Here is a 72,089-nt window from a genome sequence, read left to right on the forward strand (position 1 = left end):
TCATAATCAAGTTAGTTCGTTTAATAAGTTGCAGCAGAACTTGGCTCATAGGCCATACTCAACTTTAGTTTATAAGTTGCAGCAGAACTTGGCTCATAGGCCATACTCAACTTTACTTTAGTAAGTTGCTGCAGAACTTAGCTCATAGGCCATACTCAACTTTAGTTTATAAGTTGCAGCAGATTTTAGCTCATAGGCCATACTCAACTTTAGTTTGTTACTATTGTGGCCCTCCTTCCGCCCACAATAGCCCCATAATCATCACAGACCACGTTATCCCCATGGCCATTACAGACCACGTTGTCTCCCAAATTAGTTATGTTTAACATTACATAACGTGTTTGTATAAACATGCTGTCACGTGTAATTTCATTATGTTTTGCAATTCGTATTATCTCCACTCAATATATCAATCAACGATAATAATCATCTTTCATCAGCACGTAGTCAATCATTATGTTTGTATGGACTTTTCATATATAAATGTTCAGATATTTTATATCCTGATCCGTTTTCAGATAGATAACGTGTATAAACATGCTTTCCACCCCAAAAGTTCGAAAAATAGTTTAAAGAGTGGGGTCATGAAACTCACAGTTTTGTAGGACTCAGTGCAAGGTCAGCTCGGGGTTCGTTTCCCTTGCTATCACTTAGTCCGTATAGTCCATATTATAATAATATTAATATTTTAATATTATTATAATCTCAGTACTAAAGTGGGCTGTATAACTAATCTGGGTATAGCTGGAACGCCCAGAAAGTAGCAATAGGCTTAGGTTGTGATGTTGTTCAATGTCTAATACTTAAAACCGAACTTGGCTCAGATTCTAGTTTTCCCAGCTGGGCCAAGTTGTTCGTTTACGTGTTCAGAAAACAGTTATGGGAAAATAAGCTTGGGTAAATGTATTGGTTAATAAAATGAATAAGTTATAAAGAAGGATCACATACTGGGGTCCCGGATTAGCCACGGGGCCCGTTTCCGTTTATTCAGTTTGATTTGAGAAGAAACGCGCACAATCCACCCGGATTGTCCAGGTTTCTCATAGAAAAGTTCGTTTTTATTAATTAATCCGAAAATATTATTTTATCACTCTTGGTGTTTTGATATTCCCGCAGGTTCGCTAGTCGCGAACTTGCCGGTTTTTATAAAAACTGAATTTCTTTAATCTTTAAATTAGCATAATTAATTAACCGTTAATCATTAAATTATGAAAATTTAAACACTTATCAATTAAAATATGTAGATTTTAATAAGAATATTTCTGAAATTATTTACTGATTTATTAATTTATAAAAATTCATTTTGTCAGCTATATTTCGCCTGAAAATCGTCCGTTTACCCCAAACAATTTCCAAAAATTCCACAAAAATTCCTGAATTCTCAAATCATGTCCCAAATCAACCTGTATCCATTCCAGAATGTAAAAAGCTCGTGCGATATTCTTTTCGACCCAAATTCGGCTATAAAAATTCACACGAACGCATATACACAAAACACCTTTAGACTTCTCCAAATGATCCCAAAATTCTTATGTGATCAAAATACATCAAATCTGAGTTCCCAGAAAAATTTCATAATTTTTGAAGTATTTTAGATATTTTTCCCAAATAAATGTCCCAATTCGGTAATTAATTCGCCAAATATTCTCGGATGGTCGAAAAATTACCAAATTTAAACAAGGACTTATTGACATGGTCCATGATGTTCCTGAAAAATTTCAAGGCCTAACAATATGCACATCACAACCTTAACCTAAACAGCCCGTAAGCGAGTGTTTCGGCATTACCTTAGCGGGTTTGGCTCGTTTTCGACTTTCTAACCAAGTTTTCAGGTTCCTGTGCTTCTATGCAAGCTAGATACAAGTCCTATATCACAAAACAAGAAATTTTTCATCAACATAACAGCCCTTAACTTAGGGTTTCGGCTAGTGCACAAAAGCGAACTTTTGAACCGTAAAAACGTCGTTTCAACCCTTTAATCCGTGTTTATGGCCAAAAAAACTATTATACCAGGTTCCTCACCATGTATATGATCAAAACATGTTTATGGACCATTTTTAGGGTTTTTACATGGTTATGAATGATTTTTGGCAATCAAGCTATGTTTATATGATATTAATCGAGTTTAAACGAGCCGAAAATCGATTATTTATGACATTTTTACCTATTTTCTTGCTGGTTTTTTGTAACGCCCGTTAATTTCCGACAAAAGGTTTAATCTTGTAGTGTTATGTACACCTTTCGGGCTTGACCCGGCATTCTCTCGGGAGCTCCTTGCAAACCTCGTAAATGTTCTCACTTAACTTTCCACCCAAGCTGCTACATACTTCAATTTGGAGGGACTTGGATGTAACTATTTTATATCATAAAACAAAAGAAAACTCAAACCCTAAACCTATTTGCAGCCGTCGGACCTGGACCCCCCCTGCTCGTTTTTCTTCTGCCCAGCCAAGTTTCAGCCGTGAAAACTTCAATTCAAGGTCGGTTTTATGATTCCCCATGTCTTTTACACCTTAATTGATCATATTAACGCTCTTATTGGTCGTTAAGATTGAGTTTTGATGATAACAGCTTGTTGACAGATTCGTATACGTTTATTGTAGGGTCTGTAACGCAATGTTAATCCACTGTTTTTCATCAATTCTTGATTCCATGATGTTCTACTTTGAGTCTAGTTTCCAGAAAGGTATAATACGTAATTTTTGGACGAGATTTGAATAGTTTTTATGAATTTATAAAATCGAGTGTCAAAGCTGATACGGGATGACGGATTCTGGTCTGTCTTCCAAACGTCATAACCTTTTTTCGACAAGTCCAAATTGGTTGGTTCCACTTCTGGGAGTTCGTGTTTTGAGTTAGGAACCAATCCCAATTGGAATCGTTTAATTTGGTTTGGTAATGAATTTTATAAAAATAAAACCATTTTGTTGCGCGCTGAAATAGCTGCACATACCTTTCTGTATTGGAAGAATTTTTATGATTTTTGGGTCTAATAGAAAAATATAATAAAAATATTTTTATAAACCTAAGACATTTATTAAAGTCTGGTAAAAATTTAATAATTTAATTCAAAGGTTATCCTATGTAATTAAATGCATCTTCGCATATCTGCACGTTTTACTCGTTATTAATCAACAAGTTCGTTTTAGGCTTAATCGGTGGTTTTGGTTAGTTGAAAGGTTTTAGGGGCCTCGGGCCAAGTGGTTGGGCCTCGGGCCATGTTGTTGGGCCTCGGGCCAAAGTGTTGGGCCTTGGGCCAAGTTGTTGGGCCTTGGGCCAAAGTGTTGGGCTTGGGCGGCCCATTAGGCAAGTGTGTCTTGCGGTCTAGATTAGTAACGCGTTGTGTATAATTTACAGGCCCTTACTTGTGAGTGTGCACTTAGGGATTTCCTAGCTCGTTACAGGTGTTCGATCGATTCCAGGTGAGTTCATGATGCCCTTTTTACTCTTTTACGTTTTGGGCTAGCATACACACCGAAATACAATTTTAAACGATTTTACTCGTTACAGTGAATTGAATAGTTTTACATGGTCTCAATCGTGATGGTGCATTTTGAAAGCTATATTTGAATTATTTTATATGTCTTAGGATATTTTAGACTCGTTCATGGTCTTGTGTCCTTAAGGTTACATACATTATTGATGGTCTAGACTCGAGGATGTTAGTAGACTTAGCAGTAATTGAATATGAGTAGACCTATTTGTGTTTGCATGAACTGATGTTACGTGTTGGGTTGTACGTGTGCTCGACCCTGATGTTATTACTTGGATGAGATGTGACGTGTTTGGGTTGTACGTGTGCTTGACCCTGATGTTATTACTTGGATGAGATGTTACGTGTTTGGGTTGTACGTGTGCTCGACCCTGATGTTATTATTTGGACGGTATTTATAGGGATATAAATATATGGATGTATATAGATGTCTAAGTACGAATACTTAGTGTTGATGATGGCCTAACTGTTCGTATCCCGTATTATATTTTAAACTCTTGGAATGTTTTATAATCCAATTTTTATATTTAAACTCTTGGAATGTTTTATAATCTCGTTTTTATATTTAAACTCTTGGAATGTTTTATAATCCAGTTTTTATATTTATACTCTTGGAATGTTTTATAATCTCGTTTTTATATTTAAACTCTTGGAATGTTTTATAATCCAGTTTTTATATTTAAACTCTTGGAATGTTTTATAATCCAGTTTTTATATTTAAACTCTCAGTTTTTATATTTAAACTCTTGGAATGTTTTAAAATCTCGTTTTTATATTTAAACTCTTGGAATGTTTTATAATCCAGTTTTTATATTTAAACTCTTGGAATGTTTTATAATCTCGTTTTTATATTTAAACTCTTGGAATGTTTTATAATCCAGTTTTTATATTTAAACTCTCGTTTTTATAAAATGTATTAGACATTTTATATGGCATGAAATCGGTAATGGGAGATCTACTTCAGTTTGGTATGATAAATGGGATGATTTATGTCCTTTAAGTGATTATATTAACCCGAGAGCAATACATGGGGCTGCTTTGACATTAAAACCCTGTGTCAGTGATGTTGTTCATCACAATAACTGGGGATGGCCGCCTGATTGGATTTCGAGATTCCCAATTCTTTCGAACTTAAAGGGGGTGAGTATTTATCCGGAAAAGAGGGACAAGATCGTGGTAATGGATGAGAATGGGAATTCAATGAATTTCTCGGCTTCAGGAATATGGCAACTTCTTCGAATACCGGCTGATAAGGTTTCTTGGTTGCATGTTGTTTGGTTCTCTCAATGTGTTCCAAAACATTCCTTTATGTTGTGGATTGTGCTTCATGATAGATTGACCACGCAGAATCGTATAATGGGGTGGAATATTGGTGGGTATCCAAATCATAACCTGTATTGCTGCCTTTTATGTAATGGAGAGCCGGATTCTCGTAATCATCTCTTCTTTGAGTGTAAGTTCTCTTATGAGGTTTGGAGTATTGTCAAAATGAAAGGTAAGTTTCAGGGGTGCATGAATGGTTGGGCGAATATTCTTCAATATGTGTCTCAATTTGGAATGTCCAACTCTATTGATAATGTTATTAATCGGCTGTTACTTGGGGCTTCGGTTTACGTTATTTGGAAGGAACGAAATAACCGGCTTTTTAGGAACTCTTTGAAGACTCCAAAGATTGTTGCTGATGAAATCATTAAGGGTACTCGCCTAAAGCTAATGACTCTAAAGTTCAAGAATTCTGAACGGGTCAATCGGGTTCTCGAAGATTGGCACTTTCCGAGAGGAGTTTCATACCAAATTGATGATAATGGTTGATTTGTTTTTGTTATGTTTGTTTCTTTGGTTCTTGTGTAGGCTTTAGCAGTGTTTACCATTGTTTGGTGGTTTTGGTTTGTTTACTCTTGTATGGCATGTCATACATGAGAACTAATATGGCACTTTGTCATATTACTTGTTCTTTGTTGGTTGTGTGGAATGAATTTAACCGGGTAAAACCCTTTACCCAAAAAAAATGTTTTATAATCTCGTTTTTATATTTAAACTCTTGGAATGTTTTATAATCCCGTTTTGATATTTAAACTCTTGAAATGTTTTTAAACGAATTTATATAGGCTTGCTAGCATAAGGTAGGCCTTGGGATGTTAAATATATATATATATATGTATATACATTATTGCTTGGCCTATATTTGGCGATGTTGTAGTCGTCTCGACTACTGAATGTTGCGTATGCCTACCTTGTGTTGCATGCGCCGAATGTTACGTGTTTGGGTTGTACGTTTGCTCGACCCTGAATGTTTGTAGTTGTCTCGACTACTGAATGTTGCGTATGCCTACCTTGTGTTGCATGCGCCGAATGTTACGTGTTTGGGTTGTACGTTTGCTCGACCCTGAATGTTTGTAGTCGTCTCGACTACTGAATGTTGCGTATGCCTACCTTGTGTTGCATGCGCCGAATGTTACGTGTTTGGGTTGTACGTTTGCTCGACCCTGATGTTGAGCCGTGATCGGGTCAAATATATTACTTGGGGAAGACCCGGGGTGAGGAGGCCCGTATCACGTGCTTGGATGTATGAACCGTGGTCGGGTCAAATATATTACTTGGGGAAGACCCGGGGTGAGGAGGCCCGTATCACGTGTATGGATGTTAAACCGCGACCGAGTCAAATATATTACTTGGGGATGACCCGGGGTGAGGAGGCTCATGTTGCGTGATTTTGTTTTATTAAACTGTGACCGAGTCAAATATATTACTTGGGGATGACCCGGGGTGAGGAGGCTCGTGTTGCATGATTTTAACGGTTTTGTTAAACCGCGGCCGGGTCAAATATATTACTCGGGGAAGATCCGGGGTGAGGAGGCCCGTGCTGTGTGAAAAGATGTTTAATGTTTTATTCACTTATGATTTGGTTAAGAAAGGCTATTTATGATTTTGTGGTCTCATGATTTTCCACTACATTTCATACTTATGGAATTTAAATTTTAATGAATGTCGTTTATGAAAACTTGAACTCACTCAGCTCAAGCTGACTTTGTGTGTATGTTAGATTGACTTTCAGGTTGAGGATTAGAGATTTCCGCTTGGACGTGCTAGAGACTACTCGGACGGTTGAAGGCACATCTAGTCGAAGAATTAATAACGCAAACTGTTTCTTTTAAATTATTACCATAAGTATTTAAATTTTGATTTTTGGGCACTCTCCCTGGTTTTAGGAATTTTGATGTTATCTATTCCGCTGTTTACTACTCTGAAACGATTTTAATAATATGAAGATTTCAAGAAAAACGAATATTTTATTTACAATTGATTTTGGACACCTGTACCCGTGTTTTGGGATTTTTAATACTTAAACTTTTCCGCTGTTATTTACTCTGAACTGGTTTTAAATACAAAGAATTGTTTGGTTTTAAATTTTTGTGAAATTGTGGATGTGATTACCAACTGTAGGATTCCCGGGATTCGGGGTCTTACATTTTTTATGGAGAGCTGCTTGTGTCCAGAATTCTCATGAAAATGATTTCACAAAATATCTTAAACTTGTTTAATATTTAAAGGAAAACCAAGGGTAAAAAAGTCTTTTTTGGCAGGCTGGGCTTGTTGGGCCCCCTTTTGGGCCCATTTGGCCCACTTTTCTAGATTTACGTGCCCGAACGTAAAATGCCGAGCCCAAATTTATTTCGGGTTCGGTTTTTGGCGACAAAAATATATCGGGTGCGACAAGCGGAGCGAAAACGAGCGTTTTTCAGCTATTTTTGTGTAAATTTATAAAAACATACTATATGTTTGTAAAAATCAAAAATATTTTCACGGATCGCTTAAAACATTTCCAATAAGTGTTTGGTAAGTCTTTTTCGGCTTAACGGATGATACAATGCTTGGTTTGTAACTATCTTTCGCGTTTAAATCTATAGCGGGTAGTTAAACGAGCATGTTTTCGTTTAACTTGTTTGCTATCGAACTAAGGCCATATTACTAATATTTTAGCTTGCATAGATCTTATATCACTTATAGATGGCACCCCGGGATATCCGGACCATAACCAGACCCGTTTGGTTATTCGTTTGTTCGTTACGCAATAAGCGGTTAAACGCTTATTCGAGTTTGTAAGTACTAAGGTGTACTCGGTTTTGCCACGGATGTCACATTCTCTCCCAGTTAAGAAATTTCGTCCCCGAAATTCAATATGCCAAATATGCTCTTTTTGGGGAAAATTTTTATAATCATTTGTTTCGGAATTTGTTTTTTTCTGTTTCTAAACACGTTTGATTCCCCGTTGTGGATTCCACTAAATTTTATTCAATGAGATTTTATTGTGTCGCAACTGTTTGATTTTCCCCACTCAGCATTTTCACGAGTCTCTTTTATAGAGTTTAGTTGTATAAAAGTTTTCAAATAATACTAATTCCGCCCTGTCAGTAAGGCACTCGTTTTGATTCGATATATTAAATATCGGGAGTGAAATAATTTTGTTTAATACGTTATGGGGTTAACTTTCAAGGCAATTTTGTACAGTGCTATATATTTTAGAATCAACTCACCGTTCCTCAACTCAACTAACAACTTTCAAATTTTGATAACTTCTCGTATTTCTCAGTATAGCCCTCTTGTTAGCCTTAGGCGGCCTTCGGTTTGTTATTAATATTACGAGCTTTATTTATGATTCTCAAAATCGAATCGGATTTTCTATTTTGGGGGTCGCCAATTTTCAATTGAATAAGGTGGCGAGTTATATTCTTGCTCGTGTAATATAGTATATTACCACTTGTATAATATTAAGATGACTGTTAATGTACGAGGATTGAAATTACTGGTCTCACTTTCCTCTATTGTTTGAATAGTTTATATGGTTTGATTGTTTGTTAGAGGACTACAGCCCGTGCTCAGGTCGATTCGGGACATAAGGTTTCATACACAATTTACTAAGGATAAGATTTTGTTAAGGCGCGTTTTTTTTAGTTGGGTAGTTGTTACAAATCAGAAGAAGGTATTTGGAGTGGATTAGTCAGGGAACTATCATTCAGCTTGAATTGCTTTCTCGGGATGTTTAAGGAACACATGTTAAGGGTTCCATTTTAGTTTGTTTCCCACTTCCAATGGGGTATCTCGAATTGTTGTAGCATCTCCGAGGATCTTTAGTATTCCCCTAGAACTTATAATAGTGCACACTTTACAACACATGAGCCTATGATTCCTTCATAGATTTCGCTTGCATCTTTATACTAGTACTCAGTTTATCCAAACATCTGGCCTGACTTTTCCTTGTTCATCACTTGGTTATTAAGGCTATAAAAGTTTAAAGTTCAAGTTTCGGTTACGGATAGTATAGTTTTCCTCACCCGTGTTTCGTCATTGGGGTACTAGGTTTTGTTCCGTGTACGGGATCACTTCTTTATCTAGAAGAGACAGTATAACAGTTCTATTTCTATATATAACCTTCATTTGAACTCAATTAACTAGTCCATACTGACTATTACACAATGACTCCTCACATCCACCGGGAGTGCATCGATAGGGAATAGCTAGTTATTTAGGTTAAGAGGGTAGTTTTTCGAGTAATATGGTTAGTATTTATAATCTTACCTTTGGTGATTTCTATGGTATACAGAATTGTTATTTTACTAGACGGTATATTTTCCAAGGTAATAACTTGTAGGAACGAAACGTCTATCAGTGTCCGTAATAAATAAACTAAAGTATATTAGGCATTACTAAGAACGTACCTGTCACTACATTTGTTCTATCCGGTTTATTTACAATACGTGACCCCTAGTCGAGTTGGACGTCGATGCCGGTCCTTGCCTTTGTCTTTCCATCGCAATTGGGTTCAATCTAGGGCAGTCTTTCTTGATGTGCTCCATACTACCACACTGATAACAGGCATTACGGTTTATTATGAGTTGGTTTTGGTAGACTGGTTGTTGTCGTGTTGGTTGCGGTTGGGGTAGTTGTGAGTCCTAGAGTTGGGTTGGTGAATTTATAGTATTCATAACGGTTCTACAATTCCGGGCATAGTGTCCCACCTTCCCACATTTGTGACACACATTGGTCCGACATTCACCAACATGATGATAACCACATTTTCCACATCTAGGCAAAGGCCCGTTATACTTATCTTGCTTCACATCGGAACTGATCATAGCGTAATTTTGTATTGCAGGGCGCGCACATTTATTCTATTGTCTTTCTTGTATTCCCGCTCCATAATTGGTTCGTTTTGTACCAGATGATTCCCCGGACATTTTTAACGCACCACTTCTAATCAAATCAGAAGTTACAATGCCGGCTTGTAACACGGCATTTTCGAAGTTTACAGGGCCAGTTGAATTAACCAAACTCCTGACTTCGGGGGCTAAACCCCAAATGTAGCGTTCAGTACGTTTAGATTCTGGAGTAACAAACCATGGGACTAGACGAGCCAGTTCGTTAAAGTGATGGGTATACTCCAAGTGATCTGCACCCTTCATTTCTAGATTCCAAAGTTCTTGCTCTAATTTCTGAATTTCGTTTATCGGACAAAAGTGTTTTATCATAAGATTTTTCAGTTCTGTCCAAGACATACGATTGGTTGCCTCTTGTCCTCGAATTTGCACAACAGTATTCCACCACATTAGCGCGTGGTCTACAAATGTAGAAGTAGCAAATTTGACAATACAATCTGGTGGACAGTTAGTGATATTAATGATGAATTCAGTCTTTTCGATCCACTTTACCAGTCCAATTGGTCCTTCAGTACCGCTAAATTCCATAGGTTTACATAGCATGAAGTTCTTAAGTTGATATCCGTGTTGCGGGTAATTTTGATTGTTACAACTATTGTTCAAGTTCGGTGGGAGATTCTCATTATTGAAAGTAATATTTGTATTCAACGGGGAGTATTAGTTGTGATAGTATCAGTATTTATCGGGGGAGCATTTGTGGTTGTATTAGTATTTGTCGGGGGATTAGTATTTACGGCCGCGTTAGCGTTAGGCACTTGATTTGTATTCATAGTTGTATGGATACCAGCAGCGAATTGTGCTGCTATTGTCGGAAGTACTGTTTGTAGTTGTCGAGCGATCATCTCGGCTATATTTGCCTCCGACAACGTGTTTACTTTCTTCGGGGCCATTCTATAACAATAACCGATTATCCCACAATTAACAAAATTCACATACGCTAATAATCACAAAAGGAATTACAATAAGAAGTAATCAAGTATTTCAGTTAACACGTATATATCACACGGGTTTGTTCTCGAGTTTAAATACTAAGGATAGTACGTAAAATTGGCCTAACAACAGCCAAAGTTTGCATATATATTAAAAGTTGTCATCTCATGACAAGAAATTTTAACCCAATAGGGTTCAATGTTTGTATTAAAAATGCCCAAATCATCCTCCATATTAGCATAGCGCACCACCATATGCTTGTATGGAGTATCAGAAGCTATACACGACAATACCGTACTATCCTTACCTATCAAAGCACGCGTTATAACAATTATAAATAGTTCACAACTTGTACGACAATTGTTCCGATACGATCCCATTATTGGGAAGCTGTTTTTGTTCGGTCTCTCCCGTAGGTAGATATTTGCTCGTTACGAGTTTAATCAGTACGTTATAATCGGAATGCATGTGTATATTCCACCTGACTTCTGAATGTTTGTTAACTAATATGGTAAAATATATTGTTTCGCCAGGTCATTTAGTTTTCGTAGGCATGTCGGACTTAATAAAAGTAGTAGTTTACTGGTTGGAGGTAAGTAGGTTCCATTCCAGTCGGGGCACGTCATCATTTCGTGATTATGGGGTTTTCATTTAATAATAATTGATTGAAATCGCGTAATATAAGAGAGGTTGAAGGTTGTCGAACATAGAAGATTCGAAGAGCTTGCTAGTTAAGGAGGTTCATCAGAATTAGTTGTACTGGTGATATGTAAAGGAAATTATTATTGTTAATATTTGTTTTTGAAATATCATTAATACATTATATGTACTAGTAGTCACGGTCTGTTTATAGAATTAGGGACTCAATAAAGTAGTTATTATATTTATAATTCAATAAGTTGGATTCATCACTAAGTATTTCCCCCATGGATGGTGTTTGTTTTTCAAACAACAGAAATCCAAGGATGACCAGAAAATAGTTTAGTTTAGTGTCAAAGAAACGAGTACATGAAACAAAGGTTAAACCCATGCTGAGAGGTATTATATGCATATATATATATATATATATATTCTTGAAATCATTGTCTATAGAACATGCCTCCACGGTTCTTTCCAGGGCCATGCATATTAAGTCCCTTAGTGGTTCCGCATATCACCAGATTTAGTTTGAACTTGTTGAAGCATTCTCATATTCTCACTTACAAGCAACACCGGTTCTTTAGTTGTCATAAGGCTACCCGATCTCGATATCCTTCGATGCAATCGTTAATCATCAGAATACATTTTTCGGTAGCTTAGATCATCGTAAAGGATATTATTAATTAATACCGAAATTAAATATTTTATTTGTTACGAACAGGTATAATATTAATTATATAAAAAAAATATAATATAAATTTTGATACGATATAATTTTAATCATAATAGGAATTAATATTGATTATAACCGAATATAATATTCGTTACAATAAGATTTAATATCATCGGTAGTACGGTACGTACACGTATCCCTATACCTCGTTTCAGATAAGCACGTATGCACCTTACATATATACTCATCATCACCTTTATACACGTATGTTGCCATTTTTACCTATCAGTATGTTCCGCGACTTCTTCCCGAATTCCCTCGTACAAGCAAGTCTGTTATTACGTTCCGGACCATAATAACTCACTTGCCCTTCGAGTTCATCCTGGCATCCATCAGTATCTATCGTTACTCATTATTAACTTTCCCAGTGATAATCGAGCCTACGGTTATATTATAGGTATCCTATGGGATAACCTAATTCCTTATAACCAATGGCTCTGATACCAACTTCTGTCACACCCCGTTAAGTGAATTGCGGAAGCGTGAAACGGAAATGCAACAGATACAACTGGTATCAAATACATTGTTCATAAAGAAACCTTACTAACTAATTTACAATATATTATATCATTCTAACAATTTTTACAAACTAGGCGATACAATCAAACCGGTTCTTCAATTACTTTACTTCTAACTCAAATGCCCATGACATCAATCACCAATCAGACACGTAACATACAGGAAATTACTTCTCATATCTGATTACCTGAAAAGCATGTTAAAACAGGTCAACTACGAATAGTTGGTGAGTTCCATAAGTTTAACGAAATCAGTTCTGCGTACCACACAGTCATAGTTTGTATGTACGCGCGTATGTAAAAATATGTACAGCCATATCCTTGTGTGTGCATATGCAAACATGTAAGTTTATAATATAAATTCAAAATTTTGGTAAAATCGTGATTGTTTGTTCGTACTACCTGTTTCCAGTTTCAGTGTTTAACCAACCACTGTGGACCCCCTTCCTCCCACAACGGCTCCACATAAACTCAACCACTGTGGCCTCCCTTCCGCCCACAACGGTTCCGCGTTAACATCAACCACTGTGGTCCCCCTTCCACCCACAATGATTCCACGTAAACTCAAACATTATATAGTGTACACGCAAATAATTAGTATATTCTACACATAGTATTTCCTACGGCTAATCACATAGCATGTATATAGACACATATACACATATAGTATTTATCACGTATCACCAAATACTGTGGCTCCCAATTCGCCCACAACACTCATAATCACATTATTTTCTTAACATTCATGTCATAATCAAGTTAGTTCGTTTAATAAGTTGCAGCAGAACTTGGCTCATAGGCCATACTCAACTTTAGTTTAGTAAGTTGCAGCAGAACTTGGCTCATAGGCCATACTCAACTTTACCCTAATCATAAACCATAATCATATAAATGAGTCAAAATAACAATTGTTCCGATATCTAAATACAAAATTCGATCATATCCAATCACTAGAATATCGAATTCCTAAGGCACAAGTATGACCCTCATGCTTTGGCCTTTCAAGGAGCTTCGTGAGTGGATCCACAATGTTTTGATCGGTGTGAACTTTACGAATACATATCTTTCCCTTTTCAACTTCATCCCTTATGTAGTTGAAACTCCGCTCAATGTGCCTCGTCTTTTGATGTGCACGAGGTTCCTTTATTTGAGCAATCACACCCTCGTTGTCACAAAAGATCTCTAGAGGGTCCTGAATGGTACGGACCACCCCTAGGTCGGCAATGAATTTCCTAATCCACGCAGCTTCTTGAGCTACCAATGAGGCGGCGATGTATTCCGATTTCGTGGTGGACAAAGTTACCACATCTTGTTTCGAGCTCTTCCAAGAGACTGCCCCACCATTCATAACGAAAACATATCCCGATTGTGATCGAGAATCATCTCGATCGGTTTGGATACTCGCATCCGTGTAACCCTTTACAACGAGTTCCTCCTCACCCGAACCGTATATTAGAAACATGTCCTTAGTCCTTCTAAGGTATTTCAATATACTCTTAACCACCATCCAATGGCTACTTCCCGGATTATGTTGGAATCTACTTGTCATACTTAAAGCGCATGACACATCTGGTCTAGTGCATACCATTGCATACATGATGGATCCAATAGCCGATGCGTATGGGATTCAATTCATTTTCTCTTGCTCATGCTTCGAGCTTGGATATTGAGACGCATTCAATATCGTTCCTCTTTGAATAGGTACCAACCCTCTCTTAGAGTTCTCCATCTTGAACCTTTTCAAGATTTTGTCAATGTATGCACTTTGGTTTAAACCTATCAACCGCCTTGATCTATCCCTATAGATCTTTATTCCCAAAATATAGGCAGCTTCACCAAGATCCTAGATTGAAAAACAACTTCCAAGCCATGCTTTTACACCCTCCATGTTTGGAATGTCATTCCCAAATAGTAGTATGTCATCAACATACAATACTAAGAAGGTAATGATGCTCCCATTAGCTTTCTTATACACACAAGCTTCATCACCATTTTGATGAATCCGAATTTCTTAACTTCTTCATCAAAACGGTGATTCCAACTTCTAGAAGCTTGTTTCAATCCATAGATTGATTTCTTTAACTTGCATACTTTATTAGGATGTTGTGGATCGACAAAACCTTCGGGTTGAACCATATAGACATCTTCCTCAAGATGCCCATTTAGAAAAGCGGTTTTGACATCCATTTGCCATATCGCATAGTCATAATGTGCGGCTATGGTAAACAATATCCTAATAGACTTTAGCATTGCTACGGGAGAAAAAGTTTCATCATAGTCAACCCCTTGAGTTTGAGTGAAACCTTTTGCTACATGTCTTGTTTTATAAGTATCCAAGTTTCCATGCATATCGGTTTTCTTCTTGAAAACCCACTTACTTCCAACCGGTTTGGAATTAAGAGGTGGTACAACCAAATCCCATACTTGGTTGTTATGCATGGATTGCATCTCAACGTTCATGGCTTCAATCCATTTGTCACAATCGGATTGTGACATTGCAACACGGTATGTGGTGGGTTCATCGGAATCTACCACATAGCATCCATCCATGAAAAATCCATATCTTTCGGGTGGATGACTAATTCTACCGGATTTGCGAACGTTTTGTGTGTTTTGATCAACCATTTGATCATTCTCAACAACCTCTTGTTGATTGCTAGTGTCATCCAAACGTGTATCGGCTTGTGGTTCTCGTTCATCCTCGAGTTCCACCGTTCTACTAGTACCTTCCATAAGTAACTTAGTTTCCATGAACTCGGCCTTTCGAGCAACAAATACCTTTTGCTCGGTTGGGTTGTAGAAATAATATCCCGTAGAGTCCTTGGGATATCCTACAAAGATACACTTAGTGGATCGACTTTCAAGTTTGTTTTGGGTGTTGTTATTGACATAAGATTCACAACCCCATACCTTTAAATATGATAACGATGGAGCCCCTCCATTCCATATTTCAAAAGGTATCTTGTCCACTATCTTGGTTGGGGCCATATTTAGAATACGGGCCGCAGAGAGCAAAGCGAAACCCAAAAATGATAGTGGCAATGTGCTTCTAGCCATCATAGATCGAACCATATCCAATAGAGTTCGATTCCTCCTTTCGGACACACCATTATGTTGTGGTGTTCCGGGTGGAGTAAGTTGTGAGATGATCCCACAACTTCTAAGATAATCTTGGAAAGCATCACTTAGGTATTCACCTCCTCTATCTGAACGAAGTACTTTAATGGTTTTATCAAGTTGATTTTGTACTTCATTTTGGAAGATTTTGAACATTTCAAAAGCTTCATCTTTGTGTCTTAACAAGTACACATACCCGTAACGACTATAGTCATCAATAAAGGTAATGAAGTATCTTTCACCATTCCTTGTCATTGTCCTAAAAGGACCACTTGCATCCGAATGTATGATACCTAATAAGTCTTTTGCCTTTTCGTTTGTTCCACTAAAAGGGTCCTCGATCATCTTGCCTATCATACAAGACTTGCATTTATCAAATAAATCATCTTCACTTGATTCCAAAAGACCATTCTTTTGAAGTGTATGTATGCGATCTTTGTTTATATGACCAAGGCGACAATGCCCAAGATAAGTCTTACTCAATTCCATTTTGAGTTTCTTGGTGCTTGATTGGTACAACATGTTATCAAAGGATGTGTTATCATGAACTAATTCATAAATGCCATTAGACAGCATTGCTTTAAAATAAAAGACATCATTCATGAAAACACAAATACCATTGTCCACAAATTTAAAATCAAACCCATATTGTCTTAACAAAGAAACGGAGATAATGTTCCTAGTCAAATTAGGAGCATACAAAACATCTTTAAAAATAACTTCCAAACCATTTGGAAGCTTCAATGTGTAGTCTCCTCGGGCTTCGACAACAACCTTTGCTCTGTTTCCCATGAAGTGTAGGGCCTCGACTACAAAACATCAATAGTCGATACGACTACAACATCGCCAAATATAGGCCATACAACAATTTATATATATATATATATATACATACTATAACATCCCAAGGCCAACTATATACTAGCAAGCCTATATAAAATAGTTTAAACGTTTCATCAGGAAAAATCGTTTAGGTGTGCATGCTAGCTTAAAAAGAGTTAAAAGGGGCATCATGAACTCACCTGAAACAAGACACGTATTCACCACAAGCCAGATGATCCCTAAGTAATCCCAAGACTCAAACACCTGTCGGTTTACATTCAATCAACACTAATGACATCAAGATGACTCGTTTACCCTACGAGACGTTCTAACGGGGTTCGGGTCACCTAAAGCCTCGACCTCATCAAACTAAATCACAACAGCCCCTCGAGGCCTCACATTCACCAAAACGACCCTTAGACACTCCTGGGAATAAAGAATTCCCAAATTACCCCCTGAAGCACTAGGTGATGCCAATACGCGCGTTTAAGAGTCGATTAGGCCATTAACACCCAACTCCGCCCCGTGTGGACCCAACATGATAAAATCGCAGCCAAAAAGTCCACACGACGCTACATGAGTCAAATGGTTCGGCAATTCGCAAGTACAACGCACCAACTACTCAATAAACGAAATTGCGCGTTGTACCGACCCGTTGGAGTAACCGACAACCAATTCAGCCCCATAACTTATAAAAATGATTTTTCAACAGCCCGTACATCAAACCAAGTGACCTCGAGCTGAATTGGTCGTTAATCACTTCAACCCTCGCGTTAAACACATCCAACTACAATTCTAGTCAACCGAACACAATCTTTCAAACGATAACTAGTTGACCAATCTAACGAACACCAATGAACACGATACTTAAGTATGATATACGGGACATACCTAGGAAGATTGTGCTGCCAGAACTCGCTTCAAACAGCCCCGACAAGAACACAATTGAACATCCACCGGTTAAGCCTAAAACGAACTTATCAATCAATAAAAAGTAAAACGTGCAGATTTTAGCATGCGAAGATGCATTTAATTACATAGGATAAATTTTGAAATAAATTATTAAATGTTTACCAGACTTTAATAAATGTCTTAGGTTTATAAAAATATTTTTATTATATTTTCCTAGTGGACACAAAAATTATAAAAATTCCTCCAACACAGCAAGGTATGTGCAGCTATTTCAGTGCGCAACAAAATGGTTTTATTTTTATAAAATTCATTACCAAACCAAATTAAACGATTCCAAATGGGTTTGATTCTTATCTCAAAATATTAAGTTCCAGAAGTGGAACCAACTGATTTGGACTTGTTGAAAAAGAGTTATGATGTCGGGAAGACAGACCAGAATCCGTCATCCCGCATCAGCTTTGACACTCGATCTTATAAATTCATAAAAACCATTCAAATCTCGTCCAAAAATTACATATTATACCTTTCTGGAAACTAGACTCAAAGTAGAACATCATTCAAACAAGAATTGATCAAAATCAATGGATTATCATTGCGTTACAGATCCTACAAAAAACGTATATGAATCTGTCAGCAAACTGTTATCATCAAAACTCAACCCTAACGTGTTCGATAACGGGTTTAATGGTGAAAAAGACTTGCATGGACATTAGACTAACCTTGAATTGAAGTTTTATGGCTTAACCTTGGCTGCACAGAAGAAATTTGCAAGGGGGGGGGGGTTTCTGGTCCGATCGGCTGCGCCTAAAGGAGTTAGGGTTAGGATTTTTATTTTTTTATGATATAACAATATGTTACACACTAGCCCTCAAAGTTTAAGGGATATGGCAACTTGGAAGGGAAGGTTAGATAAATTAACGTACCGGGAAGATGGTCGGGTCAACGAAAGATGCCGGATAACTCCCGAGAAGTACACATACTTTACATGATTTAAATCCTTAAACCGAAAATTTACGGGCGTTATAAGTCCACCCCCCTTAAAATGGGACTCGTCCCCGAATCCCGATTTGACAGGAACAACTACGGATAGAGTTTCCTCATCTCGTGTTCGGACTCCCAAGTAGCCTCGGAGCCCCTACGGTGCCTCCACTGCACCTTCACCTGCCTAACCACCTTATTCCTCAAACGTCTTTCCTGACGATCAATTATAGCAACCGGTTCTTCAACGTAGTTCAACTTACTATCGAGTTCAATGTCATCAAGAGGCCAAAGGGCCTCATCATCTGCTAAACATTTCCTCAAATGGGACACGAGGAAAGTAGGATGAATCCTCGCGAGCTCATTGGGCAATTCCAGTCTATACGCTACCTCACCAACACGGGACAATATACGAAATGGACCAATGAACCTCGGATAAGAATCCCCCTCTTACGAAAACGAATAACACCCTTCCAAGGAGAAACTTTCAACATAACCCGGTCCCCAGCCTCAAACACAATAGGTCTTCGCCTTTTATCCGCATAAGACTTTTGACGATCCTGAGCGGCCTTCATAAACGCCTTAATCTTATCGAGCTTCTCAGTCGTAGCCTCAACCACCTCCAAACTACCCAACTACTTCTGACCAACGGAACCCCAACAAACTGGAGTCCTACATCTCCTACCATACAACATCTCAAACGGTGGCATCCCAATCGTGGCGTGATAATTGTTATTATACGAGAACTCTACCAACGGTAAATGACGATCCCAACTACCACCAAAATCGATAACACAAGCCCGCAACATATCCTCAAGAGTTTGTATGGTCCTCTCGGACTGACCATCCGTCTGCGGGTGATAAGCGGTACTGATGAGAAGTTTGGTACCCATCTCCTCATGAAACTTCTTCCAAAACCCGGAGGTAAAACGCGTATCCCTAATCCTTAATCAACTCCAACCACCGATGCTGTCGCATAATCAGTTCCTTTTGTTCAAAGAAATACTTTAAGCTCTTATGATCGGTATAGATAACGCAAGGAACACCATACAAATAATGCCTCCACAACTTCAGGGTAAACACAACCGCCGCCAGCTCCAAATCGTGGGCTTTAACTGCCGGAGGCATAAGCGATGACTCGGCCTCGCTGCATCAGAACACACCTGAGCCCCTGGTAAGAGGCATCAGAATAAACCACTAAATTATCGGTGCCATTGGGTAAGGCTAGAATCAGGGCATGCGTCAACCTATTCTTCAACTCGAGAAAAGCCTCCTCCTACTCAGTACACCAAGAAAACTTAACGCTCTTCTTGGTCAACTTGGTCAATGACGAAGCAATTTTCGAAAAGCTGGGAATGAAATGGCGGTAATACCCCGCCAAGCCCAGAAAACTACGAATTTCGGATGAAGACTTAGGAGATCCCCATTCGTTTACGACTTCCACTTTTGCAGGGTTAACCAAAATACCACTCAGGTTAATAAAATGACCCAAGAACTGAACCTCGCGTAACCAAAAGGAACACTTAGAAAATTTTGCATATAACTTGTTCTTTCGCAGAGCTTCCAAAACTTCCATGAGATGACCAGCGTGATCGGATTCACTTTTGGAATACACAAGAATGTCGTCGATAAACACCATAACCGAACGATCGAGCATCGGCCTACACACCCGGTTCATAAGATCCACGAATGCAACTGGTGCGTTGGTCAAACCGAAAGGCATCACGAGGAATTCATAATGTCCATAACGGGTGCGGAAGGCGGTCTTAGGAATATCTTCCTCCCGAATTTTCAACTGATGATACCCGGACCTAAGGTCGATCTTCGAGAACCAGCTAGCTCCTTGGAGTGATCAAATAAGTCGTCGATCCTTGGGAGAGGGTACCGATTCTTAACAGTGAGCTTATTAAATTCACGGTAGTCGATGCACATCCGCATGCTACCGTACTTCTTCTTAACGAACAGGACCGGGGCACCCTAAGGTGAGATGCTCGGTCGAATGAATCCCTTGTCGAGCAAGTCTTCCAACTGGGCCATAAGTTCCTTCATTTCATTCGGTGCTAGACGGTACAAGGTCTATCTGGGCTCGAGCAACGGGTTTTGCGCCCGGCACAAGGTCTATCTAGAACTCGACCTCGCGGTCTGGCGGCACATCTGACAAATCATCTGGAAATACATCCGGGAAATCCCGAACGATAGGAACATCACCGAATGTAGCCACCTCGGTTTATAGCATACGCTAGATACGCCCCACAACCCCGCTGCATCTACCTTCCCGCCTTAAGCATGGATATGATATGTGGTGTCGCACCATTCCGATCACCGAAGACAATAACTTGGGTCCCATCCGGGGCCCTTAGACGTACAAGTTTCTGACAACAAACGATCTGAGCATCAACACTTGTGAGCCAATCCATCCCAAGCACCACATTGAAACAGCCAAGCAGCATCAAGTGCAACCGCACCGGAAATCTATACCTAGATAACTCGATGGAACAACCCTGAACAGCCCTAGACATGGGAACGGATTTTCCTACAGCGACCTCAACCTCAAACACATCGACTACGGGCTCGGGTGATTTATCCAACGAGGAACAGAAAGCGGTAGACATAAGACTTCTACTGGCATCCGAACCCAATAAGACCGTAGCTTGTAATTCATCAAGTAAAAAGGTATCTGGGATAACATTACGCTCCTACTTAACTAAACAGTTGCACATACATTCTTGAAGGAGAAAGGAATTTAAGCGGTCAAGTACCAAGGAACCCTGAGTGACAGCATGCTACTCCTCAGCTAAACAATTACGCGCAAAGAGTTCGAGAGGATGGGAAATGAACAGGAGAATTTAAGGAATGAGATGAACTTTAACGCTAACGACACGAGAGTTAGCCATATCCTATCCCTACATAGATGGAACCCTAACATAATCAGACACAAGTAGTATTTAGAACATGGAAGGTAAGGGTAAACTGCTAATAACGTTGATCAAGTGTTATTAGTTGTTTACTTCACTAGCTCGTTCTAAGCACCCCCTGCCCCTAACCACATTAGCATTATATCTAACACTTTACAATTAATCACATACTGGAAACTTTCAAATTCAAAGGAATGACTAAATAATTTAAAGTTACCTCTTGGCGTGCAGCTACTCGCGGTGGGCATACTAGTTTCTTTCTTACAGTTCGAGTCCAAGCATTCGGGGATGCTCGGATCCCTCGAACCATGGCTCTGATACCAACTTGTAAGGTCCCGAACCCCGGGAATCCTACAGTTGGTATTCATACAAAACACTTGTAAAAATACTTAAACTTGAAAACAGTTCGTTTCATTAAAATAAGCATCTCAGAGTATAATTCAGCAGAAAACATAAATAATAAAATAAGTTTCCAAAATCTCGGAAATATTGCCCAAAACCAATTTAATTATATTTTATGAAACTTTCTAAAATAAAATGTTCAATAATAAAATCTTCCATCCACGTATGCCCTTCACCGTCCAAGTAGCTTCGTGCACGCCCAAGCGATAAGGCATCCACTTCCTAACCTTCACACTAACATGCACACAAAGTCAGCTTGAGCTGAGTGAGTTCAAGTTTTAAATAATAACATCAGTAAATAATAATCAGGATAGTCATTCCAACAGTTTAAAAGTAAAAAGAATACATCAGTTAAGCCATCATCATTGATAAATAATCATTCTTATACATACGTAACATCAGTAGTCGATATGACTACAACATCGCCAAATATAGGCCATACAATATTTTATATATATATATATACATACTATAACATCCCAAGGCCATACAATAGTTTAAACGTTTCATTACATATATATATATATATGTATGTATATACATGTACATATATATATGTATATACATGTACATATAAACATCCTTATAAGTGCATCCGTATATATATAAATATATATATAACGTCCAAGTAGAGGGTCGAGCAAACGTAGAACCCAAACACGTAACATCAGGGTCGAGCAAACGTACAACCCAAACACGTAACATCTCATCAACGCATGCAAACACAAAGTAGGTTTCTTCCTGCCGCGGGGCTGAATTCTCTCTCTCGACCTCGGCATGTGGCTTACGACCACAAACGCGAACACTAGGACGACCTCTCTTAGTTGCACGAGTATTAACCATGACTTATCCCTACAAAGACAGAATTTTAACACGGTCAAGTACAAGTAGCATTTAGAACATGTAAGGTAAGGGTAAACTGCTAATGACGTTGATCAAGTGTAATTAGTCATTTACTTTACTCGTCCGTCCTAAGCACCCCCTGCCCCTGGCTATATTAACATTCTATCTAACACTTAAGCAATTATTCACATAATGCAATTTTAAAAATTCATAAGAATAACTAAACAATTTCTTTTACAATTATTCACATAATCCTCCTCTTAACCTGAAACTCACACTAACATACACACAAAGTCAGCTTGAGCTGAGTGAGTTTAAGTTTTAATAAACGACATTTATATAAATCATTCCAAGAGTTTAAATATAATACGGGATATGAGCAGTTAGGCCATAATAAATGATAAGTAGTCATACTTATATATATACATATATCCCTATGCACAACATCCAAGTAATAACATCAAGGCCGAACACGCGTACGACCCAAACACGTGATACGGGATTTTAGGGACCCGTTATGATAATAATGCCACACGAGCTGCCCCCTTACGGGCTTTCCAGGGCCCGCCATAGGATTTTAGAACCTGAGTAGTATAGTTTGGCCCGGCCAAAATCATCATGCACGCAACATCCATCCGATGTTGATCATGCCACACGAGCCTCCCCTCTCACGGGCTTTCCAAGGCCCGCCACAGGATTTTAGAACCTGAGTAGTATAGTTTGGCCCGGCCAAGATCACCACCCACCGTATGCAAACACAAAGTAGGCATACGCAAACATCCTTAGTTAATAATAACTACTTACATCACTAATCATAGGCTATAAGATAACATACGTGCAATCATACATAAATATCATCCCAAGACATACTATAATACAAGTAAGCCTATGCACAATCATTTAAACGGTTTATCAAGCAAAATTAGTTAGGTGTGTATGCTAGCCCAAAACTTGAAAAGAGTGAAAAGGGGCATCATGAACTCACCTGACACGAGGCACCAAGTCACCACGAGCTAAGGAACCCCTAAGTACTCCCACAACTCACACGCCTGTCGGATTATACACAATAATTACTAAAGATACCGAAAGGACTCGTTTATCCTACGGGGAATTCTAATATGATTCGAGTTACCTACAGCCTCGACCTCACCAAGTTCAATTACAACAGCCCCCGGGGCCTTATATTTACCAAAACCAACCTTAGGTAATCCCGAGAGTAAAGAATTCCCCAAATTACCCCCGGAAGTGCTAGGTGACACGAATATGCGCGTTTAAGAGTTGTTTAGGAACTTAACATCCAACTCATCCCCGTGTGGACCCAATTTGATAAATTCACAGCCTACTAGCCCACACGACACTACACGAGTTGGATGGGTTGGTAACTCGCAAGCACAACGCACCAACTATTCAATAAACGCGAATACGCGTTGTACCGACCCGTTTGAGTAACTGACAACCAATTCAGCCCCAATACTTAAAAAAATAATTTTCCAACAGCCCGTACATCCAACCGAAGCCACCCGAACTGACCGTTAATTACTTCAACCCTCGCGTTAAACACAAAAATTCACTATTCTAGACAACCGAATACTAACTTTCAATCTACCACTAGATGACCAATCAAACGAACACCAATGCACATGATTTTAAAGTATGATATACTGGACATACCTAGAAAGATTATGGAGCAAAAACCTCACGCACAAAAGCCCCGAAACTGCTCAAATGGACAGCCAGGTAACCCTAAAACATGCGATTTAACGATCAATACGCGAGATATAAAGATGAATTAGGGTGTAAAAGACTAACATGGGTGTAGGACTAACCTTGAATTGAAGTTTTACACTAGGAATTGGCTGCAAAAAAATAAAAACGAAGCCTTGGCTGCAGCTCTTTGGTCGGATCGGCAGGTAGGAGAAAGGGGGGAGGGTTAGGGTTTTATGATATATTATAAAATGTTACACTCTAGCCCCTCCAATTTGAAGGATATAGCTACTTGAATGAAAAGTTAATGAATTTAACGTACCGGAATGACGAGAAGGTCTCCGAGGAATACCAGATAAACTCCCGAGAGATGTACATACTTTACATGTTTCAAATTATTGAACTGAAATTAACGGGCATTAAAAAAGGGAATTTGAAATGCAAGACCTTGGAAAGACAAAAAATTTTCTTGGGATACAAATAGAACATCTTAAAGGTGGGATACTTATGCATCAAGAAATATACATAGAAAAATTACTCAAAATGTTTACATGGATAAATCACATCCACTGAGCACTCCAATGGTTGTAAGGTCGCTTGATGTGGAAAAGGATCCATTCCGACCACTGGGAGACGAAGAAGAAATTCTTGGTCCAGAAGTACCGTATCTGAGTGCAATGGTGCATTAATGTTCGTTGCGAGCCATACACTACCAGATATATCATTTTCATTAAATTTGTTGGCAAGGTATAGTTCATGCCCAACAAGGAGACATTGGAATGGGGTAAAGCAAATATTTTGATATCTGCAAGGACTAAAGATATGGGCTTGTATTTTACTAACCAATCGAAAACAAGTTTTGTTGGTTTTGCAAATGCATGGTATTTGTCTTATCCTTATACTCCCCGATCCCAAACATGATATTTATTCACACATGGAGGCACTGCAATTTCATGGCGTTCTGTGAAGCAAACAATCACAGACACGTCATCTAACTATGCAGAATTATTGGCAATCCATGAAGCTCGTCGAGAATGTGTTTGGTTGAGAACTATAATACAACACATTTGTGGATCTTGTGATATTTCGTCAGTAGACGAGGGACCAACAGTTTTACATGAAGACAACGCAGCATGCATTGCACAACTTAAGGAAGGACACATTAAAGGAGACAGAACCAAACATATCTCGCCAAAGTTCTTTTTTACACATGATCTACAAAAGAATGGAGATATTATCGTTCAATAGATTTGCTCTAGCGAAAATTTGGCAGACTTGTTTACTAAATCACTTCCGACCTCAACATTCAAGAAATTAGTTCATGGGATCGGGATGCGTCGACTCAAGGAGCTAAAATCATCAGGGGGAGAATAATACACGTTGCACTCATTTTTCCTTAGCTATAGTTTTATCCCACTGGGTTTTCCTAGCAAAGTATTTAATGAAGCAGCATTAGCAAACGTATTTCATCAGGTGGATAGTCAAGGGGGAGTGTTATAAATTATTAGCCATTAAGTTGCTCTCCACATGTATTTGCCATAAAGTAATGACTTTTAATGTTTAACTCTTCTTTCATTTAGTTTTGTGTTGATGTGAGAAGCCTATAACTAATGGTATTGTACTCCATATTGTGATGAATAATAATAAATCATTTCCTAATTCTCTCTATTGCTAATAGGTTCGTAGCATTTTGGCGTCTTTTCCTTATAATTATATAAATTATCATCTAATGCTATCAAGTTTTTTTACTTATAATTATATAAATTATCATCTAATGCTATCAAGTTAGGATTGTAATTCATTAGTGTTGAAAAGTAATTACGTTGTTCGAAAACGTACCCGACAACGATAAGTACTCGAATTTTATATTTTATTTTTATGTTTTTTATTTAATACTTTAGATGTAACGTCTACTTTATTTTAGTTATTATATTAATAACTTAAAACTTAAAATTAGCATTTTATTTGAAAAGAGAAGGAAATTGGAAGCATCTCCTTATGAAAAATGAGAGAATGTGGAATAGAGTGAGATATGAGGTGACGAGAGAATGTGGAATGGAGTGAGATATGCTGTGCCGTGACGCGACATAGTAGAGAGGTGGAACCGGCGCCCACAATGCATATTATTACCACATCGATGGTAAGCGACAAAGATGAAGAGATAAAGAAGTTATCATAAAAGTTCCAATCCATTTTGATGAGTTTTAGACACTCAATTCACATAAAGGAGCTTCCAGTCTCCAACAACATTAACCGTTTATGCATAAAGATCGAGCCCCCAAAACTTGGCAGGGTTATTGGTCCGGTATTTGCGGTCCTTGCTCTTGATGAACTCCGTGTCCACCTTGGTCAACTCAAAGTCCAACACTTTAAAATTCTCTTCAAGTCGTTCCTGCTTTGATGATTTAGGAATTACTATAGTGTTTCTTTGTATTCCCCATCGAAGAACCACTTGCGCCACGGTTTTCTTGTACTTCTCAGCCAACCCCTAATAACAAAACAAAAATACAATTAGTCAACTCCAATTTTGACTTCTCAACCTGAGGCTGAGATGATAACTTTATATGAAAATTTTAGTGTAAAATGAACTGCTTATATAAAGTTACTTTAATCTGATGCAACAGTCGACCAGATTTAACTGATTTGATTTATTTTACTACAATTTTGTTGAAACTTCACTATTCACCCACTTTTAACTAGCTTTTCTGATCTTGTTTACAAATCTTTTCTTTGGTCCTTTCTTCTTCTAATGTTTTGTTTATATTTTCTTTCTTTCATATTTTTCTATGTTCTTAGCAAGTTTTTTTTTTCATTATTTTCTTTTGTCTATATATAATCTACTTTTATTTGCCACGAGCTATTGGAGTAACAATCTACATGTGACAATCATCAAAATATAAGCAGTTGGGTATCTTTGAAAGTCGTTTTTTAATTTTGAAAAAAAAATTGCCATTATGTCAAATTTCAAGAAAATATGATATTTCTCCCAACAAATAGTATATAATGAATGCAGAAAATGAGTCAAAATGTCAAAACTTACTTTGAGATCTGGGTCATCTAAGCAAGAAACTGAACCGAACCATTCGGTATTAGCCAATGAGCCGCCGAGGGGAGTGTGGGCTGTAACCGCAACTCCATGTTTCTGGCAGAACTTAACAAGAGACTCGCGCTGGAAATAAGGGTGTGTTTCAATCTGGTTAACAGCTGGCTTTATTTTTGAGTAAGCTAAGCAGTCTCTGGTCAAGAAAATGTCATAGTTGCTGCATTATTTGACCAAACATTAGTCAAAGCAACTGAAATTGAATGAACTAATTAATTATTAACAAAGTTGATTTGAAATCTTGAACTAATGAAATAAAGTGTGAAAACAGACACAGTGGTTTGAGTGTTGAAAGATTAAGATAAAAAGGTTCTAAATCCAAAGCAATGTTTTAAGTCGCATGAATGTTCAGTTATTCAAGCAATATAGAAAATTATGCTGTCAACCAATAACAAGCAAATATAAAAATATATATGTAAAAACAACATAGTTTTTGTTTTTGTAAAAGTCCTTTTAACAGTATTTTTCACAAAATAAATCTACTTTCTGTTTTATATCACAAAAGTCCCTTAACATGTTTAATTAGAAAAAAAAATTCTCTCTTAAGGAATCATGAAAACATTATTTGGCAACTCACAATATAGCAATAGTCATTTGCTGATAACATTTTAACGATTTTCAATTTATACAAACCATTTAATATGTTTTTAGTCTTTTATTTTATTTTGATTAATGCCATCCATGCTCATGCATTTTTATATACTGTTTTTAAAAGATTATTTGTTATTATCAACTTATTAAATTAAATATGGAAAAGAAAAGACGAACATTGGACGGATTTGCCTTGCCACATGTCCATTTTAAAACATCAATTCATCTCAACGCGCAGTATTAACAAGTAAACAAAATTCACAGTTCTATTCAAATTTAGCAAGTGGAGAACCATTAAAGTGTCAAAATTGTTAAGGTATTCTATGAGAGAAAATAAGTATGTTGGTTTTTTTATAGCATTTTAAAAGGGAGTAATGCTAAGTTTATAAGTAAAGGGTTTGGCATAAAAGTCAAAATGTGTAAAGTGACTTCAAATTAGGCAATCCTCTAGTTTTCAATTAATCAGAAATCTTAACTTTTTAAGAGAAGTGATTATAGAAAAGCGTTAAATTAACCAAAAAAACCCAATCCTATTATATAAGCCCCAATAATTAATTTAAAAAACGCAAAACTCAACACCTCTTGACTTTTACTAAAAGTCAAAAATGACACGAATGCTAAATAATAACCTGATCCCAATGCTGCGAACCAATCCAAGAGAGACGGTTTCTTCCATAGCATGCCATGTAGACTCCAATGAAATGGTGGTGTCAATATCCAAAACACCATCTTCATCCAATGCACTCGCAGTTGTACCAACTCCTATAACAATAAAAAAAAATAACGTAATTTTATAAAATTCAAAATGAGGGTGACCATAATAATGATGGTTAATACCAGTGTGCTTCGTTGCAATGGGAAAGTGAACAAGGAAGAGATCAAGATAGTCTAGCTGAAGCTTTTTCAAGCTGGCTTTGCAAGCCTCGACAACATGCCCATGATCTGAGTTCCACAACTAAATTTTAAAAAAGAAAAAATAAACAATTATTATTATTATATATAATAAAAGAGATCTTCGGTGACGTAGTTGTCTTTTTTTTGCTTTTTATTTTTTATATTCATGTCGGTTCATTGCCGTAAAACGTGAGTTTTTTTTATCGTTGATACCATCAAATGATTCCGGCCGAATTTGCTTCAGCTTGTGGTCGCAACGTGGTTTTTTTCTCGTGAGTTTTTTGTGTCCGTCGATTCTGAACGAATTCGCATCAGTCGCGGCCGCAACGCGCGTATATTTTTTGTTTTCGCCACGGTTTTTTAATTAATTTTGGGTGTGAATGAATTAGCTTATTACTTTCATTTCGGCATCGTAGCCTGACACCAACCGAACACGTGTAAGTTGACCACCATAACGCGTGGTTTTCTTTGTACGATTTGTTACCAACAACGTTGATTCTGACCAAATTCGCGTCAGTTTGCAAATGCAACACGCGATTTTTTAGCGCATTTCTTTTGTACATTAAGCTTTTTATTTTTTATATTCATTATATTCATGTCGGTTCATTGCCGTAAAACGTGAGTTTTTTTATCGTTGATACCATCAAATGATTCCGGCCGAATTTGCTTCAGCTTGTGGTCGCAACGTGGTTTTTTCTCGTGAGTTTTTTTTTGTCCGTCGATTCCGAACGAATTCGCATCAGTCGCAGCCGCAATGCGTGCATATTTTTTTGTTTTCGCCACGGTTTTTTTTATTAATTTTGGGTGTGAATGAATTAGCTTATTACTTTAATTTCGGCATCGTAACCTGATACCAACCGAACACGTGTAAGTTGACCACCATAACGCGTGGTTTTCTTTGTACAACTTTGTACCAACAACGTCGATTCTGACCAAATTAGCGTCATTTTGCAAATGCAACATGCGATTTTTTAGCGCATTTCTTTTGTACATTGATTTCGGAATCAATGAATTCGACGACAATTCGTTCGCAGCTGCAACACACGTTTTTTTTTTATCTTCAATATGTTAAATTGTTGTATTTAGGTGTTAATGACTTTATGTTTTGCTTTACACTTTTAACGTCATAACTAGATACCAACCAAAGTGTTTTTGATTCATCAGCACAACTTGCGGTTTTTGTGATGTTAATTTGTTGTATTTGGCCATTTAATATTTTTTTTATGTTTATTTTCGGTTTCGTAACCTGGCACCGATTGAATTCATCTCAACTCACAGCCGCACCATGATTTGATAAGTTGTACAACTGCTAATAACACCACCCGGCGCGTTTGCGCTAGGAATTTACCTAGTAATGGTATAATTAAAAATTTTGGTGCCACACATGTTTTTTAAGGTTACGAGTTTGACTATTTAGTTAACTACTTTCAAGATTTACTCAAATTGTTGAGTTGGTTTGATAGTTGATGGAATGTTTCTTTTATGTTTTATATCATTTACTATTATTATTATTATTATTATTTTCTTTTAATATGACAATTTTATAAAATTATTATCTGGGTTTACTTTTGATACGGTAGCGAATATATTCAATATAGACCGAATTCGCGTCGATTCATCACCGTAACACCCGGGTTTACCGGCTGAATAAACGTGGTTTTAAATATGTTATTTTTTGTATTTGAACGAACTCGCGTCGCTGCGCCGCCGCAACGCGGCGGGTTTATACCTAGTTACAAATAATCAATAATTGTATTTAAAATGCATACCAAAAAAAGCAAAAAAAAACACAATTCACACTTGAGTACGTGTTGGAAAATTAAAACTATTTAATTGTTTTTTTTTGAAGCTAAAGTTAATGTTTGGCCTAGGAGTAGGGTGTAAACAAGCCGTTTGTGACCTACTTGAGATAGGCTTGCTAGAAGCTCGAGCCGAGCTTAAACGAGATTGAGCCTAACTTGATTTTTATGGGCCCAAGCCCAAGCTTGACTAGGCTTGCGTGTCAACACGAGCCAAGTAGTTGCATAGATACGACGGTTAGAATGTAATATACAAAATAATATATATTGTGTTATACATATCAGATTATGATTACACACATATATATATAAATAGTTGTATACGTATATATATAAAATAGCTGAATTATTAATAAAGAATAAATAAGCTTAGCCCGAGTTTATCTTGAATTTGAAAAATTACTCACAAGTTGAGCTTATGCCTTACACATAAGCTCTAGACGAGCCAAGCTAGACCTCTATTAAGTTAAAAAAAGCTCAAAGTTAACCTGAATTCGGGTCAACATGAATCGACCGAGTTGGGTTGACCCACCAACACTTTGGTGTTCATTATATTCCTTTATATTTAATAAATTCATTAAACATGCCTAATAGCATACATATTTATTAGCTAATATCATATAGTTGATGTAAGCATTTGAATGAACTTTCAACACTGTTTGACCCCTTTGAGACTTTGACTAGTTAGCTTTATTTTACCTGTTTAACCCGTTATCAATTTACAAAACCCATACTCATCTGTTTTTTCGTATAAATAGGTTGGAATTGCTAGCTCGTTATCTCGTTATCAAGAAAACATTACCTTATTTAACGATTTTCATATAAATAATTAAGATATTTGCAATAAATAAATCTCGAACCTTTGTAGTAATGAAGAGATCCTCCCTCTTCACCAATCCTGTCTTAAATGCCTCCGCTAGTGCCTCCCCGACTTCCCCTTCATTTTGATAGTCGGCTGCAATAATCAATCCAACTTAACAATTATAATTGTATTTTAATTGAATAATTTAAGTCAATAATCAAGATATATGCTATTACCACATAGGTAATCATATGACTGAAAAGCAACATAGAAAGCAATGCTTGATTTGGTTACAACTTAAAATTGCTTGATTCCAAAACTAAATAAACTTTGACGCCATACACAAACACAAATGCCCAAAGTTTTATCAACTGTAATATATAATTAACAAAGTTATTCAAATCCCTCACTTCTAGTTCCTAGGCACTCGCTTCTTGAAGTTAATATTGGGTGACGGACCGTGACTTTTCCAGGGGGGTCACTATTTTCAGATGTTCCAATTTCACAGGGTTGGATATAAAAAATTTCGGGTCAGCTCAATGGTTCAGGTCGGGTCGGTTCTGTTCTTGGCTCCAACTTCAGGTTAACCCGAGAATGGGTTGTTTAGGAAATCCTGGCATTTAAAAGGCCGTTTTGCAGCAATCAAAGTTTTGACAATATATCTGTATATAAACGTATGTGTAGAACACAAGCGAATCATAGTTTATCAAGTTTTAGTATAATGTATAAAAAAACCTTAGGATTACTTATGTACATTCTTATATATGCACATAATCATGGTCTTTAGGTCATGCGAATCTGATTAATGACCTATCTTATGATCAGAATCTCATAATCCTTGTTTGATGTATGATATTGTGATCAATAACTTGGCACTAGTGTTTAATTGAATTAATAATTTGTCAAGGTGCTTAGTTTACATTCTTGTAATTGATTGTCGAATTGTTTATTTCTGGAGGAAAAGTCGACTTCAATCAAAATGATTACTGCAATGAATGAGTGAAATAGATACGAACCAGCACAATCGAAATGACGGTAGCCGATTTTGATGGCGTTGATGAGGAGATCTTTGATGTCTTTACCCTCCATACGCCAAACACCCAGTCCGATTATGGGCATCTTGAATCCAGTGTTGAGAGTAATCGCCATTTCTTCAATTCAATTCTCTTCTCACTGTGTGTGTGTGTGTGTGTTGTGGGTTTTGGCTGCGCTGCATCATCTTATTATTATATATAGCGTCATTCTTGGTTGATCCGACGGTGGAGATTACTCATCACAACAACCCAATCCATAATCCTCTCATTTACTCTTATTGGGTATTTTATTTTTATTTAAGACTTAACTTTTTCAGAACATACCGTTTATAAGGATACCGGTTTTAGTGTTTCACACATTATCCATCTAGAAACATCATTAAAAAGAAAAACGTTACTATGGAAAAAATCCTCTTGAGTTATTTTCAAATAAGTGACCATAAAATCTCAAAGTGTTCATGTCAGAAAATAACTATACTCTTATTACGTGCTAGCAAACTTTTTTGAGCAAATTAGGTTTGAAGAAATCAATAGCGAAAGAGAGAAACTTTTGAGCCAAAACTTATGATTTATTCTTCGAAGAAATTGAAGTGCATTATTATATTTACAAGTTGGGTGCCCATATGATGCGGCTGAGTGTGCGTGCAAGCGCGGTATCGAACGCATAACCGGTGTTAACACGTGCAAAACCATGCAAATAAACACTTGTAACCCAACGATGGTATGCGCACGTGCAACCGTTGTCGGTAAGCGCGTCACACAACGTATGCACATGTAAACCGATGTTGGTACGCGCGTAACGCTGCATTGAACGCATATCTAGAGTCGGACCGAGTAAACAATGTCATCCACCTAACCAGTGGCGAAAAACAAGAAGCAAAGATGAAATTTTAAAGTAATTTCAAATAATCATTTTTTAAACCAACCCATTTTAACCCGAATCATGTTACAACCAGACCCCGTTCTAACTTGATGTAACATTTCAGATTTTCCAAACTCGTATTCGTTTGCGCTTAACCCGACCCGGAAATATTTTAGATCTTTATGGTTAATCAAAAATCAAATACTTGTAAGTTTTTAAGTTCTCTTATGTTCACTTTAAACCCCTCATAGTTTATATGATGTTCATTCCTTGATTATTTCATAAGTAGTTCAATAATTAGCCAAACATCAAACCACAAGGACCAAATCCGTCAAAAATCAAAATCTGACCACCCTAGGTAGGGGCGCCACACGACGGCTACCCCCTGGCCACGTAACGCGGTGGTGAAGCTGGACAGATTCTTTAGCCGATTTCGTTTCCTATCTCGTTTTTGGTATTAAAATCATGTATTTTAAGCATTATTGAGTGAATTAAGGACCAAGAAAACATATTATAACTAAAGTATAAGTCTATATTCGTTTCTTACTGACCAAGATCAAATCATTCAGTTTATTTCATTGATTTTGTCATTAAAACCATATTTACTTGCTAAAATGAATGTTATGTCCATATTTGGTTCGGTTTTGCTATTCCTATATAAACAAGCCTCATAATCTCTGTCATAAACTTTACACTAACCCTAAGAGACATCCTCCAGTCGTCACCCTCTCTGCTCATCATAATATCTCTCGGTTTTTGCTATTTTGTTGAAGAAACGTTTATAATCGGTTGACTTTGCATGCATGTGGACCATCGACCCTTCATATCTCTCGATTCTTTCACTTTCGGGTAAGTTGTAAACCGAATTTTCATTCATAAACATTCCCTAGTCAATAACCTTCAATCGATTTATGAGATTGAAGGGTGTTGATTAGTCCATTGCATTAAAACCTGATAAAGGGCAAAATAGTCGAGTTGTTTGACTTCACGTATTCTCATACTTCTGGTTGGGGTGTGACAGATTGGTATCAGAGCCAAAGATTATAAGATAGGTCGTTAGAAATGGTCCTAGGCATATGTTAGGAATCCTATACGTGCTTATATGAACTGCCTTATATGCTATTTAATTGTTTACAGCTTAATTAGATTAATTATTTTATTATATTTTATCTTATTTATTTATTTATTTATTGCACACACGCACAAATTCCGAGGCTATGCCTCACTTTCAAAATATTTTTCAAAATCTTTTATTTTTGGTAGATTATCTTTTGTTTTGGGAAATTCTTTAAGAATTCCCATTTTTTTTTTTACTCCCTCTCCTTAAGGCATGGAAGTAGGACATGTTCGGTTAGTAGCCGTAGGGGGCAAGAAAACTGTGAGTTGGGCCTTGGCAAAACGGTTCCAAGAACTGAAGGTAAGGCGCTATTCCTTACCTGGAGGATAACCTGACCACAATACTCGAGTCTCTAGGCCAAAGCAGAAAAAGATGTTATACGACCGGACCCTAAGTGATCAAATGTAACCGGCTAAACGGTTGCACTCCTTTTATAAAAAACCGAATTCACGGTGGTTCGTTGCTAAAGTTTGGAAAACTTCCAAAACTGTGTTTTTAAGTTATTTTAAATTGCTTAGTTGGGTGAAAAATCCATGTAAATCCATAGGCACTCCAACTATTCATTTCTTAAACTGTTTTCAACTTGATTTGTGGTTGGAACGTATCGTCCGGGGTGGTTCCTGAGATACACCAACTACCCACATTTGATTCGTTGATTCTATATTTAGTTGGGTCGGTTAAATGCCATGTGGCATTCGTGACAAAACCGGATACACCTTAGTATTTACAAATCGAATAATATTGCGTAACGAACGAATGAATAACCGAACGGGTCTGGTTATGACCCGGATACCCCGGGGGCCATCTATAAGTGATATACGTTTAATATAAACCAACATATTAGTATTATGGCCTTAGTTCGATAGCAAACCAGTTAAACGAAAACATGCTTGTTTAACTACCCGCTATGGATTTAAAAGCGAAAGATAGTTCTGTAACAAGCATTGTATCATCCGTTAAGCCGAAAAACATCTACCAAACACTTGTTGGGGATGTTTTAAGCGATATGTGAAAATATTTTTGATTTTTACAAACAAATACTATGTTTTTCTAAATTTACAATAAATTAGCCGAAAAACACTCGCTTTCGCACTGTTTTTCGTACCCGATAAATTTTTCGCTCCAAAAACCGAAATGGTCCCAAAATTGGGCCCTAGCTTCCGACCCACCAAAGTGGACTTTTCCACCTCTTGGATATTTTGTTTAAAAATCTGGTTATACCCATCCAAACTCACTTATTTCCATGGAGAATTCTGCTAATGATTCTTACAATTCTTGACAAAACCCTAAGGTAAAGGCCTTGATCTTAATCATTTTATACTTAGTTAAACATGGTTTAATCATAAGGATGATGATTTGATTAGTAAAAATTATAGTTAACCATGTAAAACTCTTTAAAATCATCCAACAATGTACTTTGATACCAAACCTAATTGTAAATCAGAATAATACTCTTTTTTGGCCACAAACACATATTAGATGGTTTAAACGAAGTTTTTACGGTTCAAAAGTTCGGTTTAGAACCCTAACCGAAACCCTAATTTCATGGCTGGCCTCTTGATGATACATGCTTGGTTTGTGATATAGGACCTGTACCTAGCTTATGTAGAAGCACGAGAACCCGGAAATTGGATTAAGAGAGCGAAAACGGGCGAAAACCGCAAAGGTAGTGCCGACATACTCGATTACGGGCTGTTTAGGTTAAGGTTTTGATGCACATATTTTTAAGTCATGAAATTTTTCAAGGACATCAGGGACCATGTCATTGAGTCCCTGTCCAAATTTGGTAATTTTTCGATCATCCGAGAATATTTGGCGAATTTATTACCGAATTGGGACGTTTATTTGGGGAAAATAGTTAAAATGCTTGAAAAATTATGAAATTTTGTGGGAAACTCAGATTTGATATATTATGATCACATATGAATTTTGGGATCATTTGGAAAACCCTAGGTATGTTTTGTGCATTTGCGTTTATTCAGATTTTCATAGTCGTTTTTGGCTCGAAAATGATATTTGGAAAGATTGTTAGCTTCTGGAATTACTACAGGTTATTTTGAGAAGTGTTTTGATCACTCAGGAATTTTGGAGGATTTTTCGGAAATCATTTGGTATAAACGGATGATTTTCGGACTAAATATAGCATATAAAATCATTTTTTATAAATTTATAAATCATTAAATAATTCCAGAAATATTTTTATAAAAATCTATATATTTTATTCGATAAGTGTCTAAATTTTTATAATATAATGATTAACGGGTAATTAATTATGCTAATTTGAAGATTAAACGAATTCAATTTGGACGAAAACTGACAAGTTCGTGATTAACGAACACTGTTTTCCAAACGCGTAAACAAGCAACTTGGCCCAGCTGGTGAAACGGGGAAACTGAGCCAAGTTCGATTTTAAACATCAGGCATTGAACAACATCACAATCTAAGCTTATTGACACTTTCTGGGTGTTACAGCCACACCCAGACTAGCTATACAGCCCGGCTTAGTATGAGGATTATAATAATATTAAAATATTAATATTATTATAATATTGACTATAGGGACTAAGTGATAGCAAGGGAAACGAACCCTGAGCTGACCTCGCACTGAGTGCCTACAAAACCGTGAGTTTCATGACCCCACTTTTGAACTGTTTACGAACTTTTTGTGGTGAAAAGCATAGTTACATACGTTATCTATCTGGAAATGGTTCAGGATATAAATCACCTAAACGTTTACATACAAAAATTCCCTACAAACATAACGATTGATTACGTGTGAATGAATAGTGAATAATATTGTTGAATGATAAATTAAGCGGATACGGTACGAATACCAAAATATAATTAAATTACACGTGACAACACGTTTATACAAATACGCCGTGTACTGTTAAACATAACAAGCTGGGGAAAAATGTGGTCTGTAACGGCCATGAGTGAATAACGTGGTCTGTAATGGCCATCGGTGAATAACGTGGTCTGTAACTGTCGTGGGTAAATAACGTGGTCTGTAACGGCCATCGGTGAATAACGTGGTCTGTAACTGTCGTGGGTAAATAACGTGGTCTGTAACGGCCATCGGTGAATAACGTGGTCTGTAACTGTCGTGGGTAAATAACGTGGTCTGTAACGGCCGTGGGTGAATAACGTGGTCTGTAAGGGCCATGGGTTAATAGCGTGGTCTGTAACGGCTATGGTGAATAACGTGGTCGGTAACGGCCATGGGTGAGTAACGTGGTCTTTTGTAACAACTCGGGTTTTCTACATATTAATTCAAATCCGTTACTCGACCCGTTTGATATTCGGGAAATTTAAATAATAAAATGTTTTGCGTTTATCGAGAAATTATTATACGATTTATATTTGATTATTATATTTATTTAATATATTTAACTTTGAAAGATATATAATTTTTACCCGAAACTAAACTTTAACCATTTATTATTTTGTTGGGTCGGATTTATGATAAGGAAGATTGGAATCTTCTCAACCTCCTCAGAAAACGGCTAAGTATGAACTTCGAGCAAGCCTAGACGATCGAGCATGGTTTTACTACTTCGAGCAAGGTCTTCAGAACCTTAAATGGTAAATTCCTCTAAGTGTTAAGGCTTCGAGCAAGCTACACTTCAACGAGCGAGAGTATTCTTCTATCAAGCATGGATTGCCAATCGAGCAAACAGCTTGATCATACAAGTTTTAACCAAGTGTTACGAGCACAGGATGATCGAACACATGGGGACAAGCATGGATGCAATAAGAAGATGTCACATGATCAAAGCAAGGACTTCGAGCATAGTTCAGTTTCCGAGCAAGATTTACATCCGAGCATGCTAAAGATTGCTGAATAAGTATAACTGATGACATCAAGAAGAATGAGCTTGCTCGATGGACTAGTTCGAGCAAAGCATGGACCAGTCAAGAAGGATGAAGTATGCTGGAAGGGAATATCTTCACTGAAGATATTCTAAGTAAAGTATGCTCGAGGACATACATCGAGCATACCTAGCATAGTGAGCTTGCTCGAGCAAGATTGTCATCTTGCTCGAGGACTCAACACTTGTATTATTTTGTATTTCATTATGTAATGATTAGGAACTTCTAGAAGGAATGTCAGGGTCTATAAATAGGGGTCCTAGGATACCTTTTAGGACACGGATTTCCAGACGGAATACAGCCTGGCACACAGTGAATACGAAAAACATTCCAAAGAATATTCTCTTTGTTTTTCTCGTACAATCGCCGCCGCCGTCACACAAAACCCTAGACATTCCTTTCACTATTCCATTAATGATGTATTTATTACAGTGAATCTTTGTCTATTGAATGAGCTTTCATTGACCATCTATTACTGTTTTGTGTTTATTATTCACACTCGTTCGTTCCCACTCGTTGGATATCCTGATTCTGCCAGGATATTGAACAGGCCTTTGGGTAATCGAGTCGGTATGTTCTTGTCAACTTTTTTAAGGTTTCACCCGATTCACGGTCCTGACAAGTGGTATCAGAGCTTGAGTAAGCTCGCTAAAGGCCACGGGACTGAAGGTGTGTGATAAATCTTGAAGCTTTACTCTGTTTTTACTACTACAAATCTCAGATCTGATAAGAATGGAAGACTAGGAAGTTTCCATCAACAAGATTCCAAGGTTGCTTGGACAGGAAAACTTCATCAAATGGAAGGTGCTCTTCGAAGCAGCCGTATACTACAACAACCCAGAGCTTTGGACTTCCATCACTAAAGGAAACTATGTTCCCTCAACAGCTCCAAACAACAATGCCACCGTTGAGTTAAAAATGAAGAAACGGGACGATAAGGCTTTGTCTATGCTGAAGTTAGGGCTTTCTTGAGAAATTTTGACAGCTTTCAACCATCATAAGACCGCAAAGGGTATGTATGATGCAGTTTTCGAAATGTTTGAAGGAAATACTGAACTTAGAGACATCAAGAAAGACAGATTGAAGCAGCAACCGGACAGGTTCAAGTTTAAGGACGGGGAAAGACTGAAATCAGTGCTACAAAGGTTTATGATAATTGTGAATGATATAAGAACAACTGATTTACAAATCTCTGACTTTGAGCTGAACAAATAGCTTTTATCATCACTGTTCGGGGAATGGTACACTACTAGCAAGTTTATCAAAGAAAAGGCCAGTTTTCCAAACTTCAAGTTAGATGATGTGATTGCCTTTCTCAAGGCTGCAGAACATGAGATGATAGAGAACCATATGATTAGGGAGGACAAGCCAAGTTTTCAAGTTAACAATGCTCTTGTAGCACCAATGGGCAACCTCTCAATCAAGAACCAGCAGCCTATCATTTTTTTTTTTTGGGTAAAGGGATTCACCCGGTAAAATGCATACCACACACAGCAGCCTATCATTGAGGTACCATCAGACACAAGTTCAACCTGCAGTGGCCAATCCAGATTCAATGTTCAGCTGATTGAAGATGACACTCCCTCTGCAGCAAATGGGCAGTCAACATTCTTGCAGAACAATAATGCTCAAGGAACAGATTATCAAGCATTATTTCAATGTTTACTGAGTCATATCACGCTTTTGTAGCCGAGAATCTGATAAACACAAGCATTGTGCAAGAAGATCTGGAACAAATAGATGCTGATGATTTAGAGGACACGGATATAAAATGGCAGGAAGCTTTGTTGGCAGTAAGAAGCATAAGGTTGTATAACAGAACTGGCATAACAAGTTTCAATGGGCCAAATGAAAGAATTGGGTTTGATAAATCAAAGGCCATCTGTTATAACTGTCAACAACCTGGTCATTTTGCTAGAGAGTGTAACATGCCCAAGCAAGTTGGCAATCAAGTTAACCAGAATCAATTCTATCAGAACCAGAACCAGAATTTCCAGCAGAGAAATCAGATTTCCAATCAAAACGCATATCAAAATCAGAACAGAACCCTGCAACAAACATTTCAACCACAAAGAAAGAATCAAATGCAGGTTCACTCAAATCAAAACACTGTGAACCAGCAGAGAGATCAAGGAAATGTAGCTATTACAAGGGTGCCACAGGATGGAGAATTTGATTGGAGCAACCATGCTGCTGAGATGGAAAAGGCAAATGTTGCATTCATGGCCATAGTGCATGACAAGCCTGAATCCTCAAACTCTTAGGTACAATCTGATATCTCAATTTCTGATCTTCTTATTACAATTGATGAATTAAATCAGGAGATTCAAAAGTGGAAAACTGAGTGTGGAAGAAAGGAAGTCTTCTTGAATGTATATGAGGCAAGTGAAGCAACCTATGAAAGTCAAATAAAGGGACTTGAAGAGGATTGTATGATGGCATATCAAACCCAATCAAGAATGACAATTGAAATTGAAGGGTTAAAAAAGATGTATGCAGATGAGAAGACGAAGAATGCTGAATTGTTGATACAAATGGAATTCTTGAAGAACCTTGTTTCCACAGGCAATATTGTGGGTTATATTGATAAAATGATTGATGAAGAGAAAAAAAGGTGCCACCACCTTTTTGTGATAGCTACCCACTGAAGGTAGACAAGGAGAACAGAAGTGAGTATCTTAAACAATTTAAGATTGTCATTGATGATAAGGCTGAGTTTGTTGAGCAGTATGCTGATGTAGTTGTGGACAAAGATGGAAAATTTGCCATAAAGCAGAGTGAGGAGCAAGAGATTGAGAAAAATGAAGGTGAGAAGAAGAAGTGGAGTGAGTACTCCAGTGAAGACAGTAACTGCAGCTGTGGGAGCTCTAAGTCATCTAAAAGCAAAAAGAAGAAAAGATCAAGCAAAAAGAAAAGTGATCATATTCCTCTTCTACCAAAGATGACTCCAACGTTGAAAAAACACTATGAGAAGATGAGAAGGGAACATGTAGTGTTTGACATATGTGCAAGACCACAGCCTGTTATCAAGAAAAGAACAGAAGAAACTGTGAAATTTTCCTATGATCAGTCACATCCACCAATTTATCCAGTTTTCTCTAACCATGAGTTATTCGATATTGGGGATGTTGATTATGTGCCAATGAGAAGAAATTCAAGACAAAAAGAAGGAAGCTCATCAAGAACTCCATCCAAGCTAAAGAAAATTGTGTTTGTCAAAGAAAAGTATCCACAAACAATTGACATCAGTGAGCCAATCAAGATGGATTTCTCCAACACTCTGTGCTCAAAGACCTCTTTGGGATTTGACTTTCCTAAACCTAGTGACAAAATCAAAGACCAACAACTACTTTAAGATATGGGAAGTTTTACCAAGGTATGGTGCAAGAAATGTGATGCCTATGGGCATCATACTGATTCTTGCTGGATTCTTGAGGACAGCTTTGAAATTCCTGATGTGGTGAGTGGATTCGATATAAAGAGTTACAAAGAAATGTATGAGAAATACTTGAATGGAAGTAGAAAACCATCTGACAGTAAGGAACAAAAGCAGATCCTTGAAAAGAAACTCAAGACCATTCTGAAAATCAAAGAAAATGTGAAAGAGTCACATAAAGTTGAGAAGAACAAAAGGTCATCTGATAAGGGAAAAACAAAGATCAGCCCAGGAGTTCTTAACGGTGATGAAAAGTTTCTGTTAAGACAGGGGTTTGAACCAAAAGGGTTCCAATGGAAGACAAAGATGGAGGTGATTGAGAAGAAGAACTATGTGATTGAGCAGACAGAAGAAGTAATCAAATAACAAGTTATGCAGAATAGGTTAGATTCTGACACAGAAGAAGAATGTGAGATTGCGTATGAAGACCCACCTCCAGTTCTAGTTCCAACTCCTGATAAATCTTCCAATGACATTAAATTACAAACTGATGCAGTTTGTAAGTCAGATTCCAACTAATTCTGTTTTTATGTCTATGTGCAGGAACAGTCCTTGATCAGAAATGACTTTTGGTATATGGACAGTGGATGTTCCAGGCACATGACCTGTGACAAGAGTGCACTGATCAACTATGAAAGAAAATATGAAGGGCCAGTTTCCTTTGGGAGTGATGAGAATGGAGGAAAGATTGTTGGAAGAGGAAAACTCACAAATGGCAAAGTATCATTTGAGAATGTGCATGTTGAAGGACTACAATACAACCTGCTCAGCATTTCTCAAGTCTGTGATAAAGGATACAAAGTGGCTTTCAATGATGAACATTGCCTGATTTTGAAGCCTGTGTTTGTGATTCCAACTAAAATGATAATGAAGATGGCTCCAAGAAATGGCAACCTCCATGAACTGAGAATGAATACTGCAACTTCAAGAGGTGGTTCATGCTTTGTGTCAAAAGCAACTGAAAATGAAACCAAGCTATGGTATAGGAAGATGTGTCATGTAAACTTAAAGAACATGAACAAACTTGTAAAAGGTGAACATGTTGTTGGCCTTCCCACAAGAGAGTTCAAATTGGAAGAAAAATGCACATCTTGCCTAAAAGGAAAACAACATAAATCCTCACATAAAAGCAAAATGATTAACACAATTGATGAGGTCTTGGAACTGTTACACATGGATCTATTTGGTCCTGTAAGTGTTCCAAGTATTGGAAAGAAGAGATGTTGCCTGGTGATCACTGATGATTATTCAAGATTTACTTGGGTATACTTCATGGGCAGCAAGGATGAAACACCAGACCTGATCAGATCCTATGTGCTAAAAATGGAAAATCAGCTTGAGAGGAAGGTGAAGGTCATTAGAAGTGACAATGGGACAGAATTCAGGAATGGAATTATGGATGAATTATGCACTTCTAAGGGAATTTTTCAACAATACAGTGCACCCAGAACTCCTGAACAGAATGGTGTTGCAGAAAGAAGAAACAAAACATTGATTGAAGCTGCAAGGACCATGATTGCTGATGCCAATCTGCCAGTCACTTTTTGGACAGAAGCAATCAATACTGCATGCTATGTGCAGAATAGGGTTCTACTAAACAAAGCTCAAAATAAGACTCCATATGAAGTTATCTTTAAAAGAAAGCCTTATGTGAAGTTCTTAAAGCCTTTGGGATGCAGATGCTCACTCTTGAATACAAAGGACTATTTGAACAAATTCCAGTCTAAATCACTAGAATGCTTCTTTGTGGGCTACTCATCTCATTCGAAGGCTTATAGAGTCTATGTGAAGGAGCACATGGTGGTCATTGAGTCATCAGATATAATTTTCAATGAAAATCATTTTAACAATGTTGATGGTCCCAAATGGCTGTTTGATTTAGAGAAAATGATCAAATCATTTAAAATCTACAATGAAGATATGGATGACAGTATGTACAGAACCAGCTTTGAAGAAAAAGGAAAAGATAAACAAGTTGATATGGACAAGCTGTGGACATCAGTTGCTCCTGAAACAAATGGATTTAACTTTGGGAGAAGCACCCAAGGAGTAGCTGAAGTTGAAAGGAATGGACAGGAGGCTGCTGTTGAAGTCTCAAATGAAGGTCCAAGTGATGTTGAAAGTGAACCTATTCAGAGTCAACAACCTGCTCAGACTTAAAGGATACATCAATTTGAAGATAGGTTTCAAACTTTGTTTGACTTAATGCAATTTGGAGTAAATGAAGCATCAACATCTGAAATCAATAAACCTTAAGAATCTGATGAAAGTCAAGAAAGAATTGAAGATGACTCTGCTGTATTAAACATGAAAAATCTAGAGACAGAAGTGTCTGAACAACAAGTTGTGCAGACCACATCCGTTGTAAGAAATCACCCTGCAGAAAACATCATAGGAGACATAAATGAAAGAGTTACCAGAAGCTTATCTAAAAAGGCCAATATCTGCCTATGCCTGCTTCTTATCACAAGTTGAACCAAAGAACATCAATCAAGCTTTGAAGGACAACAGTTGGGTAGAAGCTATGCAGGAAGAATTAGCCCAGTTCAGAGACTTGCACGTATGGGACTTGGTGGACAAGCCCAGAGGCAAGTATGCTATTGGAACAAAATGGGTATTCAGGAACAAGAAAGATGAAAGGGGGGTAGTGATCAAGAACAAAGCAAGATTGGTAGCTCTAGGATGCCTACAAGAAGAAGGAGTGGACTTTGAAGAATTTTTGCTCCAGTTGAAAGACTAGAGGCTATCAGGATCTTTCTAACATATGCAGCATCAATAAATATTAAAGTCTATCAACTTGATGTAAAATCTGCATTTCTAAATGGAATGAAGAAGTTTATGTCACTCAACCTCCTGGATTTGAAGACCCAGTTCATCCAAACAAGGTTTACAAGCTCAGCAAAGCACTTTATGGTCTACATCAAGCACCAAGAGCTTGGTATGATGAGCTGTCAAACCATTTGTTGGAAAATGGTTTCTGCAGAGGGGCAATTGACAAGACTCTATTCTACAAAAGAAGGAACAAAGATCTGCTGCTGCTGCAAGTGTATGTGGATGACATTATCTTTGGCTCTACAAATGAACAGATGTGCAAAGAGTTTGAGCAAGTGATGAAGTCCAAGTACAAAATGAGTTCAAAGGGAGAAATGAATTTCTTCCTTGGACTTCAAGTGCAACAGAAAGCTGATGGAATCTTCATAAATCAATCAAAGTATGCACAAGAGATTCTTAACAAATTCAAGTGCCAAGACTTCAAGACAGTGTCCACACCAATGGACACACATGAGAAAATGGTACCTGATGAAAAGGGGGAGCTAGTGGACCAGCATGAATATAGGGCCAAGATAGGATCATTGATGTATCTCACAGCTTCTAGGCCAGATATTATGTTTGCTGTGTGTGTCTGTGCAAGATTTCAAGCTAACCCCAGGGTCTCACATATGCCAGCAGTGAAGAGGATATTCAGATACTTGAAAGGAAAACCAGATTTGGGGATTTGGTATCCAAAGAACCCTTCCTTTGACTTGATAGCCTACACAGATAGTGACTATGATGGTTGCAACATGAGTAGAAAATCAACCTCTGGAGGATGTCAGTTTCTTGGGAACAGACTAGTGTCTTGGCAATGTAAGAAGCAAACTACAGTGTCAATTTCTACTACTGAAGCTGAGTATATTGCTGCATCTGCTTGTTGTGCACAGGTTCTATGGATTCAGAATCAACTACTGGACTATGGTCTGAATTCCTTACTTACACCTATTTTAATTGATAATACTGCTGCTATGTTTATTGTTAAGAATCCAGTCCAACATTCTAAGACTAAGCATATTGAAATTAGACATCATTTCATTAGAGACTGTCAGGAAAAAGGCTTAATAGAGATGAAAAGGGTAGATACATCTGATAACTTGGCTGATTTGTTCACCAAACCTTTAGATAAAACCAGGTTTCATTTTCTGTTAAAGTGTCTAGGAATGATAAATGCTGATGAGGTCTAATTTAGGATGTGTGCTTAAGTGAGGAGCTAACTGATTATATGTGTTACTCACTTTAAATGTTTGCATGATAAATTGCTATGCTTGAATGATTACTCAAATTGCATGAATCATGTTTGTGACTGCTCTTGTGTGGAATTCCTGTTAACTGTGCTAATTACAGCTTTTAGTACTTTGATCTGTGCTTGCGTGATGTATCTTTGTGATTCGAAGTACTTCGAGCATGAATCTGTGCTTGATAATGTGCTTGTTGCTCTTCGAGCACAAGCATAGGCTCCTTAAGATTACTCTAAGTCATTCGAGCACAGATGTCATTGCTCAGCTGCTCGAGCATAGAATGCTGTCTTGAAAACTTTTGCAAGTGTTTCGAGCATGCTTCTGTGGTAGATGGGTGTTTAATGCTCTTCGAGCACAAGCAATCCATACTTGAGGTTTTTCTCAAGTAACTCGAGCATGAATGTTTTTACCAGTGGTCAAGCATGTACATGTGTTCAGGATACCTTGCTTATTCCTTGCAAATTGTTGCTCAAGCACAAAGTTAAAATTTTTCAAGCAAAATCATTGAAATGATATACTTCTAAGCTTGCTCGATAGACTTTCGAGCATGCTCGATGAAGTTCTGAGCATGCTCGACAGACTTAAGTAGTTCTGAGCATGCTCGACAGACTTAAGTAATGATTTGTTGGTTCTATGCTATCTGAATGTTTGTGTTTTAATCATGTGAAAGTGTTTGCTTGTTACAAATGCTTAAATGACAACACCATCTTTAAAAATCACTGTTCTTCAATTGAACTCTCAATTGGAAATGGTTTTTAAAATTGGTAAAAGTTTTTGACTAAGCAACATTGTTTCGGTGATATTGAATAACAGATATGATAATATTATCCAAATTCCCAGCTTCAAGGAAACAAGAAACTGTTTTATGGGAAATTGAATCCAACCTAAAATGGGAAATGATAGTATATTGTCTAATCTCCTAACCCATAGATTGAAGGCTTAAAAGATTTATGTTCAGCAAATTGACAATTCGTGTGGTATCTTCTCATGAGTGTAGTGACTGATGTGATACAAACCTAAATTCCGTGCTAAGTTTGATGTGGTGATTCATCAGAAGATTAAGGTATGTCTCCTTACACATCTCTTCGAATGATAGGCAGAAAGGTGATTACCCGATCATACACGATCCTGTTAGTGTCTTGGTCTCTCAAAATCAAAAGTTAATAAAAAATATATGAGCGTCAAAAGAATTATATGCAGTTGAAAGTCTATATCTTCTAAAAGAAGCATAAAGAAAAATACTGAAAAGAAAGTTCAAATACTGCTTCAAAATTTTATTAAGTATAAATAAAATATCTTGACTTTAAGGGGCACCAAGGGAACTACAGGAGTGGGGCATTCAAATAAGTCCTAAACACTCTAAATGTAAGGCATGTAAGTCCGGATGGCTTGTAAGTCCAACGTTCAACCTTGAAGTCAGATATATATATATAAATATAAAAATATATATGACTGCTCAAATAAATAAATATTTTGACCAAGACATCAGGGGGTTGAAGTCAAATTGGGGTGATTGGGGAAAGCTAAATAAGCTTTGAGAAGAGATTAGGAACAATCTGACATCCAAAGTGTAACCATTCCAACTCAAGCCTTTAATTGAATCTTAAGCATATCACAAAAGTTATAAGAATCATGTTAAGTACTTCCACCTAGTGTCAACCTGACTTAAGTCATAATAAGGCTGGAAAAGAAATGGTGTGACAGTTATAGATGATCTGATCCCATGTTGAGATCTTTCCAAATGACTTAAATGAATTTTATTTTGAACTGGATTTTGATCTCTTATGTCACCTTAAACAAATTGCTCAATTTAATTTACTGTTCTGCAATGATTATTCTTTGTGAAAATTGAAGTTTTAAGCAGAGGACATGCTTAATCATGTCTTGGATTAGTGGCTTACCATGCATATTCAGTTAAGTGTTTCGAGCATAGAGACTGTGCTTGCTTATGTATTGCTGCTTCGAGTATACTATGTGATGTGTGAATTGACCATCTGTTTTGAGTATGACAAGAAAATTTGTTATTAAGTGTTTCGAGCATGCATATTACTTAGAAAATCTGTTGTTAAGTGTTTCGAGCATGCATCTTGTCTTCGAGCACCTGCTATGTTATGAAAATTGTTGTTATGTGTTTCGAGCATGATTGCATGGTAAGTAGTTAAGATCTAAGTTTTCGAGCACAAAGAACTGAATGATAGGAGACATTTATGTGTTTCGAGCATCGTTGTGTGCTAGATACTTAGGTATAAGAATTCGAGCTAAGGAACTTGATGGAACATTTTGTGAAGTAGTTCGAGCAAACTTTTGAGCTAGACACTTAGGCTGTGAGTTCGAGTACAGGAATAGGAAAGATTTAATCTGCTAAGACTTTCGAGCATAGGAGTACGTCGAGCACATAGAGCTATTGAAGTCTAGAGCAAAGTTTCTAACACTGGAATACATCTCGAGCATAGAGTAGTGATATGATATATTTCTAAGTATCTCGAGCATGATACATAGTCGAGTAAGGTCAGATTACTAGTATGACTCAGGATTTTATATTGAATAAATTGACAAGTACACTCGAGCACACTACACCTCGAATATGACTCAATACTCTTCAGTAATTTGATGAAACTTTTGGGCAAGGCAATTGAGCACAAGTCTAGAGGAATACTGCTCTGTCTCGTATACTGGTTGTACCATGTACTCGAGCAAGGACAGAGAATATTCCAAGTACATCGAGCAAGGGTTGTACCATGTACTCGTGTACTAGGGGGCCAGATTTTACTTTGGCTGTATGCTCGAGCAAGGGAGGTACATTAAATTTGAAATTAACTGACAAATGTCGTGTGCTAGACGACAAAAGAGGTACTGTACCACCCAAACGTTAGGTATAAAAGGGGGACTTAGAAAGTTTTTCACACTTTTCACTGTCCAGTAAACCTAATAAAAAAAACCCTTTGGCTCGTGCTATCTCCCTCTTGCTCGCTGCTTTAATACTTGCTTTTTACTTCGATTACAGCCATTAGCTCTGTTTCGACTTCGGTAAGACATCGTTATTCGATAATCGTCACACCGATTTCGAAATTAGGGTTTCTAATTGAACTATATTGACTAACTGTTTACTTGTTCTGACAGGTACACATATTACTACGGAACAGGTTAATTGAAGACGCCATTAATCATCTATCTATCCTCATATATTAGTTTTGCGACTTTGTTTACTGACATTCTTTTATTTTTGCCGAACTGATGGCGTTTAAATTCTAAAAACGGCATAATATGTGCGCTCAGTTGGAGATAGATGATGAAAACCGCGAGTTGGAGCCGTTGATAAATTTCTTAAGCAACTCTAATCTACAGGTGGCATTGACTGAAAATCCCACAATCTACAGGAATCATATTTCGGATTTTTGGGGTTCTGCAACATATGTCAACGATGTCAATGGAGAGAGAATTGAGGCATCGGTTATAAATCATGACATTGAGATAACATAAGCCTCAATCAGAGCTACACAATACCTAAATGACAATTTTGGGGCTCAGCCGTCTTACTCTGTCCCAAGGCTACTGAGAGTCTTCCAAGAGATGACGGGCTACCAGGGAGGAGTGAAGGAGGGGCAGTTTCAAAAGGTAAGTTTTCCGTTGGTCTATAGGTTCTTGATTCACCATGTGATCCAGTCCTTATCTCCTAGGAGAGGGACTTAGACTTTATTAAGCAGAGATCTTGGGACTCTCACTGTGGCAATACTCTACAGGCAACCCTTTAATGTTTCAAGACTTATCTTTAAAGGGTTGGTTTCCAATGCAGAGAAGGCAGAAGGACAAAGATTCCTCATGTATCCGAGGTTTCTACAGATTTTGATAGACAGGGTTTTGCCTGATCTTCAATGAATTGGTGAATATTGAGATTGCAGAATCCAAACATTTGCAAAGGATTGAAAGATGCTAAAAGCAAATTTGTTGATAATGATGAATGGGATTTACTCCCATGGTTGCTCGTATCCGCACTAGAAGCTATTGATGTACCAAGGACTTCGGGGAATAGTGATGATGAAAATAGTGATGGTGCAAATGATGATGGTAATAGTAATGATGGTGACGATGGTGCGAAAGGTGGAAATGACATGATGGTTGATAATGATGATGCTACACAGGAGGCAATCGAGGTAATTGTGCTTTTGATTGAACATGTTGCATATGAGGCAGAAACTGCAGAAGTGGAGGTCCAGGAGGAGATAAATGAACGGGTTGTGAGTCCGATCACTCAAGTTACAGACCAAGTGGACGATGACACATTTGTAGCAAGTGTTGTATTGGATGTTGCTGCAACAATCCAGAAGGTAACTCCACCAGAATCACCACCACTTGAGGTTTACCATGATGATACAGATTCTGTGGAACTCGATGATGTTAATGATGATATTCCTTCTTCACCAGCCACCACTGAACCTGCTTTATCTGACAATGAACCGACAGATAACCTTCCTTCACCACCCAAACCAACCCTATCCTCTGAACCGTATAAAGTTCCATCTCCTGAAACTGCAGAGTCTGAACCATTCTCTGATCCCGCCCAAAGCCGACTCTTGAAACCCCACCATCAAGCCCCAATCTTTATGATGTTGTTTGTGAAAATGCCAGACTTGAGTTTGAGAACGTAAAGTTAAAAGAACAGAATGCCATTTTGGCTACAAGGAACTCGTCATCGGAAGCTGCACTGAATGAAGCTTTATTGAAGATTCGAACCCTTGAGGGGCAGTCTGAGGTTGAGAAGACCTCAAATGCACCAAAACAGGGGGAGAAACCTGAACCTGAAGGTGTAAAGAGCTTAAAGATAATTGGTGAATTATATGAAAGTTCAGAAGAGGAGGCTATGGAGGTTGGACCACCAAATGCCTTAAATATGATCAATCAAGCATATGATGATGGAGAATCGGAGGATGAGGGGGAGGATAAAGAATAAAAAGAAACCGAAGAACTCTTAAAAAGAAAAGCAAAGGGAAAGGGGGTTGCACTTACTGATGATGATCTACATCCCCTGCCCCAACATAAAATTCAATCTGATGATGTCTTGTACAAAGAAAGTGTAGTTGATCCATATGTGGCAGAAGCTAAGTCTGTGAAAACTGCAATAAAATTAATGAATGAAGAGTTGGAGGCTTTGGAGAATGAAGAGGAGGAGGAAATCCCTCAGGAAGTCATTGAAGCGTTAATAAACATGAAAGAAAAAGAAGAGGTAGATGGGAGGATGACAAAAGAGGCTGATGACGCAATAAAGGCTACACTTGATGCCTTGAAAGAAAATATGATTATTGATGAACAAGAACAGGACAAAACTGAAGAACCTGTGACAGCTGAACAAGAAGAGCTTGAAATAATTGAACCCGAAATGCCTGAAACTGAATCTGTTGAGATTGAAATGGAAATGAATAATGAACAAGAAATTGGATTAGGACTGAGGGATGAGTCTGAGAAGGATGAGGGACCAAAGATGCCTTGGAATGTCTATGTAAAATTTATTGCTCAACTGGTAATGCTGAGGACATACTATGACATCTTGCTGAATCCTGAAGAGTACAGTCCGGAAACTGTGAATGCAGCAAGGAAGTTTCAAGAGGAGCAAAAGCAAGAACAATGGAAGAAAAGTCAATTTCTGCTGACAGACTCATCTGAACCAGTCATTGAAGAAGTTGGTGATAAAGATAAATAAGATGAGTCAATGACTTCAGAATCTGTGGATGAATAGATCATATTGGAAGGACCAGAGGTTGAAATACATCAGCCCAACACACCCACTACATCTCAATCCTCTTTGAAACGGAAAGACACATCTGAAATTGAGACACCAAAGTCCAAGATACAAAAATCAGTGAAGAAGATGGTGTACAAATTAAGGTTAGACAAGCTTGAAGAGAGAAGGAGAGCTCAATCTGCAAGAAATAATGAACCAATAATTGAGGCTCTTCATAACCTTGAAGAAGTAATTGATTTAAAGGATGAAAGTGAAGATGAAGAAGGGTTAAAGAAAACTGAAAAGGAAAATGAAGATAAAGACTATCTGATCAGCTTGGGATATGATCCAATATATCTTCAAAGACTATCAAAAGAAGAAATAGCAAAGGAAGCTGAGGGGTGGAGAATAAGAAAGACCAAAAGAGAACTGTTGATGAAGGCTGGACACAAGCCTGCATTCCTTAACCTTCAACCATTTGATAAGATTGACAGACTCTACAAAAGGGCTCTTGTAGATGATATCTCAGAATATGTGAAGAAGGTAGCAAAGAAGGTAGAGGGTGAAAAGGTACTGAAAGAGTCTGACAGTAGAACTGAAAGGAAAGCAACTGATGAAGCATATTATGAAATGTTAAAGGCTAAACATAAAGATATCAAATTTCTTCAACTGTACGGCTACAGTTGTAACTATTTGATAAATCTTTCTCCTGAAGAATTGAAAAGAAGAATTCAAAAGATAAAGGACTCTCACAAAGATCAGACAAGTAGAGAAAGATTTGAGAGAGAACAGGAGTTAAAGATGAGGTTACAAAAGGAAAGAGATGAAGCTGAAAAGAAAAATCAAGAAGCAAAAGAATGGTTTAGAGAGTCCAAACTTTAAAAGATCTAGTAGTGGACAAGGGTATGACTGAAGAGGAATTCAATAGAATGCCCCATGCTCAACTACTAGAGATATACAAAAGGGAGCAAAGAATGTATATAGAGATTGAAAGAAAGTTGCAGGAAGAAAGAAGGAAGATGGATGATCTAGTAAGAGCATAAATAATGAGTGCATTGCACAGGAAAGGAGTAGGTATGGGAAGATTGATTTCACAAACTGATGAGACTATCAAGAGATGGTATGAGGAAGAAGGGCTTGGTGCACAAAAGAAAACTCAGCAAGGAAGCACAAGCCGGACTCCAAGGTCAGAGGTTGTGAGGGCTGAACCACCACGTAATATAAATTTGCCCACACATCTCTTCTTTGATAACAAGCAAAGACCTTGAGAGTTATTACTGAAGATAAGGAAGAACATTTCATCATCTTTAGGGATGATTTGAGAAATTTCATAAAAGAACAGTTGACCAGGATGCCTGAATTAACTTTGCATGACAATCAAATAAGAGATTAGCCATCTGGTCAACAAAGAAATGATCTCTCGAAATTCATAAAAGAACAAGCAGAAATGGGATTCCCATTCTTGTAGCAAAAGAAGAGAGAGATCAGAAGACAGACAGAAAGGGATAAGAGGAACAGGAGGATAAACGAAGTACACACATCTGAGCTCTCCCTCTTTGATTCCAAGAGACGAAAGTCTGAAGCAAGCAGCTCACACCATAAAAGGAAGACCTTGAAAGAGTGCTTGGCGATGAGGGAAGTAATTCAGGAACCAAACTCGATGGTACAACAATTTGGGAGAATCACGTACATAACGTACAATCAGCATAATGATTAAGTCACTTTGAGAAGCGAGTCTGGAATTCCCATTGCAGTGATACGACATGATGAAGATCTCAAATTCATGCATCCTCAAGACTTACAAGATCTAATAGATGCCAGATTTCCAAATGACTCTTCTGACGCTGTGGAATTAGACATGATCAAATGTAACGCCCGTTAATTTCCGACAAAAGGTTTAATCTTGTAGTGTTATGTACACATTTCAGGCTTGACCCGGCATTCTCCCGGGAGCTCCTTGCAAACCTCGTAAATGTTCTCACTTAAATTTCCACCCAAATTGCTACATACTTCAATTTGGAGGGACTTGGATGTAACTATTTTTATTATATCATAAAACAAAAGAAAACCCTAACCCTAAACCCATTTGCAGCCGATCGGACCTGGACCCCCCTGCTCGTTTTTCTTCTGCCCAGCCAAGTTTCAGCCGTGAAAACTTCAATTCAAGGTCGGTTTTATGATTCCCCATATCTTTTACACCTAAATTGACCATATTAACGCGCTTATTGGTCGTTAAGATTGAGTTTTGATGATAACAGTTTGCTGACAGATTCGTATACGTTTATTTTAGGGTCTGTAACACAATGTTAATCCACTGTTTTTGATCGATTCTTGATTCCATGATGTTCTACTTTGAGTCTAGTTTCCAGAAAGGTATAATACGTAATTTTTGGACGAGATTTAAATGGTTTTTATGATTTTATAAAATCGAGTGTCAAAGCTGATGCGGGATGTCGGATTCTGGTCTGTCTTCCCGACATCATAACTCTTTTTCAACAAGTCCAAATTAGTTGGTTCCACTTCTGGAACTTAATATTTTGAGTTAAGAATTAAACCCAATTGGAATCGTTTAATTTGGTTTGGTAATGAATTTTATAAAAATAAAACCATTTTGTTGCGCACTGAAATAGCTGCACATACCTTTCTGTGTTGGAGGATTTTTTTTGATTTTTGTGTCCACTAGAAAAATATAATAAAAATATTTTTATAAACTTAAGATGTTTATGCAACTCTGGTAAAAATTTAATAATTTAATTCCATGGTTTTCCTATGTAATAAAATACATCTTTGCATGCTAAAATCTGCATGTTATATTCATTATTGATTGATAAGTTCGTTTTAGGCTTAACCGGTGGCTGCCCTTTCTCGCATCTTTCGGGGCTGTTATAATTGATGTTCGTGCTCCGTCAACTTCCTAGGTATGTCACTTACAACATACTAAAATTTCATGGCCAATGTAGGTGTTTAGGTCGGTCAATCGATTTTAGTTCGAAAACTAGGGTGTAGAATTGTAAATTGTTGAGTTTGATGCATTAATCGGTTGGATGACCAACCGAATCAGTTTGCATGGTCCTAGGGGAGTCTAAGGGCTGTGGGAAAATTATTTTTTTTTGATGCTCGGGGCTGTTTTGGTTGGTGCTTGGTCAATCGAGTCGGCGGTGCGCGAATCTTCGTTTAAATGTTAATTTGAGAGTTGTAAAAAGGAACCGTCAACCCTATCAACTCGGGTGACATAATTATGATGAATGAAAAGATTAAAATGGGAATTTGGTCCATTTGGGGCTGATTCGTTTAACAACTGGTTTTAAGGTTTATTACGCGCGTATTCGACTCGATTTGATTACCGGCGGGTGAGTTGTGCATCATGGTTAGCCCCGACCATAATCGTAGGGTGGATTTGGGTTAGTTGAAAGGTTTTAGGGGGCTGAGGTGAAGTAATTGGGTTTGGGTTGGGCCTCGGGCCAAGTTGTTGGGCCTTGGGCCAAAGTGTTGGGCCTTGGGCCAAGTGTTGGGCCTTGGGCCAAGTTGTTGGGCCAAAGTATTGGGCCTTGGGCCAAGTGTTGGCCTTGGGCCAAAGTGTTGGGCTTGAGCGGCCCATTAGGCAAGTGTGTTCTTGCGGTCTAGTTTAGTAACGCGTTGTGTATAATTTACAGGCCCTTGCTTGTGATTGTGCACTTAGGGATTTCCTAGCTCGTTGTAGGTGTTCGATTGATTCAGGTGAGTTCATGATGCCCTTTTTAATCTTTTTACGTTTTGGGCTAGCATACACACCCTATTACAAATTTTACCCGATTTTAATCGCTTAAACTATTGGATGGTATTACATGGTCTTATTCGTGATTGTGCATTTTGAAAGCTATGTTGAATTATTTTCTATGCCTTAGGATATTTTAGACTCGTTTATGGTCTTATATTCCTTAAGGTTACATATATTATTCACGGTCTAGGCTCGAGGATACTATTAGGCCTAGTATTAATTTCTAGATTATCCATTATTTATGGATTGAATGTGATGATATGGTTTGGTTGAATGTTTGAATTAGATGTTTGTATGTGTGTATGTGAATGTGTATGTGATGGTAAACTGTGACCGGGTCAAATATATTACTCGGGGAGGACCCGGGGTGAGGAGGCCCGTGTTGCATGTTTATGACGTGGCTGGGTCAAATATATTACTTGGGGAAGACCCAGGGTGAGGAGGCCCGCCGTTCTTTAAACTGTGGTCGGGTCAAATATATTACTTGGGGAAGACCCAGGGTGAGGAGGCCCGTATCCCGTGTTTGGTATGTTAAACCGCGACCGAGTCAAATATACTACTTGGGGATGACCCGGGGTGAGGAGGCTCGTGTTGCGTGATTTTGTTTTATTAAACTGTGACCGAGTCAAATATATTACTTGGGGATGACTCGGGGTGAGGAGGCTCGTGTTGCATGATTTTAACGGTTTTGTTAAACCGCGGCTGGGTCAAATATATTACTCGGGAAGACCTGGGGTGAGGAGGCCCGTGCTGCGTGAAAAGATGTTTAATGTTTTATTTACTTATGATTTGGTTAAGAAAAGCTATTTATGATTTTATGGACTCATGATTTTCCCCTACATTCCATACTCATGGATTTTAAATTTTTAATGAATGTCGTTTATGAAAACTTGAACTCACTCAGCTCAAGCTGACTTTGTGTGTATGTTAGATTGACTTTCAGGTTAAGAAGTGGATGCTTCCGCTTGGACGTGCTGGATGCTACTCGGGAGGTTGAAGGCATTTCTGGTTAAGGATTTCAAATAAAACGGATATTTTATTTACAATTGATTTTGGACACTTATACCCATGTTTGGGATTTTCTTTAAATAATTACACTTTTTTCTGCTGTTATTTACTCTGAACTTTGTTTTAAATAAAAACGAATCGTTTGGTTTTAAATTTTTGGAAATTGTGGATGTGATTACCAACTGTAGGATTTCCGGGATTCGGGGTCTTACATCAAACAAAGAGCAGCCTACGTGAAGCAATGGAAGGAAGGAACTGATACAAGGAGGAGGAGGAGATAAACAGAAAGGAGCTTAAAGATGTTTTTGTTTTTGTTTCTGTTTATCTTTGTAATTGTTGTTTATTTTGTGTTTGATGTATGAAAACTTTAATTTGTAATGCCCAAGAGGCAGAATTCCTAATTATGTAATGAAATGACGTGTTCTTGAATGATATATATTCTATGTCTGATACATGTGTAACTCCGTGCAGGTATGTTTTGGTGCATCTGAGCTTGTTCCAATCTAGGGGGAGATTGTTGGGTCGGATTTATGATAAGGAAGATTGGAATCTTCTCAACCTCCTCAGAAAACGGCTAAGTATGGACTTCGAGCAAGCCTAGACGATCGAGCATGGTTTTACTACTTCGAGCAAGGTCTTCAGAACCTTAAATGGTAAATTCCTCTAAGTGTTAAGGCTTCGAACAAGCTACACTTCAACTAGCAAGAGTATTCTTCTATCGAGCATGGATTGCCAATCGAGCAAACAACTTGATCATACAAGTTTTAACCAAGTGTTACGAGCACATGATGATCGAGCACATGGGGACAAGCATGGATGCAATAAGAAGATGTCACGTGATCAAAGCAAGGACTTCGAGCACAGTTCAGTTCCCGAGCAAGATTTACATCCGAGCATGCCAAAGATTGCTGAATAAGTATAACTGAAGACATCAAGAAGAATGAGCTTTCTCATGGACTAGTTCGAGCTAAGCATGGACTCGTCAAGAAGGATAAAGTCTGCTGGAAGGGAATATCTTTATTGAAGATATTCTAAGTAAAGTATGCTCGAGGACATACATCGAGCATACCTAGCATAATGAGCTTTCTCAAGCAAGATTGTCATCTTGCTCGAGGACTCAACACTTGTATTATTTTGTATTTCATTATGTAATGATTAGGAACTTCTAGAAGGAATGTCAGGGTCAATAAATAGGGGTCCTAGGATACCTTTTAGGACACGGATTTCCAGACGGAATACAGGCTGGCACACACTGAATACAAAAAACATTCCAAAGAATATTCTCTTTGTTTTTCTCGTACAATCGCCGCCTACGTCACGCAAAACCCTAGACATTCCTTTCACTGTTCCATTAATGATGTATTTATTACAGTGAACCATTGTCTATTGAATGAGCTTTCATTGACCATCTATTACTGTTTTGTGTTTATTATTCACACTCGTTCGTTCCCACTCGTTGGATATCCTGATTCCGCCTGGATATTCAACAGGCCTTTGGGTAATCGAGTCGGTGTGTTCTTGTCAACCTTTTTAAGGTTTCACCTGATTCACGGTCCTGACATATTTCCATCCCAATTCTCCAAGGATTAAAAGGCAAATATTTACATAATCTTTTATAACGCTTTGATCCATGGACCCGTAACCCATGATCTAACATTCGTTTACCCGTAACTATGACCCGTTTATCTTGCTTTTTGCATAATCTTCGTTCTAAACTTGGAATTGGATCGTGTTTATGATTGCTATTGCTATAAACAGCCTAACCGTCCTGATTAATTTAGAAACCAGATCAAATGAAAGGTGTATCTAGATATTGTATGAACTGACTTGACCTTAAAATCAATTATATAATTTAGGATCGATTATAATGCAATTCCTCGCATCTGCACCTCTCTAGGATCGTCCCGAACTAAACCCCTAAGGTTAATTGGGTTATCGAAGTTTTGTTAAACCCTGTTCAAAGTCGTCTTCGCCGGCCCTGTAACTCGTGATTTAACCCGTGTATTATCAACAAATCAGGTAATACATTATATGTTTGTGATCGTTGTGATATGTTGAAGAATAACCCTAACCTTAATTAAACGAACGATTAACCTATTGATCGATTGGTGAATTAGGGATTATGATTAAAACTTGGGTTTTACTTAGTTTCTGTATAAATAGATCTTTTATAAATCTTAACCAGCTGATACCCTAGCGCAGATGGCTAGGGTGTGTGTGTTCAATATAGTTCCGGCCATAGGCGCGGGTTTGAGTCCCGGCCGACCCTTTTTGTGGTGTTTTTATTTTATTTGATTAAAATAAACTTATTTTAAGGATTTATAATATATTATAATTAATATTACATATTAAATGAACTGTATTTTTCTTAAACCGACGCCATAAGTTAACCTTTCGTGTCAAATAGCTCGTTACAAGTTTCGTGTGTATATATATATATATATACACACACCTTATTAATAATAAATCTTCATTATTTAATTAAAAACCGCTATTTATATTAAGGTTTATAGTTGTTGAAACGTCTTTATAAATTCGTTCACATATATATATATATATATATATACATATGTATGTATGTATGTATGTATGTATTATTTATAAAACAAAACTATAATAAGCGTATTAAATGAATTAAAAGTGTAATTATATTTTTACCGTTGGTTTCGTTAAGGATTCTAAAATATAAATTTTATGATAATTATATATTTGAACGTGTATTATTATAGTATACCTCAACCCAGATTTATTTAAAATAATTATTCGTAGATTCGATTATATAATAAACAATGATTCATATAACTAAATAAAACAATAATAATTCGTAGAGATCAATCGTTCAATCCATAACGTATCCAACCATAAATATAACTCAAATCATATTTGAATCCTAAATTCGTTATACGTATTATATCATCTATAATGCACTCATAATATTATTTAAATATGATTCTTGTCGGTAATTCTCGAAGATCATGATTATCGTTCTTGTTGTAAACATTCCCGTTTGGCTTATTCGACCAGGTGAGTTTGATCATTCCTATTTTTATACACTGTTTTCAAACGTTTTGGGGACATATGCGTACTTACTCATATTTTCTATCTTATATATATACACAAACTCGCAAACATAATCATTGTGTGTATATCAATTGAATGCTATTTGTTAATTGCTACATGCTTAATTGTTTACTTGACAACATTTGGAGATTCTCATTAGTATGATCATACGACCGTCTTAGTAACCGGAGCCCGATTCGCTTGGCAAAGGTAAAACGACAAACTTCATTCATTGTAATCAATGCCCGATTCGCCTGGCAACGATTCCTTGGCACACTAGCAAGTCTTGGGTTAGTCTTTGGTTTATGATTTGGTTATACACATGTTTTATGATTTGATTGATTACTATCACATGGTTGGTTTGTCCATTTATCACTTATCATTTATTAGTTATTTATTATATAACTACTTGTGGTGTCAAATTGGTGATCATCTCACTCAAAATGTGTTGTTGACAAACTCCATTTTCTACGCATATGCAGGTTGCTTAAATTGAAGTATGGATATTTAGTCAAGACTAATGAACACGATAGTTAATCATGTCTATAATCATTTATTGAATTGTATTATTGTTGTTGTATTTGAATATTGTGTGCACATTTGAAATAAAGTAAGTAATTAGATATTATCGTTTATATTATGATAGTATCTTCGAGCTGTGAGCAATCAGATTATGTCCCGGCATATCCGCCTTAGGTTGGGGTATGACAGATTGGTATCAGAGCCGAAGGTTATAAGATAGATCGTTAGAAATGGTCCTAGACGTATGATAGGAACCCTATACGTGCTTATCTGAACTGCCTTATATGCTATTTAAAATTGTTTGTAGCTTGCTTAGATTAATTATTTAATCGTGTTTATCTTATTTGTTTAATGTACACACACACACAAATTCTAAGGCTATGCCTCACATTCAAAATATTTTTCTAAACCTTTTCTTTTAGTAGTTGCTTTTATTAAGAATACCCGTGTTTTGCTTTTGCTCTTTCACCTTGAAGTATGGGGGTATGACAAATTTCGTACAACCATAACTTTAAGTGGTACCTGTAATTGGCTAAACGGTTGCGTGGTAACAATAACTGGCTAAACGGTTATACTTCTAAAATTGTGTTTTTGGTTACTCAAGTTTATTTAATTCATTGATTCGATATTTAGTTGAGTCGGTTAAATGCCATGTAACGCTCATGGTCCGAGCAACTCCATGGATTCGATAATTCGTTAATTAGTTTGGTCAGTTAAATGCCAGTTTTGGTGGTTTTGGTTTGTCTACTCTTGTATGGCATGTCATACTTGAGAACTAATATGGCACTCTGTCATATTACTTGTATTTTTTGGCTGTGTGAATGCATTTAACCGGGTGAACCCCTTTACCCAAAAAAACTCAATTGTTTATAACTCGATATTTGAATTGGGCCAACAAATTGCCATGGAACGCTCATGGGAGGCCAATTCACAAACTTTATGTTGCTTTACCTAGTGGGGCCATTCAAATTGCCATTGAAAACTCATGGGAGGCCAACTAGTTTGATATGCTTGATTATTTTATTCTTGGAAAATCTTATAAACATTGTTTATTTATTTAAATGCTTCAAAAACGTACACATCATTTTCAATTCCAACTCGTCCTCGAGTCTTCACTAGCACTAATTCATATACATACATACACATATACATACGCATCCCCATTATTTCATATTAACTCAATCCTACAACTTACCTGTCATCTTACACATTTCATTGATGATCCTCGTAGAATGTCTTCTCGCGCTCATCGTCGTAACCACCGTCGCTCGTCGACCCCTCATGATCGCCGTCTGGCTGCTAGAATCACTAGGGAGTTCACTACTGCCTTACCCAAGATCGTGGCTCAACTGCAAAATATCAACTCTAGTGGATCCGCTACTTCGGCTACACCAAACAATTTCCACTACAAGAACTTTACAAGTGCAAAACCCCCTTCTTATGTTGGCGAGGAGAATGCTACTAAGCTCCTCCGCTGGTTTGAACAAATGGAGAACAAGTTTATCCACTGTGAATGCCCGGAAGATAAACGTACTAGGTTCGCAACGAGCGTCTTTGAAGAACGAGCTCTCACGTGGTGGACCTCTTATAAAGCTTTACATGGTGTCGATGAAGTTTTGGCTATGTCTTGGGAGGAACTCAAGGATGCGATGAAGAGAGAGTTTTGTCCCGAGCATGAACTGCAACGGCTTGAGATGGAGTTTTGGGAGCTTAAATAAATCGGTGGTGACAACTCAACCTAATTGAATCGTTTTAAGGAACTTAGCCTGATAGTGCCTCACCTTGTGACGCCTTTGTCTCGTGGGATTCGCAAATACATTCGTGGATTGCCGACTATCTTCCGTGATGCTGTGGTTAGTCGAGACCCTCTCTCCATCGAGGAAGCTATTACTCTTACTGCTTCACTATCTGATGACCATGTTAGAGATGGAACCCTGCCTAGTAAAGATGCTAAACCTACCCTTGACAACTCTAAGACCGATTCCTCTACCGATGCTAAGTCCGAACCCACCCATTGGTAATCCTTCTCACCACAACGTAAGGCCAACCACCGCAACTATGCTGTTAACAAAACCAACCCACAACCCTCCAACCAAGATGCCCCGAACAAGAAGCCTTACACTAGACCCTACCCTTTATGCTCCACTTACAACTATCATTATCCGACCCAATCCTTGTGCCGTCTATGCACCCAATGCAATCATTATGGCCTCCTTGCTAATGTTTGTCGTACACGTCTACTCCTAAACACCTACTACCCGTGCTTGCTATAATTGTGGAGATCCTAGTGATCTTCGCAATACGTGTCCTCGACTTATCCATGCATACCAAGCTCAAGCAATGCCTGCCCCCTACTACACCCCTAATGCAAATCAAGTCCTAACCCCTCAACCATATCTACTGCAAGCTCCTATCACCAACATGACTCACCCTTATCCAACTCTATACCCGCAAGCTTAAGTTTACCCCACTCACTTCAACCAAGCCCCATTGATGCAAGCTGTTCAGGTGCAACCTATCCAAGCTATCCCAAATCCATCTACCGCTGCTGCTCAAGTCATCATGGATCCAAGTAGCTCAAGTGCTCCAAGTCAAGGAAATCAAGCCAACCGTAACTGAAGATCTTTGAAGATTTGAAGTTTTTATTTCCTTATTTATTTCCATTTAAAGACTATCTCGTCTTTTCTGTTTTTGGTATCGTATTGACTGTTTGGTTATTTGTGACGTTGAGTGATTTTAAGTTGAACTATGTGGCATGTTTCATCTTATGGATGACGTTTCCTTTTTATACTTTGTTAGGTTTTGCACTCTTATTTTATTCATATCCATCTTAACTCATTATAGCGTCTGTCCCAAGAAATCAATTTTATTTCGATCTTCCAATCTTATTCTTAATAATCGAAAGAAATAAAAAGAATTACTTGGTTTTATTAATCGAACTCGAACCTTTATCACCTTTTGAATTTTAAGTTTATCAAAACGTTTGTTTCTTACAAAATGATGATTTTAAAACGTTTTATAACCCACATGATGAAATAAATTATGCGGACCATCCGACGATAAGAGTAATTATGGTTCGGAACATAATTATTCAAGTTCTCACATGGAAATCATAATACGTACAATTGTGTCATGATTTAGAACCTAAGGTAGCTTGGGTAACGGTACGAATGATGAGATGATAAGGACATGGTGGTTACGCCGCTGGTACATCCTATATATAAGTGCCCTTATCGGATTGTCATTTGAAGTGTTGCTTCGGTTATTATAAGTTCTATGTATGAGATTTTCGTTAAAAACTTAATTGTTTTCAAAACGATGATGTTGTGGTTTTCCTTAATTTCGGGACAAAATTCCCTAAAGTAGGGGAGACTGTAATAACTCGGTTTTTCTACATATTAATTCAAATCCGTTACTCGACCCGTTTGATATTCGGGAAATTTTAATAATAAAAAGTTTTGCGTTTATCGAGAAATTATTATACGATTTATATTTGATTATTATATTTATTTAATATATTTAACTTTGAAAGATATACAATTTTTACCCAAAACTAAACTTTAACCATTTATTATTTCCATCCCAATTCTCAAAGGATTAAAAGGCAAATTGTTACATAATCTTTTATAACCCTTTGATCCATGGACCCGTAACCCATGATCTAAGATTCGTTTACCCGTAAATATGACCCGTTTATCTTGCTTGTTGCACAATCTTCGTTCTAAACTCGGAATTGGATCGTGTTTATGATTGCTATTGCTATAAACAGCCTAACCGTCCTAATTAATTTAGAAATCAGAATCAAAGGTGTATCGAGATATTGTATGAACCGACTTGCCTTAAAATCAATTATATAACTTAGGATCGATTATAATGCAATTCCTCGCAAGTGGATTATGGTTGTGTTTCAAACCCCGGCGCTAGAGAGAGAAACCGATTAGGGTTTGTGGGTTCATTGGCCGTTTTCTTGGATTATTGCTGCATGATCTTGATCTAATCCTTGGTTCTGATTGCTTAGTAGGTTTGTTATTGATCACGGCTATTTGATATAGTTTAGTTAGATCGATACAATCCTATTAACTGATTGAGGATCTTGTGGTTAATCAAGATTAGGATTATTAAGTTCTTGGCCGTTCAAGAGAGAAAGGAGAAAGCCGATTAGGGTTTGTGAGGATCTTGGCGCCGTTTCTTGGTTTTTTGCTGCATGATCTTGATCTAATCCTTGGCTGATTGCTTAGTTGATTAGATTTCTTCTTGGTTTCAGCAGCCGTTTCTTGGTTTCTTCTTGATCTAATTCAGCAGCCGTGTGTTATTTGTTGATTAGGGTTTCTAACAGCCGATCTTGGTTCTTGTTCAAGATTAGGGTTTTCAAACAGCCGTTCTTGGTTCTTGTTCTTGGGTGTTATTTTCGTTCTAGGGTTTTGCATGGAGCAGAAGGGTGGTAATGGATTTGTTGATCGTATCAAGCAAGGGTTTTCAGCCAATCGAGTCACGAACATTGATGGGGTAGGGGGGCTCTGAAAACTGTTTCGTTTGCTGCAAACACAACATTCAATGTTCCTTTAAATGATGTAATCAACAAAGATGGTGGTTGTTCAGCCGTGGCTTCTAATGATAACAAGGTTCTTGGATCTGATTCGTTAACTATTCAACAAGATGGAGGTTTTTCAGCCTTTGTTTCGGATGATAACAAGGTTTTTGGATCTGAGTCTTTAAATATTCAAAGGGATGAAGGAATGGGGAAACATATGGAAAATTCTAAGCCTTCGTATGTGAGTGTTGTCCAACTTGAAAACAACACAACTAAGGTAACATTAAGAAAATTAAATGTGGAGTCAACAATGGAAGGAGTTGATGTGGTTATCCCCGTTGAATCTGTCAAGAAAGTTAACAATAGGTTTACTAATACTTTGTTTGGTTATTTTTTGGGTAACAGACTTCCTTTTCCGGTTGTTGAGTATTTTGCTAAGAAAAATTGGAACAAATATGGGCTTACTAGACTTATGATGAATGCGAAAGGGTTTTTCTTTTTCAAGTTTCATACGGAAGTTGGGATGATGCAGCTGATTGAGGATGGTCCTTGGATGATTAGGAATGTCCCCATTATTCTTAATATTTGGACTATGGAGTCAGATTTGGAAAAGGAGGATATACGGTCTGTTCCGGTTTGGGTCAGATTACAGAATATTCCTCTGGGTGCCTTTACTGAGGAGGGTCTAAGTTTGCTCGCTTCAAGAATTGGGGATCCGATAAGTGTTGATTCTTACACTGCCAATATGTGTAAGGAATCGTGGGGAAGAAGTAGTTTTGCTAGAGTTCAAGTTGAACTTCATGCAAATCAGGACATTAAAAGGAAGCTGGTTGTTGCTGTTCCGGATACGTGGGGGGAGACAAACAAGATCTCGGAGATTAAGATTGAATATGACTGGGAGCCCCCCAGATGTTCCTTATGTGAAGTGTTTGGCCATTCGAACACTCAATGCCCGAAACAAGTTCATGATAAAAAGTTAAATGAAGAACCAATGAAAGTCACTAATGATGATGGTTTCCAGAGGGTGAAGGGAAAGAAAAAAGTTATTACGCAAGTCAAGAAACATAAGCTTGTCTATCAACCGGTAGCTAAACCTGCTGTGACACAACCTGTAAATAAACCATCCTCTCAAAGACAAGACACTAATCATCCCGTGGGTAAACCTACAACCACTATGGCTGTGGGGGTTGAGTCAAAGGAAAAGCATTATGTCCAAACTAGTAACCGGTTTGGTAGTTTGGTGGATGAACCAGAAAGTGATGAAGATGAGGATGATGTGGAGGAGCTTTTTACGGATGTGGCTAACAGTATGAAAGTGGATATTGGTTCTGAGGGTGCAAGCACACTCGGTGAATTGGGTGTTTAATGGGTACTATTGCTACATGGAATATAAGAGGGTTGAACCGCCCTCTTAAACAAAAAGAGGTTCGTAAGGTAATCCAAGATAATAATATTCAGGTGTGTGCTATTCTTGAGTCTCACGTACAATTAAATTCGGTTTTTGATGTTTGTAAGAAGATTTGTAACACTTGGGATTGGACTAGCAATGGTAGTGTTTGTGATAAAGGTACTCGGATTATTGAGGGGTGGAATACGGGTTTGGTTGATCTAATGGTTATTGATTATTCGAACCAGGTTCTTCACGTTCAGTTAAAGTTTAAGTTGGATAATAAGGCGATGTATTGTTCTTTCGTGTATGCTGAAAATTGTTATTTGAAAAGAAGGGAGTTATGGCATAATCTTGCAGTTCATAAACAATTCACTCGTGGTAAACCTTGGGCTTTACTTGGAGATTTTAACTGTGCTCTTAATTTGGAAGACAGATTACATGGTTCTTCCAAAATATCCACTGGGATGCTTGATTTTCGTGCTTGTGTTAAGAACATTGAAGTTGAGGATATAAATGGGGTCGGGCTCCAATTCACTTGGAACAATAAACCGAGAACGGGTATGGGTCTTTTCAAAAAGCTTGATGGGTGATGGGAAACTCTAAATTCATGGATATTTTTAATGATTCAACGGTGGTGTTCCTTCCATACCGGATTTCAGACCACACTCCATGTTTATTGAAATTCCCCTCTCTTATTAAAGGTAAGCCTAAACCGTTTAAATTCCCTAATTTCTTAATTGGTAAACCGGGTTATAATGATATTATTGCTAACGGCTGGAAAATTGAGGTGAATGGTTATTACATGTTTCGCGTGGTAAAGAAACTCCAAAACTTAAAACATCCAATCCGTTCTTTGTTGCATCGACAAGGCAATCTCCACAAGAAAGTTAATGATCTAAGAACCCTTCTTGATGATTGTCAAACCCGGCTTGACATTGACCCTACTAATTTGGAGTTGATTCGGGAGCAGAGTAGTTATCTTAAGGCTTATCATGAGGCAACTAAAGATGAGGAAGAATTCCTAAAACAAAAGGCTAAAGTCGATTGGTTAAAGCTTGGGGATTCTAATACTGCGTATTTTCACAATTCCTTGAAAATGCGAAACCATAGATGTCGTATTGATACTATAAGTGATGGTCAGGGCCAATTATATGAGGGATCGGATGTTCCTTCGGTGTTTGTTAATTTTTATGAACATTTTTGGTTCGGATATGCAACCATTGAAAAAACCAGATAATCAGATTTTTACTACTAAGCTCTCGGCCTCTCAGGCGGAGCTGATGGTTAGACCTATATCCGATTTGGAAATCAAGGAAGCCTTTTTCTCTATTGGGAATTCCAAAGCGCCGGGGCCTGATGGTTTTTCTTCGGCCTTCTTTAAAAGTTCTTGGGATATTGTTGGGAAAGATGTTTGTTTGGCGGTTCATGAATTTTTCAGAAAAGGAAGTCTCCTTAAACAGGTTAACCACACTATTATTGCCCTTATTCCCAAAGTGACCACCACTTTTACTCCTAATGATTTTCGTCCCATCTCGTGCTGCAACACTTTATATAAATGCATTACCAAGATTATCTCGGTTCGTATGATGAAGGGTTTGGAGTCGTTAATTGATATCAATCAGTCTGCGTTTGTTCCTGGGCGTAGAATTTCTGACAACATCCTTTTGACCCAAGAATTAATGCATAATTATCACACTAATAACGGACCGCCTAGATGTGCTTTTAAAGTTGATATTCAGAAAGCTTACGATACGGTCAGTTGGGACTTCATTCGTGATATTCTATATGGGTATGGTTTCCATGATAGGATGATTCATTGGATAATGGAATGCATAACCACTTCTTCCTTTTCGATATCCATAAATGGGAACTTACACGGGTTCTTTAGTGGTAAAAGAGGTCTAAGACAGGGTGATCCGATGTCTCCTTATATTTTCATGCTGGTTATGCAAGTCCTCACTTTAATTCTGCATCGGAAGGTTCGTATTGAACGCTCGTTTCGTTTTCATCGTCATTGTGATAAATTAAATATTATCAATATTTGCTTTGCGGATGATTTGTTCATGTTTGCTCGAGGCGATGTGGATTCTGCTAAAACTATTATGGGGGCTCTGAATGATTTCAAAGATATGTCCGGGCTTACTCCTAGTGTCCCGAAAAGTACCGCGTTTTTCTGTAATGTTTCGGATCGCGTTAAAAGTGGGATTTTGAATATTATGCCCTTCGTTGAAGGTAGGCTCCCGGTTAAATACTTGGGAGTTCCTCTTATTTCTACGAGGCTAAATTACCGTGATTGTAAGAGGTTGCTGGATCGTATGGATAATCGGATTGGAGATTGGAAGAATAAAACTTTATCTTTTGCGGGTAAACTTCAGCTGGTCAGGTCTGTTCTGTCGTCCTTATATATTTACTGGTCTGCTGTTTTCTCACTTCCTTCTAGACTTATTGCTGATCTTGAAAAACGGATTAAAAATTTCCTTTGGGACTTTGGACACAAAAAGGGAAAGCATAAAGTTTCTTGGGATGTTGTTTGTCAGCCGAAAGGTGAAGGTGGTTTGGGTATCCGGCGTATCCGGGATGTCAATAACTCTCTTCTGGTTTATCATATTTGGAGTTTAATCAATGATCGTAATTCGTTGTGGGTTAAATGGATGCATGTGTATAAAATGAAGGGGAAAAATTTTTGGAGCTTGCAGATTCCTAACTCTTGTACTTGGGGGTGGAGGAAAAGTCTTCAGTTTCGTCCCCGTATTAGACATTTTATATGGCATGAAATCGGTAATGGGAGATCTACTTCAGTTTGGTATGATAAATGGGATGATTTATGTCCTTTAAGTGATTATATTAACCCGAGAGCTATACATGGGGCTGGTTTGACTTTAAAAACCTGTGTCAGTGATGTTGTTCATCATAATAACTGGGGCTGGCCGCCTGATTGGATTTCGAGATTCCCAATTCTTTCGAACTTAAAGGGGGTGAGTATTTATCCGGAAAAGAGGGATAAGATCGTGGTAAGGGATGAGAATGGGACTTCAATGAATTTCTCGGCTTCAGGAATATGGCAACTTCTTTGAATCCCGGCTGATAAGGTTTCTTGGATGCATGTTGTTTGGTTTTCTCAATGTGTTCCAAAACACTCCTTTATGTTGTGGATTGTGCTTCATGATAGATTGAGCACTCAGAATCGTATAATGGGGTGGAATATTGGTGGGTATCCAAATCATAACCTGTATTGCTGCCTTTTATGTAATGGAGAGCCGGATTCTCGTAATCATCTCTTCTTTGAGTGTAAGTTCTCTTCTGAGGTTTGGAGTATTGTCAAATTGAAAGGTAAGTTTCAGGGGTGCATGAATGGTTGGGCGAATATTCTTCAATTTGTGTCTCAATTTGGAATGTCCAACTCTATTGATAATGTTATTAATTGGCTGTTACTTGGGGCTTCGGTTTACGTAATTTGGAAGGAACGAAATAACCGGCTTTTCAGGAACTCTTTGAAGACTCCAAAGATTGTTGCTGATGAAATCATTAAGGGTACTCGCCTAAAGCTAATGACTCTAAAGTTCAAGAATTCTGAACGGGTCAATCGGGTTCTCGAAGATTGGCACTTTCCGAGGGGAGTTTCACACCAAATTGATGATAACGGTTGATTTGTTTTTGTTATGTTTGTTTCTTTGGTTCTTGTGTAGGCTTTAGCTGTGTTTACATTTGTTTGGTGGTTTTGGTTTTGTTTACTCTTGTATGGCATGTCATACATGAGAACTAATATGGCACTTTGTCATATTACTTGTTCTTTGTTGGTTGTGTGGAATGAATTTAACCGGGTAAAACCCTTTACCCAAAAAAGATTGAAGTTTGGACACCTAGACAAGACCTTCGGATTTAATAAAGAAAATAATTGTTTAAGCTTATTTGGATGTCACACCCCATTTAGCAAATTGCGGAAGCGTAAAACGGAAATGTAACAGGCACCTCTGGTATCAACCACATTTTTATAAAGAACAATATAAACTAATTTACAATATTTTACATTGATCTAATTTCGATTACAACTAGGTGATACAAACAAAATACAGCCCGTTAAGCGGCTTTACTTCTTACTGACACACTTGCATCAATTCCCCCAGCACTGATCGCAAGTCAAACACGTAGCACATTGACTTTCTAGTCCGAGCCGGATAAACCTGAAAAACATGTTAAAACGGGTCAACTACAAGTAGTTGGTGAGTTTCACGAGTTTAAAGGAATCAGTTGTGCGTATAACAACCATAGTTCGTAATTACGCATGTATGTATGTATGTATTGTCAGGACCGTATTTAACCTTTGTAGGTTGACAAGAACACACCAAATCTATTAACTCAAAGCCGCTTGAATATTCCGGCGGAATCAGAATATCCAAGCCTTTGGGATTCAAGGTTTGTGTAATAAAGGATAATCAAAGAAGATTACAATAGACAAAGTTTTAGTATTATTAATATATCGTTTCATTGTAACAGTGATATTCAATGAAGAGAATGTCTAGGGTTTCGTGACGGCGGCTGTACGAGGAGACAAAGAGAATATTCGCTCAGGTGTGTGCCCTCATATTCAGCAAAAGAACCGTTATTTAATGATAAACTAGTATTCTATTTATAGACCCTGACATTTCTTCTAGAAGCCCTAATCATTACATAATGAATGACAAAAATAAATACAAGTGTAAACAAGTCTTTGAGTATGATATGTCTTGGTCGAGCAGACTTGATATGCACGGTATGCTCGATGCAAGTCTTCAAGCATACTTTACTTAGAATATTTTCAGATATAAAGTATTCTCCTCCAGCACACTTCAATCTTCTTGACTAATCCTCGCTTTTCTCGAATAAGTCACTCGAGCAAGCATGTTCTTCTAGATATCTTCAGTTCTGCCTTAAAGACTTATTGAAACAATGTTCAGCATACTCGGATGCAAGGCTTGCTAGGAACTGAACCATGCTTGAAGTCTATACTTAGAGTATTTGATATCTTTCTTTATTGCATCCATGCTAGACCCACCAATGTGCTCGGAACACTTGGTTTAAGCTGGATAGATCAAGTTGTTTGCTCGATTGGCAATCCATACTCGATGAAGAACACTCTTGCTTGATGAAGTGTATCTTGCTCGAAGCCTTCAACACTTAGAAGAATTCACTGAAGAAGGTCTTATATCCATAAGACACCATGCTCGAGGTAGTAAAACCATGCTCGAACATCCAAGCTTGCTCGTAGTCCATACTTAGCCGATTCTTTGAAGAGGTTGAGATGATTCCAATATTCCTTTGTGAAAATCCGACTCAATAATCTCCCCCTAGATTGGAACAAGCTCTGATGCACCAAAACATACCTGCATATAGTTACAAATGTATCAATATTCTAAAGATAGTCAATTTAAGCAAAAGTCATTACATTACATAAAGGGTATTCTGCCACTTGGGCATTACACATCAAATTTACACATCATTCAAAATACAAATCAACAATCAAAATACACAAAAGAAACATGAAATGCAAAAGATAAACAAGGAAAGTTAGATCATCCATATGCTCCATTCCTACTATCTTCTACCTTGGCTCCCTTCATCATCTTCAAGTGTTACTGCCTCATCCCTTTGCTTGAACATCTCTAGCTCTACACCATCATCAGAGTCTAAAGGAACATCTGCATCAATGATGTCCTGACGATCCTGGATGTGTATGTAATGTAATTCTTCATCATTTTCAACAACAGCTATGGTTCGTTCATGACGGTTCCTTAGAGTTACAGAATCACTCTGCCTATTATATGTAAGATGAAAAATTTTCCCATCTTCTTGGACTTGCGAATTAGGCTCCTGCATCTCTCTTCTCATAGCCAAGCATTCTCTCAAAGTTCTTCTTTTCGTGCTTGAGCTGCTTGCTTTATGTGTTCCCTTCTTCTTCTTGGATTCCCATAGGGAGAGCTCAGACAGTCTTACTTCACCGAGTCTTCTCTTCCTTCTCTCCCTTTCAGCTGTGAATGATTTTCTTTATTTTTGGTTCAGCAGTGGGAATCCTTTCTTAGCTTGTTCTTTCAAGTGTTTAGATAAATCATTCTTCTGTTGGCCAGCTAGTTTGCTTCTTTGTTGATTGTCACATAATTCAAGATGAGCCATTTTTTAAAGTTTTTCTCTGGTGAAGTTTCTAAAGTCACTTCTATACACAATTTGAGTTTCTTCACCATCTTCAGTTATTACTCTTAGTGTTCTTGATCTTGAAACAAAGTATATATGTGTAGGCAAGTTAAGATTTCTCTGTAGAGCTTCATGCCTTACAATCTCAGATCTAAAAAC

The 72,089-nt window shown here is 37.7% G+C and overlaps 1 protein-coding gene across 1 annotated transcript; it reads right to left on the reverse strand.

The window, feature by feature from the left end:
* Positions 1–26,430: 26,430 nt before the first annotated feature.
* Positions 26,431–32,566, reverse strand: LOC143530337 (NADP-dependent D-sorbitol-6-phosphate dehydrogenase-like). The gene is made up of 6 exons (XM_077025897.1): positions 32,424–32,566; positions 31,466–31,560; positions 28,750–28,867; positions 28,542–28,674; positions 27,262–27,481; positions 26,431–26,709 (listed from the first exon to the last, which is right to left on the reverse strand). The coding sequence occupies exons 1-6, from the start codon at positions 32,554–32,556 to the stop codon at positions 26,479–26,481; spliced, it is 930 nt and encodes a 309-aa protein (XP_076882012.1). The 5' UTR covers positions 32,557–32,566; the 3' UTR covers positions 26,431–26,478.
* Between the last annotated feature and the right edge of the window lie 39,523 nt (positions 32,567–72,089).

This window comes from Bidens hawaiensis, unplaced genomic scaffold (assembly GCF_021521415.1).
Source record: "Bidens hawaiensis isolate Kalapana, Puna unplaced genomic scaffold, B.hawaiensis_p1.1 tig00000657_1, whole genome shotgun sequence".
NCBI classification, from domain to species: Eukaryota; Viridiplantae; Streptophyta; class Magnoliopsida; order Asterales; family Asteraceae; genus Bidens; species Bidens hawaiensis.

Coding starts and splice junctions, on each gene's coding strand:
- LOC143530337 (XM_077025897.1), bottom strand. CDS start 32,556: ATGGCGATTACTCTCAACACTGGATTCAAGATGCCCATAATCGGACTG. Junction 28,675..28,749: donor CATTGCAACGAAGCACACTG/GTATTAACCATC, acceptor TTATTGTTATAG/GAGTTGGTACAACTGCGAGT. Junction 26,710..27,261: donor TAGATGACCCAGATCTCAAA/GTAAGTTTTGAC, acceptor TTTTGTTATTAG/GGGTTGGCTGAGAAGTACAA.